The sequence below is a fragment of the Hakea prostrata genome, chromosome 6 (genome assembly GCF_041222555.1).
Source record: "Hakea prostrata isolate BN-2017 chromosome 6, UWA_Hpros_2, whole genome shotgun sequence".
NCBI classification, from domain to species: domain Eukaryota; kingdom Viridiplantae; phylum Streptophyta; class Magnoliopsida; order Proteales; family Proteaceae; genus Hakea; species Hakea prostrata.
In genome coordinates this window covers 16,286,308-16,347,255 of record NC_142605.1, presented here as the reverse complement: position 1 = coordinate 16,347,255, position 60,948 = coordinate 16,286,308, and the positions used below count along the sequence as shown (strand labels likewise).

General features: G+C 37.5%; 4 protein-coding genes across 4 annotated transcripts; all 4 read right to left on the bottom strand.

The window, feature by feature from the left end:
- Positions 1 to 270: 270 nt before the first annotated feature.
- Positions 271 to 1,265, bottom strand: LOC149012366 (uncharacterized). Its single transcript, XM_089158046.1, has 3 exons — positions 1,200 to 1,265; positions 989 to 1,057; positions 271 to 345 (listed from the first exon to the last, which is right to left on the bottom strand). The coding sequence occupies exons 1-3, from the start codon at positions 1,263 to 1,265 to the stop codon at positions 271 to 273; spliced, it is 210 nt and encodes a 69-aa protein (XP_089014172.1).
- Positions 1,266 to 14,533: 13,268 nt separating this feature from the next.
- Positions 14,534 to 15,530, bottom strand: LOC149012365 (uncharacterized). The gene is made up of 3 exons (XM_089158045.1): positions 15,465 to 15,530; positions 15,256 to 15,324; positions 14,534 to 14,608 (listed from the first exon to the last, which is right to left on the bottom strand). The coding sequence occupies exons 1-3, from the start codon at positions 15,528 to 15,530 to the stop codon at positions 14,534 to 14,536; spliced, it is 210 nt and encodes a 69-aa protein (XP_089014171.1).
- A 9,503-nt stretch (positions 15,531 to 25,033) lies between these two features.
- LOC149012364 (uncharacterized) lies at positions 25,034 to 26,078 on the bottom strand. Its single transcript, XM_089158047.1, has 3 exons — positions 26,013 to 26,078; positions 25,755 to 25,823; positions 25,034 to 25,108 (listed from the first exon to the last, which is right to left on the bottom strand). The coding sequence occupies exons 1-3, from the start codon at positions 26,076 to 26,078 to the stop codon at positions 25,034 to 25,036; spliced, it is 210 nt and encodes a 69-aa protein (XP_089014173.1).
- A 5,329-nt stretch (positions 26,079 to 31,407) lies between these two features.
- Positions 31,408 to 33,106, bottom strand: LOC149012363 (uncharacterized). Its single transcript, XM_089157586.1, has 3 exons — positions 32,894 to 33,106; positions 31,757 to 32,460; positions 31,408 to 31,666 (listed from the first exon to the last, which is right to left on the bottom strand). Exons 1-3 carry the CDS (start codon positions 33,104 to 33,106, stop codon positions 31,408 to 31,410), a joined length of 1,176 nt encoding a protein of 391 aa, XP_089013712.1.
- Between the last annotated feature and the right edge of the window lie 27,842 nt (positions 33,107 to 60,948).

Sequence of the window (60,948 nt, the reverse complement as noted above, 5' to 3'; positions counted from 1 at the left end):
CACTAGAAGTATAGTTGGAAATCAGTGGAATCCCCCAAACTAATAATTGTCAATAAGTATAGGTTGAATAAATTCGTTAAATATAGAGAGAATAACCTTTTAAAGAAACTGTTGCAGGCTAAAAAAGAAAATTTATTGAATGAGGATTGTTCTTACAACTCCATCTATATGGAAGCATTCTTCTTATTGAAGAGACAAAAAAAATTAATCCTCTTTTCTTCAATTAAACATGGCAAAACAATCAAACAAGAAAAGGGGGAAAAGTTGTTTTCATTTGTTCATGCCCACTGCATTCTTGACAGTATCCGTAGCTCCTTCTGCCTTGGCTTTCATTTGTTGACCAGTCTGCAAAAAATGTGTAAGTCATTACTGAAAAATCCAAGCCATACACTAGTGGACCTATTAAAGAGTCGGATCGAGATTGTTGTGTTTCATTTTTGCTTTTCCCAATCCAGTCATTTATTCATAGTGAGCAGGAGAGGAAAATGAACAAGGCTTAACCAACCACCATGTGGAACATGGCCATTCTTTTGTGCTTGAAACCGAAAGGGCTTTCTTTGCCAAGAGATTCGAAGTAGCATTGGATCTCCCTAGAATGCAAGTAAGATGCAATTCTCAAGTTGTTGCTCTAAGAAAACTTTTATCCTCCACTATTGGCACTATCTGTATAGAAGTTATCTGTTTGCTTGAGATGAATTTGATTATCTATAGACTGTTGTGTTTTATGTAGCTAGTCATTAAGAGATAATAATAAGTAAAATTGAATCTAGATCTTCAACCCACAAGGACAACACTACTTGCTATCCTCACTTTTCTCCGTCACAATAGGGGGTCCCATGTCTAAAATCCACTTGTCCGATCTCAAATGTGCCCCCCCCCACATACTTGTGGTGGGAAGGCGTGAGGGGCTGCAATATGTGCTTCTCCTGTGGGTAGATGTTCTAGATCCGATGAAGTGTAGGTATTAATAGAAAAGGATTGATCAAACCTCTTGACAAGATTGTTGGGCAGAATTGAGAGCATTGGTTGCCTTATCCATCATTTGGTCCTTATTCATCTGCACCATCAAAGAATCATCTCATCAACCATACACATATATATATATAACACAACAACATCTTATAGCATATCCATCATGCAAGAGCACCATTCATCACTCATCATGCAACATGAAGACATCAAAATAATAGGTTGGTTACCTGAGTATGGGCCTTGGCCTCCCCAGCTTGGTGGCTAATGTTTGCAGACATGGAATTGTCAGCCATCTATGCTTTTATCCAAACACCTTTCGAAAGCAACTAAGAGTATGAAATTCAAGGATGAGTTTTGATGATGCAACACCAATTGAAGGAGGGTGAAAATTTATAGTGGTGACAATAATGATTTCCTCTTGACACATGCCAAACCTTTCTCCTATCTTAACGGAACAAAAGTCAAAACTTACCAAGGATTTGACACATGAAAATATTATCCTAACCTGACCACTAAAAGGTCGAGAGTTATGATCATTTTAGCAATAGTGATCTCCTCTTGACACATGCCAAATTTTATTTTTCTTACCTTTATAAAGCAAAATGTCAAAGCTTACCAAGGATTTGACACTGTAAATATTAGAGCAAATTACACGGCACGCGCTATATTTGGGGCAAAACTTTTGACCACCCACTATTGCCTCATAAATTACATGGCAGCCACATGTAAATTACAAGTTACCCACAGTTAACTTTGCTGTTAAAATGGGTTATAAAATTACCCAAATGCCCTAACTTTTATTTAAAGTATTTATTTAAAATTTAAATTTCAAATTACCTAAATGCCCTCGGGGTAGGGAAATGACAATAATACCCTTACTATCATTTTAAATCTGACATCAAATTACGTAAATGCCCTCTCTTAAGCAAAATTACCAAAATATCCTAAGCTAATTGCCTTGGAAATATCATCAGAAAGGGAACCATAATAGGAAACCGATGGCAATGGATGCGTTGCCGGAGTGGGGTTCTCTGGAAATGGAGAGAGAAAATCCCTTGGAGATATGTAAGGCGATTGCAGTGACAAAACGAAGGCAGATAATTTTCTCTTGAGTCCTGAAGGGTTAAGAAGCTCTTGTTCCACGTTCCTCTACTTCTCATATCTCCTTCTAGTTGTGGATCAGAACCATCACAAAGAAGAAACCTCAACAAATCTTAGAATCATAGTTTAATTTGTAGAACGAATAGGTCTCCAAATTGTTTTAATTGATGAAAAACAAACTTAATCCTTTGATAAATTAGGGGGGGAAATGGTCAAGGGAGATCAACTTATTTTACTTCTCTGATCTAAATCTCTTCTTCTCGTATCAAGAAATATTCCTAAAAAAGGGAAGTTCGCTTCAACATATAGGCTCAAGGATTCCAACTCATTTGAATGAAGAAATTTTGGTGGATTTACTTGTAGCTTCTGAAGCTATTGTAGAGATTGACCGGGCCTCTAAGCTTCTAATCTTGAAGGTTTTTCACCAGAATTCGTCATCTGAACTTTTGAAGCTATTGTAGATTGACTAGAGCGTCTAATCTTGAAGGTTTTTCATCAGATTTTGTCACGTGAACTGAAGGCAACAAAGAAGTTGCTCAAAATTGCTAGATGGCTTATTGATGCAGTTAAAGAATCTGTTTTATTTGGTTCAGATTAGTAGAGAAGGGTCATTTTTGTTCTTACTAGGTTCGTATTCTATTTCTAGAACACGGCGTTGGGTGGATTTTGGTGGTGGCACGAGGGATTGGATGTAATACCCCCCGTGTTTCTAACCCGAGATCCGTATTCCAGGTCCGAGAACTCGAAGGTCTAGTCGGGTGAACTTGTGGAGTATCCGGATTGAAGCCCATGATCCATACCCAGGACCCATGGATCTGGATCCTTTATCTGAAAAGCCTGCCTTGGCTGGAGTGGGAATTCTGGAAGTCAGGTGTCGTTCAGAGATGTCCGGAATGAAGGTAAGATCTCCCCCATCTCTTATTTAGGGCTAGGTTGGCCTTGGGTATCAACCCCCTAGTAAAAGCACCCTTGTATGGCAAATTACATGGGGGCGGTTACAGTGGCGGGCTAACCTAAGCGACCGGCCCAAGCGACCCGCGCGGGGATTTTGCCCTATTTGCCCCGAGACTTCTATAAAAGGCAACCCGCTCATAACAATTACTTATCGTTATTTCTTATTTGGGAGTTTAGACGGCGCGGGGAAGATCCGAAAGAGTCTCGGAGATGCGACGGTGGCTTGGAAGATCGGCCTTCTTCTCGGCTTTCGGTGTGAGGTATTGAACTAACCCTTCGTTCTCTACTCTCTTATCTCCGTTAGTTTGGTTTTACCCTTTTTCCCTCGTCCGTGATTACCCCTTGGTTATTCTTTACCTCTTTTTAATCTACTTGAGATGGAATAACCGTAAATGGAACCCTACTTCCGTGAGATGGTAAATCCAATCAAGGAGAGGGTTAGGGGTAATCTCGATGATAGTGGATTGTTTTCTCTTACCCTTTTGGCTTAGGGAGTGTTTAATTCGAGACTTAGGATGAGATTACCGAAAACCGGATTGAAATCGAGTAATCGAAGCCCGAGTTTCGGATTGAAACTCACTTTGGGGCGGTCACTAGTGGCGGCGCTAACCTAGCGACCGGCACAAGGTAGCAACGTGACCAAATAGATTTCGGTTTGATTCAAATTGGTTTATGTGACTTATATATTCTAATAACCCTGAGTTTAGGTGATTACTGTTTAAAAGAAAAGTCTACTAATAGTTCTGGATTCCATTTTACGGACGTTTCGGTTATATGCAAGTAAGGACAGTCTATCTTATCTATTTATGTATACTTCAGCATGTTGATTTATTAATTGTTATTCTTAACTGTACCAATATAAACGCGTAGTTTCATATATAATTCTGTTATACTACTGCTGTTTACTTTGATTTCATATTTACTTTATGGTTTGTGATTGTTATGAGATGGTGGTAGTTGGTATATGATTATGATAGTTGGGGTATTCCTTTTGGGATATCTTGGCTGATGTTATCGGGAGGAGGTTGTGGAATGGGACACATCGCTGTGATGCCTTCAGCACTATCATGATTAATTGATGACATTGTTAGGATGAGTCTAGATTGCATGGCTAGGTACCCCACATGCTACTACCCTTTCGGTAGGGGAATTGAAACCGAGTGACCCGTGATGACAGGTGATGTGACTTGGTGGTCCACCGTTGGTCATGAAATGGTAGGGTTGCATATGTTAGGGTTGGGCTCATGGATGTCCAAGGACCGGACCCGGTGTCGGGAGGAATCATGAGAGCATCCGCCCCAATGATATGTGGATGACCATAGGGTTAAGGAGTAGAGTCCAACGAGAGGTAGCCGATCCGTGAGGATTCTTACTCCTAGGTTGCGAAGGATACCTGAACCGAGTTGGTCGGTGCCATAGGGGATGTATCTGGACTTCATGTAGACATGTAACCATTATGACCTTGCATTGAATTAGAAACCCGGACATGCGCCAGTACTCATTACCAATGGTCGTGGTGAGAGAGTGTGGACTTAACCCCTAACCATGGTTTGTGAGCCAGTGTGGACTTTCCCTTTTTCCCCGGATCCCTACGAGGTAACCGGTCCTTGCCGGATCGAGTGATGAGACTTACCCGGAGAGGAGGGCTGGTGTTTATCTTAAAGCATGTCGGCTATTAGAGATTTGCATAGTTAGAAATCATAGCATCATTCATGTTTTGCATTCATTCATATTACTGTTGTATCATGGCATTTTGGATGATGGATGAGATATATGATTGTTTCTTCGAGTTCTTTAGAACTCATTCCTTTATTCTTTGTATGTTTTTAGCCATACGGAAGAAGGATTTGTATCGAAGATGGGCTGGTTCCCTATGAAGGAACCATCCCGTTTGAAGAAGATGTGGCACCTGATGGGAGATGGAAATAGCATGTGCGGGAGTTCTGCGGGTGCATGGAGTGCGCTTATCGCACCGGTTGATGGTCGAGGCGAAAGGTGGTCGGGCGGCGACCGAGATTGGAGAAGAATTGGAGAACCCCTCACCTTATTAAACGGAATCTAAGTTCATGAGTTAGAGAAACAAACCGGAAAGAAACCGATTTAAATACTTATTCCGCAGCCCTCATTTTTGACTTATTCGTTATTCTTTATTTTCTTTCCTTTGTTAATGGAGCATTTTGGGCTTCTGTAATTCATTTAATTCAGTTATTGAATATTCTTGCTCATGATTATCTGTATTTGTCTTAAATATTGTTGATAGACTAAAACCTTGGATCTTGTGACGGATCGCACCCACGGGTTGTCGGGCGGGTAACCGAGACCGACGGGTGGGGTGTGACATTGGATCCCTTCACCCACCTAGGGTATGGGTATAGGTAGCAAAGGGCAGTTACTTGGGGTATGTTGGTAATTTATCTGAAGGAGGGCATTTACGTAATTTGAATTGCTAAATGGTAATAAGGGTATTAGTGTCATTTGGTGAATCAAATGAGGGTATTATTGTCATTTCCTTACCCCAAGGGCATTTAGGTAATTTGAATTTAGTCTCAATGCCTCTTTTGACTTATATGGATTTTTCTATATTTCTAGAAATGTCAAATACTATGGGAGACTCTTTGGCAAAGGTGGCCTTGTCGTTGGAGCTTCTGATAGTGTGGCTCTATCAGTCTTTGGAACAATCAATTGTATAATATCGATGTCATTGCTTGTAAAAGCACTTTGATTCAATAAAATATATGTGTAAAATAGGTACGAAAGTCTAACATATGTTAATCCATTACTCTTTATGATTAAGATGGTACAACCAACCATCAAATGTTTTGACGATCACCAACACCTTTTAGTGAAGAGGTCATGGGTTCAATTCTCTCTGATGGTATATGTAATAGTCCCCCCCCCCCCCCCACACACACACAATATACATTACATCCCTTGTTACTTCTTTTGGACACCATAAAAACAAATTGTACTCAACAAAAGATGGCTCTATTGTATGTAAATTTATCATTCTTTATAATTAAGATAATTTTACCAAATTTAATGAATCTAATTCTCTTTTAACCTCTCTATGATTCAAGAGAGACCATCTCAAGAGTTTTTCTTCCTTCTTGTCTCTTATTTATCTTTTTACTTAAAACAAAATTTTCCCTAAAGAAAAATAAGACAAGGTTGAGTCTTTTGGTGGTTATCTTTGTTTTTTTTCTTTCTCTAAAAGGATCATTATATTAAGTGAAGAAGAAATATTAAAAATACATCAATTAATACCTTATAAGGAACCAACCTCCCTTACCCGCAACAAATGTTGCCCCCAATACACCCTTCCTCACTGGTTCCAACTCAGATTAGAAAACCACTAACTCATAAAACGAAATCTAGGACGTCTAGAGGTATCCACAACAAGTTCATTAAGGATTGAAGCTGACCAAGGAATGTTAATATCAGAAGTTCCTGTCCTAGATGCCGAATTTGCCAAAAAATCTGCCACTGTATTAGTTTCACGATAGCAATGTGAAATCTTCCAATCTATAGTCAACAAATATTCTTGTAACTCTCTGCACATATGAAAGATATACCAAGGTATTTTCTTCTGCTGTATTAAAGTCACCATAGCTTTTGAATCACTTTCTACCCAAAGCTTTGTAATTTGTAAATGCCTTGCCCAACGTAATCCGTGAATGAAAGTTTCCAATTCAGCCTCAAAGTTGGTTTTAACATCTAAAAAAATATTGAAATTGAAAACCACCGCAGCAACTTCATTTTGAAATACTCCTCCACCGCCAGACCTTCTTGGATTGCCTAAAGAAGACCCATCAATATTTAGTTTAACCCAACCTGCAGCAGGGGGACACCAAAAAATTTCTTGTGGAGGAGCAGCACTAAAGACAGAGAAGTGAAGGCTCAGTCTTCTTGCATCCGAAAAAATGGTAGGAGTTACTTTTCTCCCATCCATTTTAAAGCCAAACTGTACTAAGTCTGAAAAAATTAAACTCAACACCTCATCCCTGAAATTTAAATTTTTAAACCGGATTTGATTGCGGACCATCCAAAGAAAGTATAAAAGCAAACAACATCCATTAATCCAAGCAGTCCGTAAAGGAGACTGTGAAGCCTGGTGTTTCCAAGCCTTGAATGACTCAACAATCGAATCTTTTACTGTCTGGCTATAACCAAACTTTGATGCAAAAGCTTCTCCACATCCACGTGAAAATGAGCAGTGAAGAAAGAGATGTCCTATGTCCTCTGAAGCTTTACCACATAGATTAACACGAGAGGCCAGCATAATCCCTTTCTGAGTCAACAAGGCATCAACAAGTAGCCTATCATGAAAGAGTCTCCAACAGAAAACTTGTTGTCTAGGCTGCAAGGAAGTCTTCCAAATACTTTTAGCCCATTCCAGTTGTTATCCTTTTCTACGATAAAAATCCCATGCCAATTGAAAACTAAACTTTCCCCCCACCGAACCTTGCCAATGACAAACATCAACAAAACCAGCACAAGGAACAGGATATAACATAATAAGAGAGATTACCTCTTGAAATTTGGCATTGTCCACCTGGCGTAAATCTCCACTCCCCTTGCTGTAAACAATCTACAACAATCAATTTCAAATGACCCTCTAGATCTAGAGGAATACCAATATAGTCTGCAATGGTAAAATTCCCCAACCATCTGTCAAACCAGAAATTTATATTATGACCATCTCCAACTGACCACCGTTCATTAGCTTGAACAAAAACCCCAAACCTTCCTCAATCCCAACATCAAAGATGACTGTTGCCCATAAATCTTTAAATTTTCCCTTTTGCCCACCATCTTCCCCTTTAAAAAATGAGCAAAACAAGAGTGTTTATGTTTACTTGTCCAAGACAACTTGCATAAGGAAGCAAAATTGACATATCTTAATCTCCGAATACCCAAACCACCCTCACATTTTGGAGTACATAGTTTTGCCCAAGACACTGTAACCTTCTTCACAGCCTCTATACTCCCTATCCAAATGAAGTTACGCATCCAAGCCTTTGCTTGAGAAATAATAGAGCTAGGCCACCAGTACACTGAAAAATTATGAATCGGCATGCTAGAAATAACTGAACATATCAACTCCACTCTACCTGCCAAAGATAACAGCTTTCCACACCACCCTCGTAGCTGATTTTTAATCTTGTCTAAAACTGACAGTAATCTGACACGAGTAACTCTTCCTATAAAAATATCTAACCCCAGATATCGAGTAGGAAAGAGAGCAATTGGGATATTTAATATGTCCACAATTTTCTGTTTCCGACTAGGAGGCACACGTCTAAGAAAAAGCTTACTCTTCTCCAAACTGATATGTTGACCCGAAAATTCTTGATACTTCGATAAGAAAATTTTCAAAGCTTTAACATAACATAAAGAAAAATTTGAAAAAATAAAAATATCATCAGCATACATCAGTACGGAAGGAACTTCTACTCTCCTGGGACCTGGCAAAGCTCTCAATCTACCAACATCTATCAAAGAATGAAGGCCCCTGCATAGTACCTCTTCTGCAAGAAGAAAAAGAAGAGGAGATAGAGGGTCTCCTTGCCAAAGCCCTTTCTCAACTCCAAAGAATCCAACTGGTCCCCCATTCAATAAAACTGAGATTCTGGTAGATTGAAGCATCTCATGAATCCAACCAACCCATCTATTTGAAAATCTGAAAGCCTTCAAGACCAAGAATAAAAACTCCCATGATAGAGTATCATAAGCCTTCATAATATCAATCTTAATTCCCATCCCTCCCCCTCTAAAAGAAGAATGTAAAATATTTGTAAGTTTAGAAGCTACAACAATATTTTCAGAAATCATCTTACCTTTCTGGAAAGCTCCTTGCTCCTCATAAATAATCTTAGGCAAAAGAGGACTCAGCCGAGAAGCCATTATCTTTGACAATGCTTTGCAAAAACAAATTCCCCATACATAGAGGCCGAAATTTGTCCAGTGTAGCTACATTCTCCACCTTGGGAACTAAAGTGAGGAAACAATTATTTACCCCTTTTGGAAGTTTCCCTTTTCGAAAGAAGGATCGAACTGCAACCCCAAAATCAACTGAAACAATATCCCAGCATATGCTGAAAAAACTTCTCGGAAAGCCATCTGGTCCTGGAGAACTGTCAGGATCTAGGTCCCATACCACTCCTTTGATCTCCTCATTATAGGGCAAACCTTCAAGTAATAAACAATCATCATCCGTCAACACTTTCCTCTCCCAATGAGAGGCTCTTATTTACTGTAGAGACTTTCCATAAAGCAGCATCTACCTTCTTGAATTCCTCTGCCAACAAACCCTTTTTACTTGTAGCCACTTTCTTCACTACATGGAGCCTTCTTAGAACGACCAGGCTTCCGACAAGGAGAGCCTTTATCCCTCATTGAGATAGAAGACGAAGGAGGAGGAACAACTTCCAATTGCAGCGTTCCATCATTTTCAAATCTGGCCGAACTCTTCTAGGCCTCACTAGAGTCCAACGCATTCTCCCTAGTTGCCACGTCAGCCCCTAAGGAATTCTCTCTAAAATACCTTCCTTCCTTAGTCGAACCTATTAGTGCATTTACAGCATTGGGTCCCACCAATGAATCCCCCAAATTAAGGTTTTCAAGTTGAATAGAACTCTTTTCCACAGCATAAACTGTTTGAAATTCAAAATGCTTAGCCGATTCACACCCTTCATTCTTATCATTGGGTCCCACAAATGAATCCCCTAAAGTAGGGTTTTCAATTTGAATAGAAGTCTTACTCGCAAAATGATTATTTTGAAATTCAAAATGCTTGGCTGAATCACACCCTTCATTCTTATCATTGGGTCCCACCAATGAATCCCCCAACATAAGGTTTTCAATTTGAATAGAAGTCTTACCCGCAACATGGACATTTTGAAATTCAAAATGCTTGGTTGAATCACAATCTTCAATCTTATCTTCGGGTCCCAATAGTGAACTCTCCTATGGAGAGTTACCAATTAACTTAGAACACTTATCTACATCTAAGGATTTTTGAAATTCAAAATTTGTGGCCGAACCAATAATCACACCATTTTGAAAATCAAAACCATCATCCAATTGAAGGTTTCCATGAGATTTAGAACTCTTATCCGCATCAAGGATTTTTTGAAGTTCAAAAGGGTCGCTCTCCTGGGTAGGAGTCAAAGAAGAATGATTTGAAGAAGAGTCCTTACCCAAAACCAACACCTCATTATCATAAACCCCTTGATTTAAAAAAGAATTAACTAAATTCCCATTGGCCAATGGAGAGTCCACCAGCCCTGCCTCCACTAAAGCCACATGAACCACTTGAGAGGACAAATTACTCTCACCCTCAAACTCCAGCGTCTTTGCAATCCTAATAGAATTAGGACCTTCATTGAGAACAACATCTTCATGCGCCAAGTGTTGAGGAACAAACTTCTCTTTAGCTGAAGGAATATTAACATTGCAATTTTTACCCAAATGACCTTCTCGATTGCATCGAAAACATCTTTGAATTCCATCCTCATAGATCACCTTTTGAATGAAGCTGAAAACACGTGTAGAACCGGGTTCAAGGCGCTCTATTTGAACTTCAGACACTCGCTCAGCTTCCAATTCTAATTCCACCAGAATTCTTGCGTAATGTCCCATCAGAACCAAGACGAGTACGACGGTCTAAAGAAATAGGACGACCTACCGTCTTAGCAATAGAAAGTAATACCTTGGCATGCCAGTATTCAAGAGGAAGATGAGGGAAGCGAATCCAAACCAATTTGGTGACGGTTGGGGAGCATGAATGTTAAAATCCGGACGCCAATGTTGGAATCGAATCAGTTGATTGCCAATATTTCAGACACCTCTTCTCCAAACTTCCAACAAATCTTCCTCACATCTAAATTGAAAAATCACGAAACCCTTCCCCAAGGAATGAAAAGAAACTCTTTGTTTCAGTTTCCATGATTTAGAAGGCAGATCACGTAAAGCATCCATTATTGTCTGACGAAAGTTTGCCCTCCCAATGAAGGAGAAACGAAATTGAGAACGCTGCAACTCGTACTCAGTTTGAGGAATAACAATACGCCGATAAGATCCAGCTTGCATAGGGGATGGGAGGGAATCAATCTCAAGCATAATGGAATTCCCTACCACCCCAGTGTAAGATCTGGCACCGTCCATCTTCTGAGAGATGCCATTAGCAGCCCTTTCCGAAGACCTATGCACACCATCTTTCTCCAAAGCTTCTTTCTCCAGAGTTTCTCTCTCCTCCATCTCTTCTCCTCGCATCACCACCTAATTACTCCTTTATAGATAAAAAGAATTTATTTACCAATATCATGCACTCTATATTTTTCTCTCATTGATTTCCACACCAAGTATAGACCTACACCACTAAACAACAATCCATGATCATTCTTTTTTTCTTTTCTTTTCTTTTCTCTTTTTTTCTTCTTGGGGATTTCAATTTTGGATTTTGCTACTGCTTTTGATCTATCTATATTAAATACTTACTTCAAAAAGAGAGATGAACATTTAATTACTTTCAAAAGTGGACAGCATAGATGCCAAATAGATTTCTTCTTAACTAGAAGGACTGATAGATTGTTGTGCAAGGATTGCAAGGTGATACCGGGGGAAAGCTTAACTGCACAACATAGACTTGTGGTCTTGGATATGTGCTTAGTCCCAAGAACACATAAAAGGTCCAAGGTAACTCCCACTCCGCCAATAAGATGGTGGAATTTGAAAGGAGAGTACTCTAAATCCTTCATTAATGAAGTAGTCAAACAAGGAAAATAGGATTTTAAAGGGGATACCAATGCAATGTGGAATGAGATGGCTATGTGTATTAAGAAGGTGGCTAAAGATGTTCTAGGTGAATCAAAAGGAAAGACTCATTCTTATAGAGAGACGTGGTGGTGGGATAGTGAGGTTCAAGTTGCCATTAGGAATAAAAAAGCTAGTTTTAAGGCATGGCAAAGAACTAAAGATGTTGAGGATCTTCATAGGTATAGGTTGGATAGAAATGAAGCTAAGAAAATGCGGGGAAAAGCAAGGGAAAGGAAATATGAAGAGTTGTATAATAAATTGGGCACAAAGGAAGGGGAAAAATCTATTTATAAGATAGCTAAGATGAGGGATAGGAAGAGTAGAGATCTTGACCATGTTAGATGTATTAAAAATGGAGATGGTAAAGTATTAGTTTGTGAGGAGGATATTAAGAAAAGATGGGAAACCTATTTCTCTAGTTTACTAAATGAGCATTCTTCAAGCACTTATGTTTTAGACGATTACACTTTTCACCAAGGCACCAAGGTCCGAACTTATATACGTAGAATTTCGATGTCCGAAGTAAAAGAAGCTTTAAGGAGGATGAAACTCGGCAAGACACAAGGTCCTGATGAAATCCCAATTGAAGTATGGAAGAGCTTAGGAACTCATGGACTAGTTTGGTTGACTAAGTTGTTTAATAAGATTATGAGCACGGGAAAATGCCGCCGATGATTGGAGGAGAAGTGTTGTGGTTCCAATTTACAAAAATAAAGGAGATATTCAAAGTTGTAATAACTATAGGGGCATTAAATTGATGAGCCATACGATGAAATTATGGGAGAGAATAATTGAAACCCGCTTGAGACACTTAACTACAGTCACGGAGAACCAATTTGGGTTTATGCCAGGAAGATCTACAACGGAGGCTATTTACTTAATTAGGAGACTTATGGAAAGGTATAGAGAATGTAGGAAAGATCTTCATATGGTATTTATTGACCTAGAAAAAGCTTATGATAGAGTCCCTAGAGCGTTAATTTGGCAAGTACTAGAGAAAAGAAGTGTTGCAAGTAAATATATAGATATAGTTAAGGATATGTATGATGGTTCGGTGACTAGTGTTAGAACAATGGGGGGACAAAGTAATGAATTCCCGATAACAGTTGGGCTACATCAAGGGTCAACTTTAAGCCCATATCGTTTGCACCGGTAATGGATGAATTAACCAAAGACATTCAAAATGAGGTCCCCCGGTGTATGCTTTTGCGGATGATATTGTGTTGATTGATGAGACCCAAGTGGGGATTAATACCAAATTAGAATCATGGAGATTAGCTTTGGAATCAAAAGGCTTTAAACTTAGTAGATCGAAGACAGAATATTTAGTTTGTAACTTTAGTCATGATCGGCGATGATGAGGTGGTGATACTTGACGATAAAGAGATTTCTCGAGTGATTGTTTTAGGTACCTAGGTTCAATCATAAGTAAAAGAGGTGATTTGGAAGATGAGGTTTCCCAAAGAATTAAAATAGGGTGGATGAAGTGGAGAGGGGCGTCCGGGGTCTTATGTGATCGGCGTATTCCATTAAAGCTTAAAGGAAAATTTTATAGGACCGTTGTTCGACCAGCTATGATGTACGGTGCAAAGTGTTGGGCTGTTAAAAAGAATCATATAGATAAACTCAGTGTAGCAGAAATGAGGATGCTAAGATGGATGAGTGACAAAACTAGGATGGATAAGATAAGAAACGATCATATTAGAGTTGGGCTGGGAGTTGCTCCCATAAGTGATAAGCTTAGAGAAAGTCGTTTGAGGTGGCACGGCCACCTTCAACGGAGACCTATAAATGCTCCTGTACGGAGAAGTGATATAATCCATATTGAAGGAACTAGAAGAGCTAGGGGTAGACCTAAGATAACCTTAGGAGAAGTGGTGAGAAAGGATATGTATAGCTTAGGCCTTGTATCTAGCATGGCCCCAGTAACCGATTGGAGGGCAAGAATCCATGTAGCCGACCCCATTTAGTTGGGACAACGCTTATTGTTGTTGTTGTTGTTGTTGTCTCTTTTTTTCTTCTTCTTCTTTTTATTTATTTATTTTATTTATTTTATTTTATTTTATTTTATTTTATTATTTTTTTAGAATGTGCATTCTTTGCTAAAATTATTTATTAATCTTCCCATGTAAGAACAATGACCTAACACAATTTCCACCAATTGATAAAAACTGTATTTATTAAGATAAATGTCACTTATCTACACTCTTAGTTGATCAAATGTCAATTGGACCCCCTCTTAGTTGGATAATGGCACTTACCTCCCCTTTAGCTGGCTAAGTTAACAAATCCCTCACTTCTGTTTAGTTATTCAATGAAATTGTATTTGTTGTACATTTTCCCTATTAAAAATTGTCATTGTTTTGTATAACTTTTGGATACACAAAATGACAATCTTTACCTTTGTTGGAAAAGTTATCCTACACTAGAAGTATAGTTGGAAATCAGTGGAATCCCCCAAACTAATAATTGTCAATAAGAATAGGTTGAATAAATTCGTTAAATATAGAGAATAACCTATTAAAGAAACTATTGCAGGCTAAAAAAGAAAATTTATTGAATGAGGATTGTTCTTACAACTCCATCTATATGGAAGCATTCTTCTTGTTGAAGAGACAAAAAAATAATCATCTCTTCATCAATTAAATATGGCAAAACAATCAAACAAAAGAAAGGGAAAATTTTGTTTTCATTTGTTCATGCCCACTGCATTCTTGACAGTATCGGTAGCTCCTTCTGCCTTGGCTTTCATTTGTTGACCAGTCTGCAAAAAAAATTATAACTCATTATTGAAAAATCCAAGCCATACATTAGTGGACCTATTAAAGGGTCGGATCGAGATTGTTGTGTTTCATTTTTGTTTTTCCCAATCCAGTCATTTATTCATAGCGAGTAGGAGAGGAAGATGAACAAGACTTTAACCAACCACCATGTGGAACATGACCATTATTTTATGCTCGAAACCAAAAGCGCTTTCTTTGCCAAGAGATCCGAAGTAGCATTGGATCTCCCTGGAATACAAGTAAAGATGATATTCTCAAATTTTTCTGTAAGAAAACTTTTATCCTCCACTATCGGCGCTATCTATATAGAAGTCTTATGCTTGCTTGAGATGAATTTGATTATCTATAGACTGTTGTGTTTTATGCAGCTAGTCATTAAGAGATAATAACAAGTAAAATTGAGTCTAGATCTTCAACCCACAAGGACAACACTACTTGCTGTCCTCACTTTTCTCCATCGTAATAGGGGGTCCCATGTCTAAAATCCACTTGTTCCGATCTCAAATGTGCCCCCCCCCCACATACTTGTGGTGGGAAGGCGTGAGGGGCTGTAATATATGCTTCTCTTGTGGGTAGATGTTCTAGATCCGATGAAGTGTAGGTATTGATAGAAAATGATTGATCAAACCTCTTGACAAGATTGTTGGGCAGAATTGAGAGCATTGGTTGCCTTATCCATCATTTGGTCCTTATTCATCTGCACCATCAAAGAATCATCTCATCAACCATACACATATATATATAACACAACAACATCTTATAGCATATCCATCATGCAAGAGCACCATTCATCACTCATCATGCAACATGAAGACATCAAAATAATAGGTTGGTTACCTGAGCATGGGCCTTGGCCTCCCCAGCTTGGTGGCTAATGTTTGCAGACATGGAATTGTCAGCCATCTATGCTTTTATCCAAACACCTTTCGAAAGCAACTAAGAGTATGAAATTCAAGGATGAGTTTTGATGATGCAACACCAATTGAAGGAGGGTGAAAATTTATAGTGGTGACAATAATGATTTCCTCTTGACACATGCCAAACCTTTCTCCTATCTTAACGGAACAAAAAGTCAAAACTTACCAAGGATTTGACACATGAAAATATTATCCTAACCTGACCACTAAAAGGTCGAGAGTTATGATCATTTTAGCAATAGTGATCTCCTCTTGACACATGCCAAATTTTAATTTTCTTACCTTTATAAAGCAAAATGTCAAAGCTTACCAAGGATTTGACACTGTAAATATTAGAGCAAATTACACGGCACGCGCTATATTTGGGGCAAAACTTTTGACCACCCACTATTGCCTCATAAATTACATGGCAGCCACATGTAAATTACAAGTTACCCACAGTTAACTTTACTATTAAAATGGGTTACAAAATTACCTAAATGCCCTTACTTTTATTTAAAGTATTTATTTAAAATTTAAATTTCAAATTACCTAAATGCCCTCGGGGTAGGGAAATGACAATAATACCCTTACTATCATTTTAAATCTGACGTCAAATTACGTAAATGCCCTCTCTTAAGCAAAATTACCAAAATATCCTAAGCTAATTGCCTTGGAAATATCATCAGAAAGGGAACCATAATAGGAAACCGATGGCAATGGATGCGTTGCCGGAGTTGGGTTCTCTGGAAATGGAGAGAGAAAATCCCTTGGAGATATGTAAGGCGATTGCAGTGACAAAACGAAGGCAGATAATTTTCTCTTGAGTCCTGAAGGGTTAAGAAGCTCTTGTTCCACGTTCCTCTACTTCTCATATCTCCTTCTAGTTGTGGATCAGAACCATCACAGAGAAGAAACCTCAACAAATCTTAGAATCATAGTTTAATTTGTAGAACGAATAGGTCTCCAAATTGTTTTAATTGATGAAAAACAAACTTAATCCTTTGATAAATTAGGGGGGGAAATGGTCAAGGGAGATCAACTTATTTTACTTCTCTGATCTAAATCTCTTCTTCTCGTATCAAGAAATATTCCTAAAAAAGGGAAGTTCGCTTCAACATATAGGCTCAAGGATTCCAACTCATTTGAATGAAGAAATTTTGGTGGATTTACTTGTAGGTTCTGAAGCTATTGTAGAGATTGACCGGGCCTCTAAGCTTCTAATCTTGAAGGTTTTTCACCAGAATTCGTCATCTGAACTTTTGAAGCTATTGTAGATTGACTAGAGCGTCTAATCTTGAAGGTTTTTCATCAGATTTTGTCACGTGAACTGAAGGCAACAAAGAAGTTGCTCAAAATTGCTAGATGGCTTATTGATGCAGGTAAAGAATCTGTTTTATTTGGTTCAGATTAGTAGAGAAGGGTCATTTTTGTTCTTACTAGGTTCGTATTCTATTTCTAGAACACGGCGTTGGGTGGATTTTGGTGGTGGCACGAGGGATTGGATCCCTTCACCCACCTAGGGTATGGGTATGGGCAGCAAAGGGCAGTTACTTGGGGTATGTTGGTAATTTATCTGAAGGAGGGCATTTACGTAATTTGAATTGCTAAATGGTAATAAGGGTATTAGTGTCATTTGGTGAATCAAATGAGGGTATTATTGTCATTTCCTTACCCCAAGGGCATTTAGGTAATTTGAATTTAGTCTCAATGCCTCTTTTGACTTATATGGATTTTTCTATATTTCTAGAAATGTCAAATACTATGGGAGACTCTTTGGCAAAGGTGGCCTTGTCGTTGGAGCTTCTGATCGTGTGGCTCTATCAGTTTTTGGAACAATCAATTGTATAATATCGATGTCATTGCTTGTAAAAGCACTTTGATTCAATAAAATATATGTGTAAAATAGTTACGAAAGTCTAACATATGTTAATCCATTACTCTTTATGATTAAGATGGTACAACCAACCATCAAATGTTGGCTCAATTGATGATCACCAACACCTTTTAGTGAAGAGGTCATGGGTTCAATTCTCTCTGATGGTATATGTAATAGTCCCCCCCTCCCCACAATATACATAACATCCCTTTTACTTCTTTTGGACACCATAAAAACAAATTGTACTCAACAAAAGATGGCTCTATTGTATGTAAATTTATCATTCTTTATAAATAAGATAATTTTACCAAATTTAATGAATCTAATTCTCTTTTAATCTCTCTATGATTCAAGAGAGACCATCTCAAGGTATCTCAAGAGTTTTTCTTCCTTCTTGTCTCTTATTTATCTTTTTACTTAAAACAAAATTTTCCCTAAAGAAAAATAAGACAAGGTTGAGTCTTTTGGTGGCTATCTTTGTTTTTTTTCTTTCTCTAAAAGGATCATTAAATTAAACGAAGAAGAAATATTAAAAATACATCAATTAATACTTTATAAGGAACCAACCTCTCTTACCCGCAACAACTGTTGCCCCCAATACACCCTTCCTCACTGGTTCAAACTCAGATTAGAAAACCACTAACTCATAAAACGAAATCTAGGACGTCTAGAGGTATCCACAACAAGTTCATTAAGGATTGGAGCTGACCAAGGAATGTTAATATCGAAGTTTCCTGTCCTAGCTGCCGAATTTGCCAAAAAATCTGCCACTGTATTAGTTTCACGATAGCAATGTGAAATCTTCCAATCTATAGTCAACAAATATTCTTGTAACTCTCTCCACAAATGATAGATATACCAAGGTATTTTCTTCTGCTGTATTAAAGTCACCATAACTTTTGAATCACTTTCTACTCAAAGCTTTGTAATTTGTAAATGCCTTGCCCAACGTAATCCGTGAATGAAAGTTTCCAATTCAGCCTCAAAGTTGGTTTTAACATCTAAAAAAATATTGAAATTGAACACCACCGCAGCAACTCCATTTTGAAATACTCCTCCACCGCCAGACCTTCTTGGATTGCCTAAAGAAGACCCATCAATATTTAGTTTAACCCAACCTGCAGCAGGGGGACACCAAAAAATTTCTTGTGGAGGAGCAGCACTAAAGACAGAGAAGTGAAGGCTTAGTCTTCTTGCATCCGAAAAAATGGTAGGAGTTACTTTTCTCCAATCCATTTTAAAGCCAAACTGTACTAAGTCTGAAAAAATTAAACTCACCATCTCATCCCTGAAATTTAAAATTTTAAACCGAATTTGATTGCGGACCATCCAAAGAAAGTATAAAAGCAAACAGCATCCATTAATCCAAGCAGTCCGTAAAGGAGACTGTGAAGCCTGGTGTTTCCAAGCCTTGAACGACTCTACAATCGAATCTTTTACTATCCGGCTATAACCAAACTTTGCTGCAGAAGCTTCTCCACATCCACTTGAAAATGAGTAGTGAAGAAAGAGATGTCTTATGTCCTCTGAAACTTTACCACATAGATTACAACGAGAGGCTAGCATAATCCCTTTCCGAGTCAACAAGGCACCAACAAGTAGCCTATCATGAAAAAGTCTCCAACAGAAAACTTGTTGTCTAGGCTGCAAAGATGTCTTCCAAATACTTTTAGCCCATTCCATTTGTTATCCTTTTCTACGATAAAGATCCCATGCCGATCGAAAACTAAACTTTCCCCCCACCGAACCTTGCCAATGACAAAAATCAACAAAACCAGCACAAGGAACAGGATATAACATAATAAGAGAGATTACCTCTTGAAATTTGGCATTGTCCACTGACAGAAATCTCCACTCCCCTTGTTGTAAACAATCTACAACAATCAATTTCAAATGACCCTCTAGATCTAGAGGAATACCAATATAGTCTGCAATGGTAAAATTCCCCAACCATCTGTCAAACCAGAAATTTATATTATGACCATCTCCAACTGACCACCGTTCATTAGCTTGAACAAAACCCCAAACCTTCCTCAATCCCAACATCAAAGATGACTATTGCCCATAAATTTGTAAATTTTCCCTTTTGTCCACCATCTTCCCCTTTAAAAAATGAGCAAAACAAGAGTGTTTATGTTTAATTGTCCAAGCCAACTTGCATAAGGAAGCAAAATTGACATCTCTTAATCTCCGAATACCCAAACCACCCTCACATTTTGGAGTACATAGTTTTGCCCAAGACACTGTAACCTTCTTCACAGCCTCTATACTCCCTATCCAAATGAAGTTACGCATCCAAGCCTCTGCTTGAGAAATAATAGAGCTAGGCCACCAGTACACTGAAAAATTATGAATCGGCATGCTAGAAATAACTGAACATATCAACTCCACTCTACCTGCCAAAGATAATAACTTTCCACACCACCCTTGTAGGTGATTCTTAATCTTGTCTAAAACTGACAGTAATCTGACACGAGTAACTCTTCCTTTAAAAATATCTACCCCCAGATATCGAGTAGGAAAGAGAGCAATTGGGATATTTAATATGTCCACAATTTTCTGTTTCCGACTAGGAGGCACACGTCCAAGAAAAAGCTTACTCTTCTCCAAACTGATATGTTGACCCGAAAATTCTTGATACTTCGATAAGAAAATTTTCAAAGCTTTAACATAACATAAAGAAGGATTTGAAAAAATAAAAATATCATCAGCATACATCAGTACGGAAGGAACTTCTACTCTCCTGGGACCTGGCAAAGCTCTCAATCTACCAACAGCTATCAAAGAATGAAGGCCCCTGCATAGTACCTCTTCTGCAAGAAGAAAAAGAGGAAGAGATAAAGGGTCTCCTTGCCGAAGCCCTTTCACAACTCCAAAGAATCCAACTGGTCCCCCATTCAATAAAACTGAGATTCTGGTAGACTGAAGCATCTCATGAATCCAACCAACCCATCTATTTGAAAATCTGAAAGCCTTCAAGACCAAGAATAAAAACTCCCATGATAGAGTATCATAAGCCTTCATAATATCAATCTTAATTCCCATCCCTCCCCCTCTAACAGAGGAATGTAAAATATTTGTAAGTTTAGAAGCTACAACAATATTTTTAGAAATCATCTTACCTTTCTGGAAAGCTCCTTGCTCCTCATAAATAATCTTAGGCAAAAGAGTACTCAGCTGAGAAGCCATTATCTTTGACAATGCTTTGCAAAAAAAATTCCCCATACATAGAGGCCGAAATTTGTCCAGTGTAGCTATATTCTCCACCTTGGGAACTAAAGTGAGGAAACAATTATTTACCCCTTTTGGAAGTTTCCCTTTTCGAAAGAAGGATCGAACTGCAGCCCCAAAATCGACTGAAACAATATCCCATCATTTGCAGAAAAAACTTCTCGGAAAGCCATCTGGTCCTAGAGAACTATCAGGATCTAGGTCCCATACCACTCCTTTAATCTCCTCATTAGATGGCAAACCTTCAAGTAATAAACAATCATCATCCATCAGCACTTTTGGAATCATAGACAACAACTTTGGGTGTCCCAAGTAGGAACCACTTTTATGATAGTTTTCAAAGTAAGTCACCACATAATCTTACAGTTCAACCGAACTTGATGTCCAAGTGTCATCTATTCTTCACAAAGAGTTAATAGAGTTTTTATTCCTTCTAAGTTTAGTAGAGAGATGGAAAAATTTTGAATTCCAATTTCCCTCCCTCAACCACTTGACCTTTGCTTTCTGCCGAAGAAGAGAGTCCAGACGATCCATTGCTTGTAAAAGTTTTGACTTCAAGGAAGCCTCTTGATCAAAATATTCAGCTGTCATATCAAGTTGATCAATATTAGTTTGAAAGGATGCTAGATCTTTCTCCGCTTGCTGTATTTCAATAAAAAGATTAGGAAAGATCATTTTTGCCCAAGCTTTAAGACACTGCTTAACATTCTTCAATCTCTGTGCTAGTACAAAATTGGGATCACCAACAACCGGTTCCACCCAAGCCAAACGAACCACTTCCAAAAAAGAATCGTCAGTCATCCAAAAATTATTGAACCTGAAAGAAGAGTTTACCGGTTTGACACCTTTGTCAACAAAGACACAAATGAGAGAGTGATCTGACGAGTGTGTCGGAAGAGTGATCTGTTTAGAATCACCAGACAACTCTAACCATCTGGCATTAAAGAAACTTCTATCAAGGACCGAACAAACATTACCAACTTTGCGTTGGTTTGACCATGTAAATTTCCTACCCGAAGATGGAACTTCAAAAAGCTCACAAGCATCAATGGTAGCCTGAAAATCAGCTGCTGCACCCAGTTGGAATCTGCTTGAACCCCGCCTTTCAGACACTCGTAACACTGCATTAAAATCCCCCATAACCAAAAATGGTAAGCTGGACAAAGGGAGAGCAATAAGATCCTCCCAAAGCCGTCTGCGATCAAATCTATCACAACAAGTATGAACCACTGATAGACCAAATTGCACACCTTGCCACTTGAATTGAAGAGAGAGTTGTTGGTCAAATGAAGAGAGAACAGAGGGCCGCGACTCTCTCTTCCAAAAGACCCAAAGATTCGGAACTTTCTCCTGTCGAAAATTATACAACAAATTAGTAGAATATCCCAATCTATTAATAAAGAGAATTGGGCACTTACTGACATCCACTTTTGGTTCAACGACACAAAAAATGTCTGTTTGATGAGTCATTAACAGCATTTTAAGGGCCCTCCTACCAGACACATTACCAATGCCGCGAATATTCCAAAAGAAAAACTTCACATCAACAGTTACAAAGCAACACTTTCCTCTCCCAATGAGAAGCTCTTATTTACTGTAGAGACTTTCCGTAAAGCAGCATCTACCTTCTTGAATTCCTCTGCCAACAAACCCTTTTACTTGTAGCCACTTTCTTCACTACCTGATCCTTCTTAGGACGACCAGGCTTCCAACAAGGAGAGCCTTTATCCCTCATTGAGATAGAAGACGAAGGAGGAGGAACAACTTCCAATTGCAGCGTTCCATCATTTTCAAATCTGGCCAAACTCTTCTAGGCCCCACTAGAGTCCAACACATTCTCTCTAGTTGCCACATCAGCCCTTAAGGAATTCTCTCTAAAATACCTTCCTTCCTTAGTCAAACCTATTAGTGCATTTACAGCATTGGGTCCCACCAATGAATCCCCCAAATTAAGGTTTTCAAGTTGAATAGAAATCTTTTCCACTGCATAAACTGTTTGAAATTCAAAATGCTTAGCCGATTCACACCCTTCATTCTTATCATTGGGTCCCACAAATGAATCCCCCAAAGTAGGGTTTTCAATTTGAATAGAAATCTTACCCGCAACATGATCATTTTGAAAATCAAAATGCTTGGCCGAATCACACCCTTCATTCTTATCATTGGGTCCCACCAATAAATCCCCCAACGTAAGGTTTTCAATTTGAATAGAAGTCCTACCCGCAACATGGACATTTGAAATTCAAAATGCTTGGTTGAATCACAATCTTCAATCTTATCTTCGGGTCCCAATAGTGAACTCTCCTATGGAGAGTTACCAATTAACTTATAACACTTATCTACATCTAAGGATTTTTGAAATTCAAAATTTGTGGCCGAACCAATAATCACACCATTTTGAAAATCAAAACCATCATCCAATTGAAGGTTTCCATGAGATTTAGAACTCTTATCCGCATCAAGGATTTTTTGAAGTTCAAAATGGTCGCTCTCCTGGGTAGGAGTTGAAGAAGAATGATTTGAAGAAGAGTCCTTACCCAAAACCAACACCTCATTATCATAAACCCCTTGATTTAAAAAAGAATTAACTAAACTCCCATTGGCCAATGGAGAGTCCACCAGCCTTGCCTCCACTAAAGCCGCATGAACCACTTGAGAGGACAAATTACTCTCACCCTCAAACTCCAGCGTCTTTGCAATCCTAATAGAATTAGGACCTTCATTGAGAACAACATCTTCATGCGCCAAGTGTTGAGGAACAAACTTCTCTTTAGCTGAAGGAATATTAACATTGCAATTTTTACCCAAATGACCTTCTCGATTGCATCGAAAACATCTTTGAATTCCATCCTCATAGATCACCTTTTGAATGTAGCTGAAAACACGTGTAGAACCGGGTTCAAGGTGCTCTATTTGAACTTCAGACACTCGCTCAGCTTCCAATTCTAATTCCACCAGAATTCTTGCGTAATGTCCCACAGAACCAAGATGAGTACGACGGTCTAAAGAAATAGGACGACCTACCGTCTTAGCAATAGAAAGTAATACCTTGGCATGCCAGTATTCAAGAGGAAGATCAGGGAAGCGAATCCAAACCAATTTGGTGACGGTTGGGGAGCATGAATGTTAAAATCCGGACGCCAATGTTGGAATCGAATCAGTTGATTGCCAATATTTCAGACACCTCTTCTCCAATCTTCCAACAAATCTTCCTCACATCTAAATTGAAAAATCACGAAACCTTTCCCCAAGGAATGAAAAGAAACTCCTTGTTTTAGTTTCCATGATTTTAGAAGCCAGATCACGTAAAGCATCAATTATTGTCTGACGAAAGTTTGCCCTCCCAATCAAGGAGAAACGAAATTGAGTACGCTGCAACTCGTACTCAGTTTGAGGAATAACAATATGCCGATAAGATCCAGCCTGCATAGGGGATGGGAGGGAATCAATCTCAAGCATAATGGAATTCCCTACCACCCCAGTGTAAGATCTGGCACCGTCCATCTTCTGAGAGATGCCATTAGCAGCCCTATCCAAAGACCTATGCACACCATCTTTCTCCAAAGCTTCTTTCTCCAGAGTTTCTCTCTCCTCCATCTCTTCTCCTCGCATCACCACCTAATTACTCCTTTATAGATAAAAAGAATTTATTTACCAATATCATGCACTCTATATTTTTCTCTCATTGATTTCCACACCAAGTATAGACCTACACCACTAAACAACAGTCCATGATCATTCTTTTTACTTTTCTTTTCTTCTCTCTTTTCTTCTTCTTCTTCTTCTTCTTCTTCTTCTTCTTCTCTTTTTTTGCTAAAATTATATATTAATCTTCCCATGTAAGAACAATGACCTAACACAATTTCCACCAATTGATAAAAACTATATTTCTTAAGATAATTGTCACTTACCTACACTCTTAGTTGATCAAATGTCACTTGGACCCCCTCTTAGTTGGATAATGGCACTTACCTCCCCTTTAGCTGGCTAAGTTAACAAATCCCTCACTTCAGTTTAGTTATTCAATGAAATTGTATTTGTTGTACATTTTCCCTATTAAAAATTGTCATTGTTTTATATAACTTTTGGATACACAAAATGACAGTCTTTACCTTTGTTGGAAAAGTTATCCTACACTAGAAGTATAGTTGGAAATCAGTGGAAACTCCCAAACTAATAATTGTCAATAAGAATAGGTTGAAAAAATTCGTTAAATATAGAGAATAAACTATTAAAGAAACTATTGCAGGCTAAAAAAGAAAATTTATTGAATGAGGATTGTTCTTACAACTCCATCTATATGGAAGCATTCTTCTTGTTGAAGAGACAAAAAAATAATCATCTCTTCATCAATTAAATATGGCAAAACAATCAAACGAAAGAAAGGGAAAATTTTGTTTTCATTTGTTCATGCCCACTGCATTCTTGACAGTATCGGTAGCTCCTTCTGCCTTGGCTTTCATTTGTTGACCAGTCTGCAAAAAAAATTATAACTCATTATTGAAAAATCCAAGCCATACACTAGTGGACCTATTAAAGGGTTGGATCGAGATTGTTGTGTTTCATTTTTGTTTTTCCCAATCCAGTCATTTATTCATAGCGAGTAGGAGAGGAAGATGAACAAGACTTTAATCAATCACCATGTGGAACATGACCATTATTCTATGCTCAAAACCAAAAGTGCTTTCTTTGCCAAGAGATCCGAAGTAGCATTGGATCTCCCTGGAATACAAGTAAAGATGATATTCTCAAATTTTTCTGTAAGAAAACTTTTATCCTCCACTATCAACGCTATCTATATAGAAGTCTTATGCTTGCTTGAGATGATTTGATTATCTATAGACTGTTGTGTTTTATGCAGCTAGTCATTAAGAGATAATAACAAGTAAAATTGAGTCTAGATCTTCAACCCACAAGGACAACACTACTTGCTGTCCTCACTTTTCTCCGTCATAATAGGGGGTCCCATGTCTAAAATCCACTTGTCCGATCTCAAATGTGCCCCCCACCCCACATACTTGTGGTGGGAAGGTGTGAGGGGCTGTAATATATGCTTCTCTTGTGGGTAGATGTTCTAGATCCGATGAAATTTGGGTATTGATAGAAAATGATTGATCAAACCTCTTGACAAGATTGTTGGGCAGAATTGAGAGCATTGGTTGCCTTATCCATCATTTGGTCCTTATTCATCTGCACCATCAAAGAATCATCTCATCAACCATACACACACACACACACACACACACACACACACACACACACACACACACAACATATATATATATAACACAACAACATCTTATAGCATATCCATCATGCAAGAGCACCATTCATCACTCATCATGCAACATGAAGACATCAAAATAATAGGTTGGTTACCTGAGCATGGGCCTTGGCCTCCCCAGCTTGGTGGCTAATGTTTGCAGACATGGAATTGTCAGCCATCTATGCTTTTATCCAAACACCTTTCGAAAGCAACTAAGAGTATGAAATTCAAGGATGAGTTTTGATGATGCAACACCAATTGAAGGAGGGTGAAAATTTATAGTGGTGACAATAATGATTTCCTCTTGACACATGCCAAACCTTTCTCCTATCTTAACGGAACAAAAAGTCAAAACTTACCAAGGATTTGACACATGTAAATATTATCCTAACCTGACCACTAAAAGGTCGAGAGTTATGATCGTTTTGGCAATAGTGATCTCCTCTTGACACATGCCAAATTTTAATTTTCTTACCTTTATAAAGCAAAATGTACCTTTATAAAGCAAAATGTCAAAGCTTACCAAGGATTTGACACTGTAAATATTAGAGCAAATTACACGGCACGCGCTATATTTGGGGCAAAACTTTTGACCACCCACTATTGCCTCATAAATTACATGGCACCAACATGTAAATTACAAGTTACCCACAGTTAACTTTACTATTAAAATGGGTTACAAAATTACCTAAATGCCCTTACTTTTATTTAAAGTATTTATTTAAAATTTAAATTTCAAATTACCTAAATGCCCTTGAGGTAGGGAAATGACAATAATACCCACCCAAGCCTACCTATACTATCATTTTGGTTCAAAATCTGAAATCAAATTACGTAAATGCCCTCTGTTTAAGCAAAATTACCAAAATACCCCAAGCTAATTGCCTTGGGAATACCATCAGAAAGGGAACCATAATAGGAAACCAGTGGCAATGGATGCGTTGCCGGAGTTGGGTTCTTTGGAGGTGGAGAGAGAAAATCCCTTGGAGATATGTAAGGTGATTGCAGTGACAAAATGAAGGCAGATGAAGGTGGGCCGGAGGAGAATCACCCATCGAATATTTGTTTTCCACCTAATTTTCTCTTGCGTCCTGAAGGGTTAAGAAGCTCTTGTTCCACGTTCCTCTACTTCTCATATCTCCTTCTAGTTGTGGATCAGAACCTCACAAAGAAGAAACCTCAACAAATCTTAGAATCATAGTTTAATTTGTAGAACGAATAGGTCTCCAAATTGTTTTAATTGATGAAAAACAAACTTAATCCTTTGATAAATTAGGGGGGGAAATGGTCAAGGGAGATCAACTTATTTTACTTCTCTGATCTAAATCTCTTCTTCTCGTATCAAGAAATATTCCTAAAAAAGGGAAGTTCGCTTCAACATATAGGCTCAAGGATTCCAACTCATTTGAATGAAGAAATTTTGGTGGATTTACTTGTAGGTTCTGAAGCTATTGTAGAGATTGACCGGGCCTCTAAGCTTCTAATCTTGAAGGTTTTTCACCAGAATTCGTCATCTGAACTTTTGAAGCTATTGTAGATTGACTGGAGCGTCTAATCTTGAAGGTTTTTCATCAGATTTTGTCACGTGAACTGAAGGCAACAAAGAAGTTGCTCAAAATTGCTAGATGGCTTATTGATGCAGTTAAAGAATCTGTTTTATTTGGTTCAGATTAGTAGAGAAGGGTCATTTTTGTTCTTACTAGGTTCGTATTCTATTTCTAGAACACGGCGTTGGGTGGATTTTGGTGGTGGCACGAGGGATTGGATCCCTTCACCCACCTAGGGTATGGGTATGGGCAGCAAAGGGCAGTTACTTGGGGTATGTTGGTAATTTATCTGAAGGAGGGCATTTACGTAATTTGAATTGCTAAATGGTAATAAGGGTATTAGTGTCATTTGGTGAATCAAATGAGGGTGTTACTGTCATTTCCTTACCCCAAGGGCATTTATGTAATTTGAATTTAGTCTCAATGCCTCTTTTGACTTATATGGATTTTTCTATATTTCTAGAAATGTCAAATACTATGGGAGACTCTTTGGCAAAGGTGGCCTTGTCGTTGGAGCTTCTGATAGTGTGGCTCTATCAGTCTTTGGAACAATCAATTGTATAATATCGATGTCATTGCTTGTAAAAGCACTTTGATTCAATAAAATATATGTGTAAAATAGGTATGGAAATCTAACATATGTTAATCCATTACTCTTTATGATTAAGATGGTACAACCAACCATCAAATGTTAGCTCAATTGACGTCCCAACACTTTTTAGTGAAGAGGTCATGGGTTCAATTCTCTCTGATGGTATATGTAATAGTCCCCCCCCCCCCACAATATACATAACATCCCTTGTTACTTCTTTTGGACACCATAAAAACAAATTGTACTCAACAAAAGATGGCTCTATTGTATGTAAATTTATCATTCTTTATAATTAAGATAATTTTACCAAATTTAATGAATCTAATTCTCTTTTAACCTCTCTATGATTCAAGAGAGACCATCTCAAGGTATCTCAAGAGTTTTTCTTCCTTCTTGTCTCTTATTTATCTTTTTACTTAAAACAAAATTTTCCCTAAAGAAAAATAAGACAAGGTTGAGTCTTTTGGTGGTTATCTTTGTTTTTTTTCTTTCTCTAAAAGGATCATTATATTAAGCGAAGAAGAAATATTAAAAATACATCAATTAATACCTTATAAAGAACCAACCTCCCTTACCCGCAACAACTGTTGCCCCCAATACACCCTTCCTCACTGGTTCCAACTCAGATTAGAAAACCACTAACTCATAAACTGAAATCTAGGACGTCTAGAGGTATCCACAACAAGTTCATTAAAGATTGAAGCTAACCAAGGAATGTTAATATCAGAAGTTCCTGTCCTAGCTGCCGAATTTGCCAAAAAACTGCCACTGTATTAGTTTCACGATGGCAATGTGAAATCTTCCAATCTATAGTCAACAAATATTCTTGTAACTCTCTCCACATATGAAAGATATACCAAGGTATTTTCTTCTGCTATATTAAAGTCACCATAGCTTTTGAATCACTTTCTACCCAAAGCTTTGTAATTTGTAAATGCCTTGCCCAATGTAATCCGTGAATGAAAGTTTCAAATTCAGCCTCAAAGTTGGTTTTAACATCTAAAAAAATATTGAAATTGAAAACCACCGCAGCAACTTCATTTTGAAATACTCCTCCACCGCCAGACCTTCCTGGATTGCCTAAAGAAGACCCATCAATATTTAGTTTAACCCAACCTGCAGTAGGGGGACACCAAAAAAATTCTTGTGGAGGAGCAGCACTAAAGACAGAGAAGTGAAGGCTTAGTCTTCTTGCATCCGAAAAAATGGTAGGAGTTACTTTTCTCCTATCCATTTTAAAGCCAAACTGTACTAAGTCTGAAAAAATTAAACTCACCACCTCATCCCTGAAATTTAAATTTTCAAACCGGATTTGATTGCGGACCATCCAAAGAAAGTATAAAAGCAAACAACATCCATTAATCCAAGCAGTCCGTAAAGGAGACTGTGAAGCCTGGTGTTTCCAAGCCTTGAACGACTCTACAATCGAATCTTTTACTATCCGGCTATAACCAAACTTTGCTGCAAAAGCTTCTCCACATCCACGTGAAAATGAGTAGTGAAGAAAGAGATGTCCTATGTCCTCTAAAGCTTTACCACATAGATTACAACGAGAGGCCAGCATAATCCCTTTCCGAGTCAACAAGGCATCAACAAGTAGCCTATCATGAAAAAGTCTCCAACAGAAAACTTGTTGTCTAGGCTGCAAAGAAGTCTTCCAAATACTTTTAGCCCATTCCAGTTGTTATCCTTTTCTACGATAAAAATCCCATGCCGATCGAAAACTAAACTTTCCCCCCACCGAACCTTGCCAATGACAAACATCAACAAAACCAGGACAAGGAACAGGATATAACATAATAAGAGAGATTACCTCTTGAAATTTGGCATTGTCCACTGACAGAAATCTCCACTCCCCTTGCTGTAAACAATCTACAACAATCAATTTCAAATGACCCTCTAGATCTAGAGGAATACCAATATAGTCTGCAATGTTAAATTCCCCAACCATCTGTCAAACTAGAAATTTATATTATGACCATCTCCAACTGACCACCGTTCATTAGCTTGAACAAAACCCCAAACCTTCCTCAATCCCAACATCAAAGATGACTGTTGCCCATAAATCTCTAAATTTTCCCTTTTGTCCACCATCTTCCCCTTTAAAAAATGAGCAAAACAAGAGTGTTTATGTTTAATTGTCCAAGCCAACTTGCATAAGGAAGCAAAATTGACATCTCTTAATCTCCGAATACCCAAACCACCCTCACATTTTGGAGTACATAGTTTTGCCCAAGACACTGTAACCTTCTTCACAGCCTCTATACTCCCTATCCAAATGAAGTTACGCATCCAAGCCTTTGCTTGAGAAATAATAGAGCTAGGCCACCAGTACACTGAAAAATTATGAATCGGCATGCTAGAAATAACTGAACATATCAACTCCACTCTACCTGCCAAAGATAACAGCTTTCCACACCACCCTTGTAGGTGATTCTTAATCTTGTCTAAAACTGACCGTAATCGACACGAGTAACTCTTCCTTTAAAAATATCTACCCCCTAGATATCGAGTAGGAAAGAGAGCAATTGGGATATTTAATATGTCCACAATTTTTTGTTTCCGACTAGGAGGCACACGTCCAAGAAAAAGCTTACTCTTCTCCAAACTGATATGTTGACCCGAAAATTCTTGATACTTCGATAAGAAAATTTTCAAAGCTTTAACATAACATAAAGAAGAATTTGAAAAAATAAAAATATCATCAACATACATCAGTACGGAAGGAACTTCTACTCTCCTGGGACCTGGCAAAGCTCTCAATCTACCAACAGCTATCAAAGAATGAAGGCCCCTGCATAGTACCTCTTCTGCAAGAAGAAAAAGAAGAGGAGATAAAGGGTCTCCTTGCCGAAGCCCTTTCTCAACTCCAAAGAATCCAACTGGTCCCCCATTCAATAAAACTGAGATTCTGGTAGATTGAAGCATCTCATGAATCCAACCAACCCATCTATTTGAAAATCTGAAAGCCTTCAAGACCAAGAATAAAAACTCCCATGATAGAGTATCATAAGCCTTCATAATATCAATCTTAATTCCCATCCCTCCCCCTCTAAAAGAAGAATGTAAAATATTTGTAAGTTTAGAAGCTACAACAATATTTTCAGAAATCATTTTACCTTTCTGGAAAGCTCCTTGCTCCTCATAAATAATCTTAGGCAAAAGAGGACTCAGCTGAGAAGCCATTATCTTTGACAATGCTTTGCAAAAAAAATTCCCCATACATAGAGGCCGAAATTTGTCCAGTGTAGCTACATTCTCCACCTTGGGAACTAAAGTGAGGAAACAATTATTTACCCCTTTTGGAAGTTTCCCTTTTCGAAAGAAGGATCGAACTGCAACCCCAAAATCGACTGAAACAATATCCCATCATTTGCAGAAAAAACTTCTCGGAAAGCCATCTGGTCCTGGAGAACTGTCAGGATCTAGGTCCCATACCACTCCTTTGATCTCCTCATTAGAGGGCAAACCTTCAAGTAATAAACAATCATCATCCATCAACACTTTTGGAATCACAGACAACAACTTTGGGTGTCCCAAGTAGGAACCAGTTTTATGATAGTTTTCAAAGTAAATCACCACATAATCCTGTAGTTCAACCGAACTTGATGTCCAAGTGTCATGTATTCTTCACAAAGATTTAATAGAGTTTTTATTCCTTCTAAGTTTAGTAGAGAGATGGGAAAATTTTGAATTCCTATCTCCCTCCCTCAACCACCTGAACTTTGCTTTCTGCCGAAGAAGAGAGTCCAGACGATCCATTGCTTGTACAAGTTTTGACTTCAAGGAAGCCTCTTGATCAAAATATTCAGCTGTCATATCAAGTTGATCAATATTAGTTTGAAAGGATGCTAGATCTTTCTCCGCTTGCTGTACTTCAATAAAAAGATTAGGAAAGATCATTTTTGCCCAAGCTTTAAGACGATGCTTAACATTCTTCAATCTCTGTGCTAGTACAAAAATGGGATCACCAACAACCGGTTCCACCAAAGCCAAACGAACCACCTCCAAAAAAGAATCGTCAGTCATCCAAAAATTATTGAACCTGAAAGAAGAGTTTACCGGTTTGACACCTTTGTCAACAAAGACACAAATCAGAGAGTGATCTGACGAGTGTGTCGGAAGAGTGATCTGTTTAGAATCACCAGACAACTCTAACCATCTGGCATTGAAGAAACTTCTATCAAGGACCGAATGAACATTACCAACTTTGTGTTGGTTTGACCATGTAAATTTCCTACCCGAAGATGGAACTTCAAAAAGCTCACAAGCATCAATGGTAGCTTGAAAATCAGCTACAGCACCCAGCTGGAATCTGCTTGAACCCCGCCTTTCAGACACCCTTAACACTGCATTAAAATCCCCATAACCAAAAATGGTAAGCTGGACAAAGGGAGAGCAATAAGATCCTCCCAAAGCCGTCTGCGATCAAATCTATCACAAAAAGCATGAACCACTGATAGACCAAATTGCACACCTTGCCACTTGAATTGAAGAGAGAGTTGTTGGTCAGATGAAGAGAGAACAGAGGGCCGCTGCAACTCTCTCTTCCAAAAGACCCAAAGATTCGGAACTTTCTCCTGTCGAAAATTATACACCAAATTAGTAGAATATCCCAATCCATTAATAAAGAGAATTGGGCACTTACTGACATCCACTTTTGGTTCAACGACACAAAAAATGTCTGGTTGATGAGTCATTAACAACATTTTAAGGGCCCTCCTACCAGACACATTACCAATGCCGCGAATATTCCAAAAGAAAAACTTCACATCAACAGTTACAAAGCAACACTTTCCTCTCCCAATGAGAGGCTCTTATTTACTGTAGAGACTTTCCGTAAAGAAGCATCTACCTTCTTGAATTCCTCTGCCAACAAACCCTTTTTACTTGTAGCCACTTTCTTCACTACATGAGCCTTCTTAGGACGACCAGGCTTCCGACAAGGAGAGCCTTTATCCCTCATTGAGATAGAAAGACGAAGGAGGAGGAACAACTTCCAATTGCAGCATTCCATCATTTTCAAATCTGGCCGAACTCTTCTAGGCCCCACTAGAGTCCAACGCATTCTCCCTAGTTGCCACGTCAGCCCCTAAGGAATTCTCTCTAAAATACCTTCCTTCCTTAGTCGAACCTATTAGTGCATTTACAGCATTGGGTCCCACCAATGAATCCCCCAAATTAAGGTTTTCAAGTTGAATAGAACTCTTTTCCACAGCATAAACTATTTGAAATTCAAAATGCTTAGCCGATTCACACCCTTCATTCTTATCATTGGGTCCCACAAATGAATCCCCCAAAGTAGGGTTTTCAATTTGAATAGAAGTCTTACCCGCAACATGATCATTTTGAAATTCAAAATGCTTGGCCGAATCACACCCTTCATTCTTATCATTGGGTCCCACCAATGAATCCCCCAACGTAAGGTTTTCAATTTGAATAGAAGTCTTACCCGCAACATGGACATTTTGAAATTCAAAATGCTTGGTTGAATCACAATCTTCAATCTTATCTTCGGGTCCCACTAGTGAACTCTCCTATGGAGAGTTACCAATTAACTTAGAACACTTATCTACATCTAAGGATTTTTGAAATTCAAAATTTGTGGCCGAACCAATAATCACACCATTTTGAAAATCAAAACCATCATCCAATTGAAGGTTTCCATGAGATTTAGAACTCTTATCAGCATCAAGGATTTTTTGAAGTTCAAAATGGTCGCTCTCCTGGGTAGGAGTCGAAGAAGAATGATTTGAAGAAAAGTCCTTACCCAAAACCAACACCTCATTATCATAAACCCCTTGATTTAAAAAAGAATTAACTAAATTCCCATTGGCCAATGGAGAGTCCACCAGCCCTGCCTCCACTAAAGCCGCATGAACCACTTGAGAGGACAAATTACTCTCACCCTCAAACTCCAGCGTCTTTGCAATCCTAATAGAATTAGGACCTTCATTCAGAACAACATCTTCATGCGCCAAGTGTTGAGGAACAAACTTTTCTTTAGCTGAAGGAATATTAACATTGCAATTTTTACCCAAATGACCTTCTTGATTGCATCGAAAACATCTTTGAATTCCATCCTCATAGATCACCTTTTGAATGAAGCTGAAAACACGTGTAGAACCGGGTTCAAGGCGCTCTATTTGAACTTCAGACACTCGCTCAGCTTCCAATTCTAATTCCACCAGAATTCTTGCGTAATGTCCCATAGAACCAAGACGAGTACGACGGTCTAAAGAAATAGGACGACCTACCGTCTTAGCAATAGAAAGTAATACCTTGGCATGCCAGTATTCAAGAGGAAGATGAGGGAAGCGAATCCAAACCAATTTGGTGACGGTTGGGGAGCATGAATGTTAAAATCCGGACGCCAATGTTGGAATCGAATCAGTTGATTGCCAATATTTCAGACACCTCTTCTCCAAACTTCCAACAAATCTTCCTCACATCTAAATTGAAAAATCACGAAACCCTTCCCCAAGGAATGAAAAGAAACTCCTTGTTTTAGTTTCCATGATTTTAGAAGGCAGATCACGTAAAGCATCCATTATTGTCTGACGAAAGTTTGCCCTCCCAATCAAGGAGAAACGAAATTGAGAACGTTGCAACTCGTACTCAGTTTGAGGAATAACAATATGCCGATAAGATCCAGCTTGCATAGGGGATGGGAGGGAATCAATCTCAAGCATAATGGAATTCCCTACCACCCCAGTGTAAGATCTCGCACCGTCCATCTTCTGAGAGAAGCCATTAGCAGCCCTATCCAAAGACCTATGCACACCATCTTTCTCCAAAGCTTCTTTCTCCAGAGTTTCTCTCTCCTCCATCTCTTCTCCTTGCATCACCACCTAATTACTCCTTTATAGATAAAAAGAATTTATTTACCAATATCATGCACTCTATATTTTTCTCTCATTGATTTCCACACCAAGTATAGACCTACACCACTAAACAACAATCCATGATCATTCTTTTTTCTTTTCTTTTCTTCTCTCTTTTTTTCTTCTTCTTCTTCTTTTATTTTTTTATTTTATTTTATTTTATTTTATTTTATTTTATTTTATTATTATTTTAGAATGTGCATTCTTTGCTAAATTTATTTATTAATCTTCCCATGTAAGAACAATGACCTAACACAATTTCCACCAATTGATAAAAACTATATTTCTTAAGATAATTGTCACTTACCTACACTCTTAGTTGATCAAATGTCACTTGGACCCCCTCTTAGTTGGATAATGGCACTTACCTCCCCTTTAGCTGGCTAAGTTAACAAATCCCTCACTTCTGTTTAGTTATTCAATGAAATTGTATTTGTTGTACATTTTCCCTATTAAAAATTGTCATTGTTTTGTATAACTTTTGGATACACAAAATGACAGTCTTTACCTTTGTTGGAAAAGTTATCCTACACTAGAAGTATAGTTGGAAATCAGTGGAATCCCCCAAACTAATAATTGTCAATAAGAATAGGTTGAATAAATTCGTTAAATATAGAGAATAACCTATTAAAGAAACTATTGCAGGCTAAAAAAGAAAATTTATTGAATGAGGATTGTTCTTACAACTCCATCTATATGGAAGCATTCTTCTTGTTGAAGAGACAAAAAAATAATCATCTCTTCATCAATTAAATATGGCAAAACAATCAAACAAAAGAAAGGGAAAATTTTGTTTTCATTTGTTCATGCCCACCGCATTCTTGATGAAGATCGGTAGCTCCTTCTGCCTTGGCTTTCATTTGTTGACCAGTCTGCAAAAAAAATTATAAGTCATTATTGAAAAATCCAAGCCATACACTAGTGGACCTATTAAAGGGTCGGATCGAGATTGTTGTGTTTCATTTTTGTTTTTCCCAATCCAGTCATTTATTCATAGCGAGTAGGAGAGGAAGATGAACAAGACTTTAACCAACCACCATGTGGAACATGACCATTATTTTATGCTCCAAACCAAAAGCGCTTTCTTTGCCAAGAGATCCGAAGTAGCATTGGATCTCCCTGGAATACAAGTAAAGATGATATTCTCAAATTTTTCTGTAAGAAAACTTTTATCCTCCACTATCGGCGCTATCTATATAGAAGTCTTATGCTTGCTTGAGATGAATTTGATTATCTATAGACTGTTGTGTTTTATGCAGCTAGTCATTAAGAGATAATAACAAGTAAAATTGAGTCTAGATCTTCAACCCACAAGGACAACACTACTTGCTGTCCTCACTTTTCTCCATCGTAATAGGGGGTCCCATGTCTAAAATCCACTTGTCCGATCTCAAATGCCCCCCCCCCCCACATACTTGTGGTGGGAAGGTGTGAGGGGCTGTAATATATGCTTCTCTTGTGGGTAGATGTTCTAGATCCGATGAAGTTTGGGTATTGATAGAAAATGATTGATCAAACCTCTTGACAAGATTGTTGGGCAGAATTGAGAGCATTGGTTGCCTTATCCATCATTTGGTCCTTATTCATCTGCACCATCAAAGAATCATCTCATCAAACACACACACATATATATATATATATATATATTTACTTATATAACACAACAACATCTTATAGCATATCATCATGCAAGAGCACCATTCATCACTCATCATGCAACATGAAGACATCAAAATAATAGGTTGGTTACCTGAGCATGGGCCTTGGCCTCCCCAGCTTGGTGGCTAATGTTTGCAGACATGGAATTGTCAGCCATCTATGCTTTTATCCAAACACCTTTCGAAAGCAACTAAGAGTATGAAATTCAAGGATGAGTTTTGATGATGCAACACCAATTGAAGGAGGGAGAAAATTTATAGTGGTGACAATAATGATTTCCTCTTGACACATGCCAAACCTTTCTCCTATCTTAACGGAACAAAAAGTCAAAACTTACCAAGGATTTGACACATGTAAATATTATCCTAACCTGACCACTAAAAGGTCGAGAGTTATGATCGTTTTGACAATAGTGATCTCCTCTTGACACATGCCAAATTTTATTTTTCTTACCTTTATAAAGCAAAATGTCAAAGCTTACCAAGGATTTGACACTGTAAATATTAGAGCAAATTACACAGCACCCACTATATTTGGGGCAAAACTCTTGATCACCCACTATTGCCTCATAAATTAAATGGCACCCACATGTAAATTACAAGTTACCCACAGTTAACTTTTGCTATTAAAATTGGTTACAAAATTACCCAAATGCCCTTACTTTTATTTAAAGTATTTATTTAAAATTTAAATTTCAAATTACCTAAATGCCCTCGAAGTAGGGAAATAACAATAATACCCTCATTTGATTCACCAAATGACATTAATACCCATACTATCATTTTAGTGATTCAAAATCTGAAGTCAAATTACGTAAATGCCTTCCTTTAAGTGAAATTACCAAAATACCCTAATCTAACTGCCTTGGGAATACCATCAGAAAGGGAACCATAGTAGGAAACCAGTGGCGATGGATGCGTTGCCAGAGTTGGGTTCTCTGGAGGTGGAGAGGGCAAAGCCCTTGGAGATATGTAAGGTGATTGCAGTGACGAAATGAAGGCAGATGAAGGTGGAGACACGAGAGGAGAATCACCCATCGAATATTTGTTTTTTCCACCTAATTTTCTCTTGCGTTTTGAAGGGTTAAGAAGCTCTTGTTCCACGTTCGTCTACTTCTCAGATCTCCTTCTAGTTGTGGATCAGAACCGTCACAGAGAAGAAACCTCAACAATCTTAGAATTAGAGTTTAATTTGCAAAACGAGTAGGTCTCCAAATCGTTGTAATTGATGAAAAACAAACTTAATCCTTTGATAAATTGGGGGGGGGGGGGAAATGGTCAAGGGAGATCAACTTATTTTACTTCTCTGATCTAAATCTCTTCTTCTCGTATCAAGAAATATTCCTAAAAAAGGGAAGTTCGCTTCAACATATAGGCTCAAGGATTCCAACTCATTTGAATGAAGAAATTTTGGTGGATTTACTTGTAGCTTCTGAAGCTATTGTAGAGATTGACCGGGCCTCTAAGCTTCTAATCTTGAAGGTTTTTCACCAGAATTCGTCATCTGAACTTTTGAAGCTATTGTAGATTGACTGGAGCGTCTAATCTTGAAGGTTTTTCATCAGATTTTGTCACGTGAACTGAAAGCAACAAAGAAGTTGCTCATGAAAATTGCTAGATGACTTATTGATGTAGTTAAAGGATCTGTTTTATTTGGTTCAGATTAGTAGAGAAGGGTCATTTTTTTGTTCTTACTAGGTTCATCTTCTATTTCTAGAACACTGACTTTGGGTAGATTTTGGTGGTGGCGCGAGGGATTGGCCCCTTCACCCACCTAGGGTTTGGGTATGGGCAGCAAAGGGCAGTTACTTGGGGTATGTTGGTAATTTACTTAAGGAGGGCATTTACATAATTTGACTTCAAATTTTGAATTATTAGAATGTAAGGATATTAGTGTCATTTGGTGAATCAAATGAGGGTATTATTGTCATTTCCCTACCCCGAGGGCATTTAGATAATTTGAATTTTAAATAAAAGTAAGGGCGTTTGGGTAATTTCATAAGACATTTTAATTGCAAAGTTAAATGTGAGCAACTTGAAATTAATATGTGGGTGCCATGTAATTTATGAGGCATTAGTGGGTGGTCAAGAGTTTTGCCCCAAATATAGAGGGTGCCGTGTAATTTGCTCTAAATATTATCCTAACCTTATCAGTAAAAGGTCGAGAATTTTGATTGTTTTCTACTAATATATGTTGAGTTAGGAATTCCTCCCCCTTTGAGGTTTAATCACACGCTCACAAGTTCTAGTCATCATTTGTATAAAATTACCAAAACATATCCTTATATTGTTTTGACATTTGAAGCTTCAAGTTTTAATCCACTTTCAGCCAACCTAGCATAGACTTTGTGAACTAGAAGCATACTCGTTGATCCAAAGTTGAGCATTCCATCCTAGGGTTGCAACAATGTATATTTCAATATAGGAACTAGCATGAGAATGCGTATGTGGGTTACTTACATGTGTTGTGTGTTAATTTATTGAAAATTTTGAATGTTTTATGACCAACTATATTTGGTTATGGAATCTCTAGGATTGTTTAATTTAGGATAAATATCACTTACCTCCTCTCTTAGTTGACCAAATGGCACTTGGACCCTCTCTTAGTTGGATAATATCACTTACCTCTCCTCTTACCCAACAAAGGTATCAAACACTCTATTTTGTAAAAAAAATAAAAAAATTTAGTTGAATTCAATTTTTATGATTAAATATTTTCTTAAATCCCAAATTGATCTTAACTGAAAAGATGTTTTAATTTAAACTCCGAATTACCCTAGTAATTAAAACCTTAAATTACCTTCAATTAATATTATAGTTGAAGCCCCACAATACCCTCAATTATTTGTTCTTAAATCTCCAAAATACCCCAATGTGCTTTAATCTAGAGGTCTTTCTTTCATTTGGGGGGGGGGGGACAAAAAAGGGAAACTTGAAAAAGACATCAAGATTTTTTTGATTAATGTCTTTCTCTTTTTTCTTCTAAAGAACATACAGTATATCGAGGTTTCAAGAATACAATTAAAATAGGGTAATTTAGGGTTTTAATTGTTAAGCTAATTAAGCAAACTTTGGAGATTTAACATTAATATTATTAAGGGTAATTTAGGGTTTTAACTATTAATTGAGGGTAATTTCGGGTTTAAACTAAATCAACTTTTTAGTTGATGGTAATTTTGGGTTTTAGATAAATATTCAATAGTAAAAAGTATAATTTAACCAAAAAAGTTAACAAAATGGAGGTGTTTGACAACTTTATCACGTAAGAAGGGAGGTGAGGGATGTTATCCAAATAAGAGGGGATCCAATTATCATTTGTTCAACTAAGAGTGGAGGAAAATGATACTTCCCCATTTTATTAGTGATGGAAATATCTATATTTGATGATGCGAAATAAGACAAGGTTCAGTCTATAGCACCTGTGCTTTGCAAGCAAGCACCTTAGGCACCTTTTGGTGATAGTCTTCGTTGAGAATGTGCATTCTTTGCCAAAATGATATCCTAATCCTCCTATATATGAATGACCTGGCATAGTTTTGACCAATTGACAAAAACTATATTTCTAAGGGTAAGTTCACTTTACCTCCCCTATTAGTTTACCAAATGGCACTTAGACCCCTTTTTAGTTAGATAATGACATTACCCCACTAGTTGGCAATGGGACAAATCCCATGGTTAAATCAATTATTGTCCCGGCTTTTTATATACAAAGGAACTATTTAGTGCGACCTCCATTCTTGAGTTGGAAGGACCTAGAATGGGGACAAATCGAGGGGGGAACAAAAACAAAGGATGGCCTATGGTTGAAGCATGCATAGGTTAATTATTCAATTGAAAACAACCACCCCCAAATTGTACCTACGCACATATTGTTTATTGTACACTATTTGACCTTATTAAGGACACCCAAACACCACGCACAACCAATTGTCAGTAGGAACAAACCATCTCCCCACAAAACTGTATCTGTAGTCACATTATGTAATTTTTATCTGTTTCTTTCAACCAAAAAAAAAAAGGAACTATTTAGGGGAATCACTAAAATTAATAATTGTCAATAAAAATAGTTTGAATAAATTCATTAAATATAGAGAGAAGAATCTATTGCAGGCTAAAAAAATATTTATTGAATGAGGTTTGTTCTTACAACTCCATCTATGTGGAAGCGTTCTTCTTTATTGAAGAGACAAGAAAACTAATCATCTCTTCTTCGATAAAGTATGGCAAAACAATATGCCCAAAAAAAAAAAAGGGAAAGCAATCAAACAAAAGAAGGGGGAAAATTCATTTTCATTTGTTCATGCCCACTGTATTCTTGACAGCATCTGTAGCTCCTTCTACCTTAGCTTTCATTTGTTGACCAGTCTGCAAAAAAATTATGAGTCATTGCTGAAAAATCCAAGGCAAACACTAGTGGGTCCTATTATAGGATCGGATCGAAATTATTGTGTTTCAGTTTTTGTTTTATGGTAATCTAGTCATTTATTCAAAGTGAGTAGGAGAGGAGGTTGAACAAGGCTCAACCAAACACCATGCAAAACATGGCCATGCTTTTGGGCTCAAAACCGAAGGGCCTTATTTACTAGAAGATCTACATTAGCATTGGATCTCCTTGGAATATAAGAAAAGATGCAATTCTCAAATTTTGCTGTAAGAAAAATTATATCCTCCACTATTGGTGCTATGTGTATAGGTTGTATCTACTCACTTGAGATGAATTTGATAATCTATAGAATACTGCATTTCATGTATAGTCATCATGATATAATAACAAGTAAAATTGAGTCTAGATCTTCAATACACAGGGACAACGTACACTACTCACTATCCTCGCTTCCCTAGCTCCATCACAAATATAGGAGGTCCCAGTCTAAAATCCACCTGTCAGATATCAAATGTGGGCTCCCCATATTTGTGGTGGGAAGGCATGAGGGGACTGCAATTTGTGTTTCTCTTGCAATAAAATGTATTAGATCTGATGAAGTTTGGATGTTGATAGAAAAGGATTGATCAAACCTCTTGACAAGATTGTTGGGTAGAATTGAGAGCATTAGTTGCCTTATCCATCATTTGGTCCTTATTCATCTGCACCATCAAAGAATCATATCATCGATGTGTATAACAAATAGCAACATCTTATAGCATATCCATCATGCATTAGCACCATTCATCACTCATCATGCAACATGAAGACATCAAAATAATAGGTTGGTTACCTGAGCATGAGCCTTGGCCTCCCCAGCTTGGTGGCTAAGATTTGCAGACATGGAATTGTCAGCCATTTATGCTTTATCCAAATACCTTTTGAAAGAAACTAAAGAGTATGAGACTCAATGACGAGTTTTGATGATGCAAAACCAATTGAGAGAGGGAGAAAATTTATAATGGTCGACAATTGTGATCTCCTCTTGACACATGCCAAACCCATTTCCCACCTTGATGGAGCAAAGAGTCAGAGCTTTCTAAGGATTTGACACATGTAAGTATTATACTAAGCTGAGCATTGAAAGGTCCAGAGTTTTGATCATTTCGACAATAGCGATCTCCTCTTGACACATGCCGAATTTTTTCCTATCTTGATAGAGCAAAAGGTCAAAGTTTACCAAGAATTTGACATTGTAAATATTTTCCTAACCTAAACATTGAAAGGTTGAGAGTTTTAATCGTTTTTTTTGTTAAGATATGTTGACTTAGGCATTTTTTCTCTTTCTATCTCAAATTGAGGTTTGATGACTCTCTCTCTCTCTCTCTTCTCTCTCTCTCTCTCTCTCTCTCTCTCTCTCTCTCTATGTAGTATAACTTACAGTAAAGTCATGTTCCATCTAGCCCTAGTCTCAGACCCAAGGTGTCTAACAAGTTAGTCTCCTTTCTGGTGAGTCTCTCAGCCACACACTCACGAGTTCCAGCTAGAGTGTTAATTGTATACCAAAACCATGTAAACCGTACCAAATAGTGTGATTTAATATGTACCGAACCGTAGCATTCAAAATTCATTACGGTATGTACTGAAACCTAATTTAGAAATTTGGTATGGTATAGTATCAGGTACCATACCGAATTACCAAATAAGGGGTACTTATGTAATTTCATAGTTAAAACGGCCTTTTGTCTCCAAGCTCTTTGAGTACTCCCTTTGACTCTTCTTCTTTGGAGAGATTGATTCATTTTCTTCGTTTCTCTTGAGTTTACTTTTTATTCAATTTGCTAGCATCTCCGTCAATTATTTTGCATTTGGATCAACATAGGTTAGTGTCTTCTACTCTTCTAGACCTGTTTTCATCCTGCGTTTATAACAAATGAAGAACTTATGATTTCTTAATGGGTTTTATGAAGAATGAATGCTAATATCAGTAAAACCCATCCAAAGTGGAGTTTCTGATTAGATCATTGTTGAAAGCAGAGGAACAGAGTCAAGATTTTAGAAGGCATCGAGAAGAGATCTAATCTCTATACCATTTAGAAGGGTGAGGGTTTCTTGCTTGGGCTATCTACCATTCCCTCCCTCACCTCCATTAGTGCAAGTTTCTTTTTCAAAAAGTAGAAAGAGCTGCATCTGCTGTAGTAGAAGTAGAGGTCGAATGATGATCAAGATGATGAAAATCCAGAACACCAAGAGGCAATATCGCCTCGCCTAGGTTCCCAGGCTTTGACCGACCCATCGGGATCGATCGATCGGATCATCATCATCTCAAAGTAATTTAGGAATGGTTATGTTTATCCACAAGGTTTGGGCGAAGCTCTTACACCAAGATGCTTACCACTTGGACCAACCCCGTTGGTTATATTTCTTTAATCAATCATGTTTGTTACACTATCAAGTCATCTTCAAATAATAGTTGATAGTGAAATTGATTGAATTATATTTATTAGATGACAACAAGCCTTTTTATTAATCCCAAATCTATGCATGGAATGTATGAATTATTGTTGCTTTGATCAAGTTGGGTCCATTTTATTTGTTGATATATGAAAAAAGTCCTTTTGTGTTTCATCTTCAATTTTGACTCAATTCTGATTCCCAACTCCAGTTAGTAAGCTGATGCACTTTGAGCATGATCTGTGAACATGATACTTATGGAAGTAATTTAGGAATGGTTATGTTTCTCCCTGAAGCTCTTCAAGATGTTACTTCTTGGATTGGGCATCGAATGCTTTTTCCACCATATGATGGTTTATCGTCATCGTACGCCATCTTTAATAACGTAATGGAATGGTTTTTTCGTATTGAAATTATACCGTACTATATACTGTGTTTAAACAGTTTTTGCACATCGACTTTCTATCGAAACCATATACTACCATTTTTGCAAATACTGAAATCGTACCCTACCGTGTAAATTTGGTATGGTACGATTTCAATTTTCAGTATTCACCCTTAGTTCATACCAACTTCTTTTTTTGTGTGGCTAGCCCTAGCCATCATCCAAATAAAAGTACCAAAACTCATCCTTATGTTGTTTTGATATTTGAAGCATCGACTTCCAATCCACCTTCAACCAAGGTTGGTGGGCATTCCATTTTAGGGTTGCAGCTGTGTATATTTCTATATAGGAATTAGCATGAGAAAGCATATGTGGGGTTCCTTATGTGTCTTGAGCGTAAATCTGTTGAAAATTGTGAATGTTTCATCACTTACTATATTTGGTCAACGAAATGTCTAGCATTGCTTAATTTATGTGGTACATTGGTCCACTTAGTATGCAGGAGATTTGGCAAATAGCATGTACCTTTCGTAGAGTCAACTTAACAATAACCTTCCTACACTCAACTTTTCATCTTTTGTTCCAATGGTGAAAACATTGTATATTAAGGAATTGCTAAAGGACCCTTCTCTACAAACTATAAGTAAAAAAAAATATATTTGGAATTTAACGGTAAAGAGGTAACAATAATTATAGGTAAAGTCTAAAGTTGGATTAGTAATTTTAAAAAGTGTAGGAGATAAAATAATAATTAAACTGTAGCACAAAGGACAATAGTAATTATCCTTTTTATTTTTATTTTTTTGTGAAAAATTAATCTTTAAATTGGTTTACCAAAAAAATTTATTATTTAAACCTAATTTTTTGAAAAATAGCATGTACCTTTCCTAGTTTGATTTTATTACTAATGAAACCTTCCTACGAACTCAACTTTTCACCTTCTTGTTCCAATGGTGGAAAGTTGCCGTTAAGTTTGAATATGGAATTGTTTTTGCTAATTTGCCCTTCATTAAAATTAATAAATCAAAAGACGATGTTACCCCATTTATATAACCAGATTAAATGTCAATTTTACCATAAACTTCATTTATTTTGAATTAATGAAATGGGCAAAATCCAAATCAGATTTGGTTTCCCACCTTCACAAAACTTCATCTATTTTGAATTAAAGAAATGAGCAAAATCCAAATCCAATTTGGTTTCCCACCCTCACTAAACTTCATTGTATTTTGAAAAAATTGTAGGTGATATATTGGATTCCAATTTGAGTTGAATTCGATTTTCTTCGGCTCCGGTTTCTATTTGAGTTTTATTCAATCTTATTACTTTATTTGGTGGTGTTTTTAAATTTCAAATTGTAATTAATTTTTTTTTAGAATAAAACGGATTATAGTTAATTTTTTTTAACGGTAAAAGAGGCAACAATAACTTGACAAAAGGGTAAATAAGTAAAGAGATAAGTATAAGGGTATTAGTAGTTTTTGAGAAAGTATAAAGATGCCACAAAATAGCTTAATTAACAACTATAGCACAAGGGGCAATAGTAATTATAGCAGTTGAAGGTTGGATTAGTAATTTTGAAAAGTACGGGGATACACTAGTAATAAAATCAAAAAAGTTTATCATTTAATTATCCCTAATTTTTTTAAAGATCTTATAAATTATAAATAACTAGTCAAACCCCATATTTTCTTTCTTTATTATTATTTTTTAAATTGTCTTCTAATATATTTTCGTTCAAAGATTTTATATATGTATATTTTTTTTACCATAAAATACCATTTCACTTGCTTTTTGTATTTTTTTTCTCTCCTTTTGTGTCTCTCTTAAAGAATCTATATATATATTCATTTTTTTTTATAAATAAAATTTCTCTATCTTTTTCTATTTTATTGTACATGAAAAATATGTCTATCATTTTGGGTACATGAGAATTTGTCTATATTTAATGTTCAGGAAAATGAGGTGTCTATTATAATTAGTTTAAGAAATAACTCTCCTACTTCTAATTCTGATTAATGTTTTGAATATTATAAAATTTTCATTTCCCTCCAGTTTCCTTTTTGGTCTTCCTACCCTCCAAATTATTATAAAGTTACTACTAAAAAAGAAATTTATCATAAGGTTCTTGAATATTGTGTTTACAAATCACCATTTATCTTTCTTATTTCTAATCGTCTGTTCATATTCCTCTCTTCTTCTCCTGTCTCTTGAAATTCCAAACCCTAATCTGACTTCTAGGTTCTCTCCTCTCCCCTGCAACTTCATTACAAGAAGAAATATTGTCCTTTGAGGACAACACTGAAGCCGCATGGTTTCAAAGCACTCCAATGGGCCTTGTCAAGGTCTTCCTCAGCAACAATAGCAGAATTTGCAGATTTTTTAGTTTAAAATTGTCTTTTCATTTATCTTTGATGGTGCATATGAGTGTGGAAGATGACGAGAATAGAGCATCAAATCTGACAATGCTCACCACTGAACAAAAATTGGAAGATTGTCTTTTCGTAAGAGAAAAATCATTCATCTTCTTTTTCTTTTAACATTCAAGATCCTTGAATAGTTTTAGCTAGTCTACCACATTCTTTTGCAGCTGATTATCATAAATAAGAGAAACTAGCAAGAGCATACGATCTCAAGTGGTCCAACCACTATGAAAAAAATCTCTGGTGAGTAGTTATAGCCAACTTCTGAACTAGAGCTAAAACAGAATATGCAAAATTACAAAAATGCTATTGAAAACAGAAAAATGACCAAAATGCCCTCAAAATGCCCTAGAAACATGAAAAAATGACATTGATCACTGCTAAGCAATGTGTCTTGTTCACATGTCATTTCAGACCAACGGGTAGAATTTCAGCCCATTCCAAGTCTCAATCCTACGGTACCCCCCATGTGCATCGGGAAGCTTGACTGAAAAATAGGAAGATAGAGTAGATAAAGTGAAACTAGAAGAAAGAGGGGGAGAATTGATATGAACAGGACCCACCACCCACAATGCAGAGGGCTTCACCACAAGCCAATGTAGGAATCACCACCTAGGGATGCATCTTGCTTCACCACAAGACTACATCTCCATTGAAGAAGACAAGTGTTTTTTTTTTTAATTCTCATAATCATGGAGTAGGACCCGTTTCTTTATTTCTTTATTTTTAGTAAAGGAATTACAACTTTCAAATAAAAGCCCTCAGTCAAATAAGGTGACCAACTGTTAGAAACCCAATTACAGCGACATTTTCTCCTACTGAGGTTCACATTCAATTAGACTCTAGAGTGTATTAGTTCAATCCAGAATAGAACACAACAACAAATACATACAATAGTGTTAACAGAAACCAAATTACACCACCCAATAAGAGGCTAGTACTCTCCTGCAAGTTTCCTTGCCCAAACCCATTACAATTCTTTGATATCCCCTTCTTTCTCTTTCCCCAAACAAAAAACATCACGATCAACTAAGTCCCTAACTTACTCCAGTAAGACCACGTAACTGACTGAACAACTAATTTCATCCATTGGTTGCACCACTGCCTTGGTTTTGGTTCTTCCTGCTGTAGACTTAAGCCAGGGGCCTAACACCCACTAGTGTAAGAACTTAGTCAAATGGACTTGAGCTGGACCAAACTATTTGGTGCAAGATAGAGGTAAAGTACCAAGTAAAATGTTTTAATTTTTTTCACAGAATGAGAGGTGGATTTTACTAATGAATCATGAAACAGTAAGGAACACCAGGTAACATGTTGGGAAACTCTTGCTGAAGTGATTAGTGGGGAGGGAAACTAGAAAATAGAATAAGAGGGATGGTTCTTGATTCCGGTGTTTGAAACATCTTCAATATGTATTTGAAGTCACCTTATGTAATATTAAATTTTGATGGTCAACAGATTCAAAACAATATCTTTCTTATAAAATGAAGTCCAGATCATGGAGAAAAAGATGGTCAGACCTGACTAGTTCAAGATCTGCACCAAGTGTTTTGCTGAAACTTGTAGATCAATCTGATGGGTAAATCTAGGATGCCCAATTCTAGTTGCACTAAAGAGGGTATAACAGTCAAACCAAAGATCATAAAAAAAAACTCGGAAAACAAAATTTTGTTCAGAAACGCATTTTGATCACAAGATACAAATATCAGCAGTAGAAAATTAAAAGAAGCTGTAAATCGATTCAACAATAAAGTTGATGGCATTGACCTGGGAAACAAGGGAAGAATAGGAATTCTTAAATGAATCTTGCTCAACCGGTCTGATCTGTGAAAGCTTCTGGATGAAAGTCTTCTGTATGGTAAAAAACTCTTCAAAGATTTAAGGAACGTCTTGGATAGACACACTCTACTAAATTTTTTGTCAAAAAAAATAACTCATATAAATTCCAGATAAGAATTTGAGTTACTGAAATTCAGAAAGAGTACTTGATCAATGAGGGGAAGGAGGAAGAAGAAAAGAAGAACAAAAAGCCCAAACAAGTTCTCTTCCACTTCAACTTGAGTTGCCAAGACAGATTTAAACAATGCAAGACTCCTCCTTTGATCTCTATGGATCTCATTCGGACTCCACCTCCTTTGATCTCCATAGATATGTTATGACAGGTTTAAATAAAGCAAGACTCGTACCTTAAACATTTCAAACTTAAAACCTAGTCTAAGGCCAACTATTTGTCAAGTCAATGCAATATTGAATAACAGTGGATAATAGCCCAGCATAGGCAACAAAAGACAACAGATCTTGCCTGGTGGACAACTTATTGTGAACATTTTTCTTTTTTTCACTAGGGGTGATCAGTGTTTCAACATTGTATTTGATATTGACTACTATACTATGCTGAGTGGTTCTAAAATGTACCTTAGATTTTTCTCCATAGTAAAACTATTTGTTCCATAGCACATATGTCTTCCCAAACCCCAAATCAATATCTGATGTGTATAATATATTACTTGTGAATATTGACTTTCTTTACAAAATTTAGGTTGAATTGGGTTCATGCTAAACAATTTAAAGTCCACAGAAAATCTTCATTCTAGGAAAGTTCTACTAGTTGCTATAGTATTGGCACTATTTGTAGCAAGCTTTTCATCATCATCCGGGCTTTATTGCTGGTTAAGTATGAGATTCCCTAGAAAAGCAAAACCAGTGGGGGTGTATCAATGGATGTGCAAATCTGTTGATAACTGAAGTCATGACTTAAGCATCCTTATCGTTGACATGCGCTTTGGGAGGATCAATATTCTTTATCTTCAGTGGATTAAGCATACTTATGGGCTTGTTTACTATTTTTTCATTCCCATAACTGAGGGAGTATCAGAAAACCTTTTTATTGATGACGTGTGGAAAAACAATAGTTCTGGAGAAAATTAGTATTTGATGCCAATTAGATGTAAGACTCCTGAAGTTTCATTATAGTTATTTATTCTTAGAATTTTTTGCATTAAAATTGAGTTGTAATATTCGCACCCTCAATGTAATATTTTTTGTGTTTACTCAATTAAGTTTAGAGTTCTCTGCGTGCAAGTAAGACTGCCTATAGAAGCTTAGCTATTTGATCTGCCTATCCATTTTCCAGTGCAATGCTATTTTTATGAGAAACGTGAAAACTGTTCGGGTTATTCCAAACTCAGAAAGTAAAGGATGTCTCTGCAATACTCTGATATTAATGCTGTGTATTGGAGTGAATGTCTGTGGTTCAGTAGGTCTTTGTGGTTTGTTTTTGTTTATGATCCACCAAACGAGCTGGCACTACATTTAACTTAAATGGAAAACTTCCATTTGAAATTGGCTATAGAAAGCCTTTGTAATAGGCATTCTTCCTTCTTAAATTTAAGTCATTTTTATATGATTCCATTTTGCTCTAACTAGTCAAAATGAATTTAGTTTGAGAAAGTTTGATTGCTGCTGCTGTATCAAAGCTTAGTGGAAGAGCAACCGAGGACTTTGGAGCTTCATAATGGTACAAAACAATCTTCCCTTTTGCTGTTTCGTGGAAGCCTTTCCTTGAAGAGGAGTGAAGTGCTGATATATATGGCTCAAAGTGTACCAATTGTAGTAGTGTACATGTTGGTGTAGCCATCATTGAAGATTATCTCATAGAAACCAGCTATTAATTGGTGTTCTGATGGTTCATGATCAGAAGAACAGTGCATGTATGTTTGGCAATGCTTTCCTCAATGTTTTAGAAAGCTGTGGTTACATTAATCCAAGCTGTAAATCACTTTTTAGATATAAAAGTTTCTATTTACATACATTTCTCCTTCTCCCAGACCTGGGCCTTGTGTATGGTTGGTTCCGTTGATAGTGTGTAATTATTGACATCTACACAACTTAGCCATTATTCGATTGCCATGTAATGGAGCTTAACATCTTACCAAAAAAAGTAATGGAGCTTAACAGCTGATATCTCAACTTTCTGTATCCCTCCTTTAAAATAAAGTATGAATATTAAAACTTCCTTATAGTGTTGAAGAAGTTGAGTTTCAGAGAAGGTTCTTGAAGCCCATCTGAGAAGAAAATCTCATACTTAGAACTCTAGAAGAATCATTTTTATTTTGTAACAGTTCGATCCTATCCATTTCTGACAAGAAAATGGACCATCCATTTCCTTGTAAATGTGTGACATGTGTCCAAACATCACATCAAAAGGTTGAGGTCCATTTACAAGTTGCATCATTTTCTTTTTTAAATTTAATCGCAACTCTTTGATGCGACTTATAAAGGGATTCCAACCATTTTATGTGATGTTGGGACACATGTCATACACTTACAAGGAAATGGATGGTCCACTGGATAAAATTCCTCCACAACAGAAGTCATCTACCTATTGAGGCTCATGTGAAGATGTAGAACTACAAGGACTCCCACATGATCTTTGTCGGCTTGGAAAAATCCTATTACAAAGTCCCTGGAAATATATTCCCATAGGTTCATGCAAAAGGAGTGTTGAATAACCACATAGAGGTAATTAAGGAAATGCAAGAGGGTGTGGAGATGGCACAAGTGAAAGAAGCCCAGCCCCCCCCCCCCCAAAAAAAAACATAAATAAATAAAATAACGGAGAAGATCCGCTTTTTAACAGCCCAAGACAAGTTGAGTTCTTACATAAACTATCCAATTTACTCATACTACTATATAAAAATAAGACCTCACATCACTTTGTCAAATCTTTCATTGAACCAAAATACGCTTCCTCCAAATCAACATATATTTTCCTAATTGAAGAAACCCTTTCAAGCCACTTTCGTATAATATTCATTAAATCACGTCACTAAGGAAACATCCCACCTATCCTAAATAGGTTCTCTCGAGAGATATGCCTCTTCAACTAACACCCCCTTATCTCAAACTTTATGTTTCTTTTTTCACATGTGATGTACACTTCGTCTTCGACTGTATACGTACTATCTCCTTCAAATCGATGAAAAGAAGAATGTTTTAGTTGAAGGGGTTGTAGCGATTAAACCTTCTTACATCGAAATCATAGACTTAGTTGTAGATCGACTAAGATTATACCAAAGTCACAAGCTGGAGAAATGGTGGGAGAAGACAATGTTGTTTTGACTTTGTTTGTGTGTAAGTTTAATATTATAAGAACTAACCTATTGGATATTCAAGCATGGTGGATTGATTTAAGCATTTGCGTTCCCAACTTTTTTCCCTTTTCTTTCTTGGTTAATTTTGTTCTAATCCATTCCCCCGTCACCCCCCCCCCACACACTTTTTCTTCCTCTTTGCTCTCACTACACCCAAAACCAGAATGTTGTTGCAAATCAGGTAGGTAATTTTTCCTTTGTACCCCTCACCCTTTATTTTCTTCTTTTAGTTGCTAACGAATCTTTTGCTTCCTATTGTCATTAAACGCATTAAAGCTTTCTCTTCTACCGATCCCAAGACCAGGTAAAGGAGGAAATTGGTAAGTTAGGTTGGTAGTCCGCACCAGAAAAAATTTAGGCAAATCCTTTTTATGGATTCGATCTTATATGATAAAACGCTATGCTAGGGCATTCCTCGACAAAAGAAGCAACATGCTACGCTATTGGCCGAGTGTAGTTATAAGTGATCAAGGGTTAGCTAGGGTGTCCCCCCGTAGGTGATGTGTTGCATTGGTGCCCGAATGCAGTGACAAGTATGCAAGGGTTCATGTGCCATGGACGAATGCGGGTAAAGAACCTAGTCCAGAAATATAGGACCAGATTGACATCTTAGAACATAGGATCTTTAACAGGTAAGAGCATAGAATTGATGAATTTTATGAGAAAATAAATTATTAATATAGTTTGCATTCAAGAGACTAGATGGAAGAGTAAAAAAGCTAAAGAGTTGGATGACTTTAAATTTTGGTATATTGAGGATAAAACTAATAAAAATGGAGTAGGTATAATAGTGGTTAAAAATTTTAAGAACTATGTGGTGGATGGTAAAAGAGTAGGTGATAGGATTATTGCAATCAAACTTGTAATGGAGAAAGAGATTGTAAATATAATTAGTGTTATGCACCTCAAGTAGGATTAGATGAAAGTCTACAATTAGAATTTTGGGAAACTTTGGATGGATTGATGCAAAGGAAATGATTAAGAAGAAAAGGATATCATAGGAGGTGATCTAATGGATATATTGGGAAAGACCAAATAGGCTGAGTATAGATGGAGGATATGGTTTTAGACAGAGGAATGAAGAAGGGATCTCAATTTTAGATTTTTGTTGTTGTTTTTGATCCATCTATTGTAAACACTTATTTCAAAAATAGAGATGAACATTTAATTACCTTTAAAAGTGGACATCATAGAAGCGAGATAGATTTCATAACTAGAAAGAGCGATAGATTGTTGTACAAGGATTGCAAGGTGGTACCAAGGGAATGTTTAACACACAACTAGTGGTCTTGGATATGTGCCTAACTCCAAAAACTCATAAAATGTACAAGATTAACTATCCTAGGATAAGATGGTGGAATTTTGAAGGAGAGTGGTTAAAACCCTTTGCTAATGAAGTGGTCGAAGAATGAAAATGGGATTTCAAGGGGGACACTAATACGATATGGAATGAGATGGCTACATGTATCCGAAAGGTGGAATTTTGAAGGAGAGTGCTTAAAACCATTAGCTAATTAAGTGGTAAAAAAAGGAAAATGGGATTTCGAGGGGGGACACTAATATGATATGGAATGAGATGGCTACATGTATTTGGAAGGTGGCTAAAGATGTCATAGGTGAATGTAAAAAAAAAGGCTTCATTCTTATAGAGAGACTTGGTGGGATGAGAAGCATCCTTAGGAATATCTCACGTTTGTCTTATTCGGAATCCTTGTATCTCCGCATTTAATATCTCCGCATTTAATGCTTCGTACGCATCAGGAAATACGTTGACCTTGAGCATATCCCCCTAGAGCTTGGTTCTCGCCTAATTGTCAAGTGTTCAAGTGGAGACAAGTCATATCAGCCGCCCAGCTTTTTAGTGTCAGGTAAGGACACGGCAAGACGGTCTCTTAGGCCAAATGACGTGTCGATCTCAAAGAGAAGACAAATTTGTCCAAAAAAATCCAAGGGTCCTCATGATTTAGGTTCAATTATAAATACCCCCATCCACGACATTGAATGGTAATTCTCATTTACTCTCACTCTACCCTTTAGGCTTCTTAGTTGGGGTAATTAAAAGCCTCTTCCTAGGTAGGTGTGGTGAAATCCTATAAAATACTAACTCGATAACCCATTGTTTTAGGTCTGCGAACCTGGAGCTCGAGTAGAAGGCAACTTTGGACCATTCGAGTTGAGCCCGAAAGTTTGAAAATCGAACCTATGGAGTTGGATGAACAAGAAGAAGACCTGGCCACCCTAATGGAGTTCAACAGGAGAGTGAAAGTCAGCTAGAAGGCATAAAATGAGATTTTGGCATGTACAAAAATCAATGCTAGAGACTCAAATTCCAGGTAAATTATACCATTGATTGGGGAATGTTTAGAGTTTCCTACCCTCCGAAGTCGGTCGAAATCGGCCTTCGTGTGAAGAAGATAGAGGGTCGATTGATTGGGGCTAGTTGCATGGTTTGATCAATCGCCCACTACCTAGAATTAGGGTATTCTCAGACATTCGCTCTTAGAACCCTATTTTATGGTCCTCTCACCTCATAAACGATTTGTTGATGCTAGAGAGAGGCTGAGAACGTGGGAGAGAAATTGAGCTTGAAGATTTGAAGGATTTTCACTCTTTTGGCGGTGCCAGAGGGCGAAAGATAAGGAGAATTACGGGTTGAGGTAGGAAAACCTTTACAACCCTCTTTGCAACCTTTCTTTTGAAGCATTTATATTGAGAGATTGCATTGATGGTGGTGATTGAAGTAGTTGGTTAGATTTGAATGCTTGCTTAAGTCCCCCTTTGTGCTTTTCAACTTCTTTGAGTGTTAATTGGTCCCATTTCACCCATGTGAGACCGATTGAACCTCTCTAAGATGCTTGCGGTGACTCTTTGAGAGCCAATTTGGGGCTAATTGGGGTGTTTGGAAGGTGTTTTTGGGTATAGGTTCAAAAATGTTTGTTAATGTTTAATCAACAAATTTGTATTATTTGGCATTTTATTAACTTATCTTATGCAATGTATAAATCCATTTTCGGGAATCAATGAAAAGGCTTAACAATTTGAACGGTTAAGGGCTTTTTAGGTAAGTGAAATGAAACCATACGCCATGACTTATTTTGGTTTTCATTTTTCCTTCTTGTTGTTCTGCCTTTCCCACGTATTTTTTATGAAGAAATAAATGTCTTACTTCAAAAGGGAACCTTGTAGATGTACCAGATAACAGTAGTTTCTTGTGTTGGAAAATGCCAACCTGGTGTGAGAGAAAGTCTAGGAGGTTACAAACAGAAATAGTAGGCAAAAAAGACTTAGTTGTTATAGTTGTGCAACGTTGAAAAAAATTTGAACCAGTTTCTAGGCCAGACATCAGAGCTAGGTTTAGACTGAAAATCAAGGACACTGTTGTTGCTGCATCGAGCTTTCTTGGTATCAAGTTTAAAGTGGCAACCTGATGTAAGACTTCTGCGACACTTGTAGATTACCAAATTTAAAGTTCTCCGAAATCATATATATATATATATATATATATATATACTAGGGAGATATGAGGATCTTTCGTGGAGTTAGACGTTATTACAAGTCATTGAAGATGATACAAGACATTACAAAAGCATGGAAGAAGATGATAAAGTGATAGGGGGAAGGGATGAAGCCTATTCCTAGAGAAGCACTCCTCTAAGCTCTATAATCTCTCCAAAAACCAACTCCCTTACTCATTTGAGAGCACTCTCATTTATAGAAGAAGGAAAGACCTTGTTGATGAAGGGTGACCGTTTGATTCCCTTGTAATCTTGATGGACGGTTCATATTATTTCCTTGAGATTTCATTGTAATCTTCATGGATAAGACAAGATAAGGTTAGGATAAGATTACTATTTATGAATAGTATCTTGTTTGGTACCCTTGATCTCATCCATCATATTGGAAGCTCGAATCTTGACCCTTGATATTGCTTTGAATTGATAAGTCAAGGCTTGGATTGGATCTTGGCCCTTGAAGTTGGAGCCATTATATGTCACAATCTACACCATGTGCTTAACTCCAACCTCTTTCATGACACTCTTCAACAACCCATATATGTATTTCACATCCTTCTTGTGATCGGATGCATCAATAGACTTGAGGAACACCATCCTCCCATCACAATTCAATATAAAATTAATGATAGATTGGCTAGTGGGACCAGTCCAACCATCACACATCACTATCACCCCATAGTGCCTCCACATCGATTTAAGGCCATTAATGTAGGTCTTCAAGTCTTCCTTATGTCGTGGGAGATATACATTATATATCTCATATGGGTTGGCCTAACTACCCCATATCCAGCACCACTAATATCATCCACCATCAAATTAAAATAAGGTCCTTGTGTAGCGTGTGCAAGAACACTGTGATACAATGCATGTCACATCCTGCCCTAAATCCACCAAGGGGATACCCTATCTGGATTACCCGGGAGTGAATTACAGTCCCGCCGATCAAGTTTAGGAACGATCATAGTCACTTAGCACAATAATATAATCAAAAGCAAGAACAATTCCTTGTTTCCAAATAATTTAATAATAAAAGTCGAGAAAGTACCTCAAAAGGATTCACGAATAACATCAGAGTGCGGAAAGGATTTCATTAGAATAAACAATCAAGTGTGAAAAGGAGGGAGGAAACCCGTCCTATAATATTAGCGGAAGCTGAAATGACTAAAAGTAAAGGTTACAACCGATTCACCAAATAACAAGTGAAACAACTAAGCTATAGTCCCGACAATTCAAATAAAAGGTTAAAAGAAAATGGGACGATATCCCAATACTTGCACACAAGTGCAAGGGCCGAACTGCTCCAGATAAGTCCCAATCTCGGACTGCTAGTCTTCACCAACTTGTACACCGTGACCAGTAGGGTACAGGTCATCAACTTGGTCTTCAGAGTGTTGACCATCATAGTCAACAGTAGTAGTACCTGCAGTAGAGTCTAACAAAAATGTTGCAAAAGGAGTGAGTTCAAAAGAACTCAGCAAGGCAGATTATTCCACAATAACATAGATACATGATACAAAACATAGCATGATGCAATATGATATGAAACACATGATGCAATTATGATTCTAACTCTATGTATGCTAGTCTCTAGGGTAGACATGCTTTAAGTCATAGCACCATACTTCTTTGGGTTGTCAGTCACTCCCCCTCAATCATACAAGATATCTTGGGTCTGCCCGGGGAAGTTCGGTAAAGTCATCTCAAAAAAGAACCATGGTAGGGGAATCGGTCACCGCTCTCTCACATCACCGTTTGGTATAAGTAGTGGTGCATGTCACAGAAAAGCCTAGCCCAATGCAAGTCATCTACTCAGTCGTATCAACTCAGTTCCAGATACGTCCATTCCTCGCCCCCGGCGATCCTTTCCGGTATCCTTCACACTAGAGTCAGCGTAATCCCGGATTACGGACTCATCAACCCTATTGGTCATCCACAAATAGTAAACGGGAAGCTCTCACATCCTCTCACGGATTGGTTATCGGTCTTGAGCGCCCGTGAGCCCAAGTCTAGCCATTTGCAACCCTACCAATAAATGGCCCCTTTCAGGTATCCATAGCATGGTTTATGTCCCCTACCGGATTGGTTACCGGCCTAGAGCGCCCATCAAACCATACACTACCACGGGTCGTTCGGTCTCAATGCCCTTCCGATTCGGGTCTGATACGGCAGGGATATCCTAGCCATACATCTAGACAAGTCCTATGTATGTCATCCAATGATCCAGGAGAGCGTCGATGGGCATCTTCGGAGAACATCCCATACTATTCCCTCCGATGTCCAAGGACAGAAGTACCAGTAGGGCACTCCCCAATCCCAAATCATACCTAAGCAATCACATGCTTATTTCCATCCATTACATATCAACAATACATTATCATATTGAAAACATGTCATAACATCTCATAATACAATGTATAAATAAATGACAATAATAAGTAAACATGATAAACCAAGTAATTAAGCATGGTGCTACTGTCATAAGGTAACTACATTAGTCATATGATGTGTGAAATCAACTAATAAGTTATGTCTACTAAGTTACCAACAACAGTGTAAAAGTCATACAGTCTATGTTATATGGCAATAACCGTCCTTACCTTAAGTCACGATGATGATAATCCAACAATCTCAAAAGAATGATCCAAAGATGGTAATAAGACCCTAGACAAACATAAATGAAAGGTTAGAAAAGAAATCGGGAAAATCGGAGGTCGAACGGATCAAAATGGAGCAAGGTTGCTGTCAGCAACAAGTTTGGTCGATGGTCTTGGTCGATGGTATCGACCAAAAGGATCGACCAAAATTGTCTTCGGGACAGAATAGTTGATTTTGGGGATTTTGGTCCGAAATGGGTCTTCCGGGGCTCGGATCGATCTGAAACTTGGAGGGATGATTAATAACAATGTAAGAACACTACCTAGAAAGTATTATCACAATCCAATGGTCCAAATGAAAACCCCCAAATTGAGGTCCTATGTTCTAAAGACAAGAATCCTAGCATTCATGAGAAATTGATGAAATTGAAAGGGAAGCTAGAGAATTAGTTGGGGAATAGGTTAGGAACAGTAGCAGGAGACTATGTAGCAAGAATCAACATGATCCAATGGTCAAATTGAAAACCCCCAATTTGAAGCCTTAGGTTCAAACTTGCAAGAATCATGTTCATTAATGAAATCGATTGCAATTGCAAAAGAACTTAGGAATTCAATTAAGGAAATGATGGGTAGTAGATTAGAGATACATACTAACATATAATCAGAACTAATTGAAAGAGAAAATCAGATTAAGAGATGAATTCATGTTGTAAAGAAGAGAAAAATCAAAATAAGAAAGCAAGAACATCATGTATGAGAATCATAGCATGGAAAGGGTGAAGAGAGGTTTAATCAAAGCAAAAGAGCTTGTAGAAGAGGTGGTTGCAAGGTTGCAGCACCTTCTTCACGAACTCAGTAGCAAGAACAAGATGAGGTAGAAGTAGATTAGAGAGAGAGTGAGAGATTACATACCTTGGAGAAGAGATTAGAGAAGAGAGACAATGATTTTTTTAGAAGATCATCACCCAAGCCAAGGAGGAGCCTAAGAGGAGCCTTCCCACGTTCTCAGGTGTTGAAAAGAGTGAAATATCGTTCTAGGTTCGAGGTTTCACTTAAATAGATGAAGGAATATCCAAAAAGCATCTTTTTCTCGATTCTGGGTAACTTTGGTTGATGGTCCTTGGTTGATGGCATCGACCAAAACAGGTAACAGGTTTCAGCAGAAAATCCAGAAATAGTTCAGCAACTTCGAACATGGATTCGGAGGGCTATACAAGGTCAAATTGAGTGAGGTTTTCTCCTACAAATCAATCAAGAAGTCTAGTTTCCAGAAATACTTTTGGATCAAGCATGGGAGGTCATTAGGTCCACCAACTAAGCTCACCTTCTTTGATGCACAAGCAGGATTTTCCAGACACAGTTCAGCAACTTCGGACAGGGATTTGGAGGGCTATATGGGGTCAAATTGAGTGGGGTTTTCTCCTACAAGTCCATCAAGAAGTCTATTTTCAGGAAATATATTCGGATTGAGCACAGGAGTTCATTTGTTATTTCAACTAATTCACCCCTCTTTGGTGCGCAGATTCAAAACTAACACTGACAATGCTCCCAAGTGAGGGGCATCATCGTCAATGTCCAAGGGCTTGGGCTCCAACACCAAATCAACAATCAAAAGGGTCCACAAGTCTCATTTTCCCCCACTTCGGGTTTTCGGACCTACAAACATAACAGGTCCAGGGCCGGGTCAAGGTTAGGATAAGGCCAGACATTACAGGTCTACCCTAAAGGAAAGGTTTGACATGGCTTCCTAAGGTTTTCAAAGATAATAATATTGAAATTAAAGTCCAACTTTTAAGGTCTAACATTGAACCAGTCTTTCTTTATCCCAAAATAAATAGGGTGTTTGGGCCAGGTTTGGGCTGGATGTTACAATGCACACTTAGAAAAGGCCATCCCCACCTTCTCCTTCACATCACCCCACAAATGCCTTAATTTCTTCTTGCACAAGTTAGGATTAGTGCAAAGTATCTGGACATCAGGATATGTAGAACTAGGTCTAAGTGCAGCAGATGAAGCACTAGGTTGGGGCCGTGGAGCTCGTGGGGATCGTGGCAAGGGTGCTGACTCTCTGACACTTTGGCTCCTCCTCAGACTGGAGCTGCCTCCCCCTCCCCTCTCAAAATCCATATCTCTAGATGACCTTGCACCCATGGCCCTTTGTGTCCTCTTGATCTCATTGAGTCTATGAGACTCTCTACTCATCGTCAATACTCTCTTCATCTCTGTCTCTGGGGATGATGTTTTTCTCATTTGGATCCATATCCTGCTCTCCTAGCTCCTATAAGCATACTACATGCTATGCTTTCCCTGTTCCTTTAAGCATGTTGTGTGGAACTCATCCCTTTTCCCCCTCTTCTCTTTCCCTCCTTTTACATATTTTGTCATTGCCACTTTAACTTCATAAGGGACATTGGGGAATCCAAGCATATTGCAGCCCCTCCCACTAAACAGACCTTCCATCAAGTGGCCCCACCTAATCAAATCTTTTTCAAACAATATTTACACTCTGACTTCTTCTTGTCATCCGTCAAAGGCCTACCATGTTGCCAAACTATGGTTGACATAGTAGTAACATAGTAGTATCCAACTTAAGGTGAGTGTTTAATGCAAATATACATAATATACATAATAATCATCGTTAAAACACAAACTCACGGCTCTAATTTTAGCTTAGAGACCCTAAACACACATTACTCATAAACTCAGATATTCACAAACATTGGGAACTTTTTTCCTAATTCAAAATTTTGTTTTTAATTAAAATATTATTTATAGTAATTATTAAAAACATGAAAAATCAGAAAACATAGTAGAACACTTTAAAAATCAGATTCAATCAATTATATTTGTAAATATATCTATTAGAGACAACACATAATGGTATCAACTCAATCCAACATCATTTAAGCATGAAGCAAACAAGAAAAATGTAATTTTTAGGTATTTAAAAAAAAAAAATAGTAGAACACTTCAAAGATCAAATCCAATAATATGCATTTGTAAATCTGCCTACTAGAGACCATGGAAAAAAAATTTTCAAAACAACCCAACACCATTTGACCATAAAAGAAAGGGAGAAAAAAAGAAAAATTGGGGAAACTTAGGTTACCTAGCAACAAAGGTTGATAACCCTTGAAATAATCCTCCAAGAAGGGCCGAAAGCAACAAAGGAGTACTTAAAAGTGCTTGAAATGATCCAAAAACATGCAAAAATGATGAAACTTGGGGGGGGGGGGGAATGAGGGGGAAAACACTTGGATTCCACCTTTGTAATGTGCTCTAAACTCTGTGCATGATAATAAAAGGAATTTAATGAAATGAAACCTAGTTGGGGAATTTTTGCAGTTTTGACAGATTTCATTGAAATTTCCCGAATTTTGATCGAAACCTAGGATTATCATACAAAGCTGATGCTCCTAGTACTTATTTTAAATACATATATGCTTCATGATTCATTGCTTTTCGCTTCTAGCCTTCTACT

Coding starts and splice junctions, on each gene's coding strand:
- LOC149012365 (XM_089158045.1), bottom strand. CDS start 15,530: ATGGCTGACAATTCCATGTCTGCAAACATTAGCCACCAAGCTGGGGAG. Junction 15,325..15,464: donor AGGCCAAGGCCCATGCTCAG/GTAACCAACCTA, acceptor TTGATGGTGCAG/ATGAATAAGGACCAAATGAT. Junction 14,609..15,255: donor CCCAACAATCTTGTCAAGAG/GTTTGATCAATC, acceptor TTTTTTTTGCAG/ACTGGTCAACAAATGAAAGC.
- LOC149012364 (XM_089158047.1), bottom strand. CDS start 26,078: ATGGCTGACAATTCCATGTCTGCAAACATTAGCCACCAAGCTGGGGAG. Junction 25,824..26,012: donor AGGCCAAGGCCCATGCTCAG/GTAACCAACCTA, acceptor TTGATGGTGCAG/ATGAATAAGGACCAAATGAT. Junction 25,109..25,754: donor CCCAACAATCTTGTCAAGAG/GTTTGATCAATC, acceptor TTTTTTTTGCAG/ACTGGTCAACAAATGAAAGC.
- LOC149012363 (XM_089157586.1), bottom strand. CDS start 33,106: ATGCGTTGGACTCTAGTGGGGCCTAGAAGAGTTCGGCCAGATTTGAAA. Junction 32,461..32,893: donor TGGCAGAGGAATTCAAGAAG/GTAGATGCTTCT, acceptor ATTTGATCGCAG/ACGGCTTTGGGAGGATCTTA. Junction 31,667..31,756: donor CGGCAGAAAGCAAAGTTCAG/GTGGTTGAGGGA, acceptor ATCTTTGTGAAG/AATACATGACACTTGGACAT.
- LOC149012366 (XM_089158046.1), bottom strand. CDS start 1,265: ATGGCTGACAATTCCATGTCTGCAAACATTAGCCACCAAGCTGGGGAG. Junction 1,058..1,199: donor AGGCCAAGGCCCATACTCAG/GTAACCAACCTA, acceptor TTGATGGTGCAG/ATGAATAAGGACCAAATGAT. Junction 346..988: donor CCCAACAATCTTGTCAAGAG/GTTTGATCAATC, acceptor CATTTTTTGCAG/ACTGGTCAACAAATGAAAGC.